Source organism: Haliaeetus leucocephalus, unplaced genomic scaffold (assembly GCF_000737465.1).
Source record: "Haliaeetus leucocephalus isolate CR32 unplaced genomic scaffold, Haliaeetus_leucocephalus-4.0 Scaffold687, whole genome shotgun sequence".
NCBI classification, from domain to species: Eukaryota; Metazoa; Chordata; class Aves; order Accipitriformes; family Accipitridae; genus Haliaeetus; species Haliaeetus leucocephalus.
In genome coordinates, this window is record NW_010973123.1 from 2,961,485 (window position 1) to 3,025,740 (window position 64,256).

Consider the following 64,256-nt stretch of genomic DNA (forward strand, 5'->3'; position numbering starts at 1 on the left):
ACCGCCCGCGCTTCTCACCGGCGGCGGCGTGTGGGTGGGTCAGGGGGACGAGGCGGCGGGGCGCGCCCTGAGGGGAACGTCCCGGTCCGGAGGCCGCGGCGGCCGTTACGTGGGCGGGGGGGATACGTGGCAGCGCTCCGCCGTCCGGCCTTCCCGACGAGGGGCCGGTGCCCCGGCCCTCACGGCCGTTACGTAACGGGAGCCGGCAGCCTCCGGAGGGGGGCGGGAGGGCGCCGTCGCGCCGGCAGGCAGGGCCGAGGCGGCCCGCCCGGCTTCCCCGCGGCTGGTAGACTAAACAGTGCCGCCTCCTCCTCCTCCTCTTCCTCCCGGGAGCCGCAGCCGTGCGGCCCGTTCCCTGCGCCCGGCGTTTAAACGTGGCCGCGAGCAGCTCGGACATTCCCGCCCCCCCCGCCTCCTCCCGTGGGGGTGTGCGGCGCAGGTGGGGTCCCACGCCGGCTTCGTGGCGCCTCCCGGGGCTGCAGGGCACCCGCCGGGAAAACGGCTGGTCGGCGTCTTTCCAACCGGGGGCTGGTGCTGCTGATGACCCGTTTGTTTCTGCTGCTTCGGGAGGTGAAGAGCGCTCGGGCACCGAAACCATTTCGCGCTTGGGTGGATGGATGGATGGAAAGTTGCTTCGCGTAAGCATGGAAGGGGCTGTGCTGGTTGTCACACACCGTGTTTGTAACCACGGACGCTGTGTGTAGTAATTTACATCGTGAGGAATGAGGCTTATCTTGATTTCCTTCTCTCTCTACTACGTTGGGTTGGATTCAGCCAATTGCGTTATGTGAAATTTTGCATCTAACTTTGCAGTAAGCTGTGCCCTTGAGCAGGTATCTCGATGGGCTCTAACCTGGCTAGAAGGAAAAAGTCCCAACATGGATTCTTGAGGATGCTGTTGAATGAAGAGAAAGTAAAAATGTCATACATGCTTAGAGTAAATCTTCCTTCTGAAAAGCTGGATGCTCTTAGAGGAAAGATTCTTCAGGGTTACAGAGAGAAGGTATTGAAAGAATGGTTTCACGCATGTTTTTTCTGCTGAATTCAGTAAGAGGAATTGCAGAGGCGCTCTAGTGCTCAAGTGTTCACCTGCTTTGGTTATGTAAAAGCTTTGGTGCTCAAGGTTTTAGTAAATGAAAGAAGCTCTCAGTTTCAAGAAGTAGATAAATGTTAAATGCAGCTTCTTACAGTGCCAGAGACTATTCAGCTAAGCATGCATACAGTACTCTGGCAGGGGTGGAAGGTAAAGGTAATGAGTTCCCAGTTTGTCTGGGAAGCGGAGGCCTGCTTTTGGGGTAAGAGATGTTCTCTGTCTTACCGTTCTGCACCCATTACTGTTTTGGATCATTGCTGGATACATTTGAGTGTCTTGAACCATACTGCAAAGCACTTGATTTGACCTAGGGTACTCTGTGCTGCTTCTTAATTATATGCTGACAGAACCAGCACTGCTTTTTTTTCTTCCTCTTTTTTTTTTTTCCCCTTCTTCCTCCTGGGACTGAAAGTAACAGGAATGTGCCTAAGTCTTGCTATGCTAAGAGTGTTAATTCTGCCATTTAAGCACTGATTGTGGCATAGTTAGGCACATCTCTTCTAGCTGTTAGTTCACATAGAAGCTGAAGAAGCAGCCCTGTTTCATGAACTGCTGTCCAGTGGCAGTGCTGTTCTAAGCAGTTCCTGATCTGTGTTGTTCACACGGGGTGGTACACCTGAGAAACTGATTCAGAAATGAGTGTATTGGGGGAAAATCACTACCTCATCTCCAAGCAGAAAATAGCTGATGTGGATTAGTTCCCTTTGCTGATTCACTGTGTAGTCCCTACACATGATGGGTCATCTACTAGCAGAGCTGAGGTGGTAGTGTGGAGACAGGAGCTGCTCCAGAAACTTTGGTTGAACAACAGGGTTAGTGTGTGCATTAGAGCTATGCATTGAGCCAGAAGAGAGAGCAGCTCTCTGACCTGCAGTGATTTAAAAATTTTTGCATAATGAATGGTTTTAAAAGCTGGCATTTAAAGCTATGTTTTTGAGGCGTGCACATAGATTAGAAAATACCCAGTACAGTTTGAAAAACATAAATGACAGATAATGAATAACACTGTGGAAGAATTGAGGATAAATAGAGGTTTATGGGAGGAAAACTCTGCCTCCGCGTTGAGGTTGGTATAGATAAGGAAACTTTTTTTTAAAGTGGTCCGAAAGAATATACTTGTTGAAAAAACCTTACTTGATAAATTGTGTCTGTTTAACTGAGGAAAGACCCTAAATAAAGTCTGTGCTGAAACAGTATCTTTGTTGTCACTTGAGCTGTGTGTTTCTAGGCAGCGATCTTGCAATAACTTCAGAACGACTTGCTCTTCCCCTCGAGAGGAGCAGGCTTTCTGCTACTGCAGAACCACCTGCCAGGCTACAGCTTCAGCCTAAAAGAGCTCTGATCTGTTACTGTTTTTCAGCTGGTGATCATTGGGATTGTCCTGGTTTCTTTATAATCGCTCTTAATATCTGAAAACATTCTGTATATCTCTATAGATATTCTGCTAATCCTTGAGCAGAAGTATAAATAGAACGATAGCCTCCTGCTTGTTGTGTCTAATAAGATGAGTCCTCCGCTCCATCGCCAGTGTTCTTTGTCTTGGCTTAGAAAGTTAAAAGAAGTGGGCTCTGAGAGGGCTGTGTCCATTCAGTCTTAGTCTGGAAGAAACCAAGATAAAACTCGCTTCAGTTCCTTGGGTACAAATCTGTGTACAGACACGCCTGCTCTATAGTCAGACTCACAAATGTTATCTTCAAGTTGGCAATAAATGATACTTAAAACATGTCACCCACTTGACTTCAAAACTGATCCTCATCTCTTACTAGGTTATATTTTATATATACAAGATTTCTTATATTACAACTTTGTCATTAAAAAGAAGCCTAAAACATGCTATGTTCTTTTGTTAGCAGCAATTCTAGAAAATGTTTCTTCTCTCCCTGCTTAGATCTTAATTTTAAAACGGCCTTTAAATATAAAGTCCTAGAGAACTCAGGGAACTGGATTCTAATGATTCTGTCATGTGAAACTGTTAAGCAATGATGACACCTAAATGTTCTTGGTACTTGGTGCTTACTCTGGGAAAGTTCTTCCCTTTTGAGTAGTATTTTCATTTCCCGTTGTGTCACGAGACTATAACGTGAGTTGTCCTTGAGACAAGAGAGGTTTAGTGCAGTGAGCAGCTATCATTTCTGGTGCTGTCCTCTTCCCCTGCTCCCTAAACTCAGCTCAGTTTAATTTTTTATTTATTTATTTTATACAGTAGGATACAGTAAGGGTTGTGAGAGTGGACCAGTATTTAAATCAAAAGGTGAGGATCTTGGTGATACAGTTTTGACTTCTGGCTTTGCAGCAGACTTAATTTTAAGTAGGTCACTTATTTCTTACCTAAATAAAGAAACTGTTTTGGAATTAAGTTAAAGCTATTCCAGAATAATTCCATGTTGAAGTACCCCCTCAGTTTCCATTTTCTACCTTGTTTTCTGGATCCTGGTAAGCACCTGGGAGCTTGGAAGTGGCAGTGAGGAGACTTGTATAATAAGCATCTTCAGTTAAATGCTTCAGTCACCAATTAGCGTGACCTTGATTGTTATGAGGTTCTATCACTCTCTGTAGTTTGTCTTAACTTCACTTTTTCTTCTGCTTGCGTGGATGCGACATATACGTCTGCTCTCCTATGACTCTTGCACGTTGTTTCTCCTTGTAGGGCAGAGCTGAACTCTTTAAAAGTCCTCAAAAAAAATCCACCTCTGAGTTTCATCATTTGAAGTGGCAGTTGTTGTCTATCCCTGCTGTTCGGGGAATCCTGTGCTGTGCTTGGCAGTATCATTTGTCTAATTGCTGCTTTGTTTTACTTGCATCTACATGTTTGTTCTTTGCTATTTTTTCCCATTCATTTTTTTTTTTCTGCTCTACCATGTTTTACTGTTTCAAAGCTTAGCAAATGTACTTACGGGAAGTCGGGAAGCTCCAGTGTTAAAGCTGTCAGCTGGACTCCCACTTCTGTGTGTAGGTAGTGGATTCCCTCCTCTCTGAGATGTTCAACTGCCATCTTTGTATTTGCCTGAGGGACTCGGCTGAGGAGGAGAGTCAGACTGACAGGAGTAATGTAGAGAGGATTTTCATCTTGTTTTACTTCATGTCACTGACAGGAAGAAATTAAGCCTACTTATTTGGCAGCTTGTGCGTCTAAGAGATTTCCAGCATCTATCTTAAGTAAGCTTTATTTTCTTTGATTTGGGAACCTGTAGCTGATCCTTCTGCAGTAGTTTTGAAAGCTGTGCTACTTAGCAACTGCTGTTAGGGCAGTGAAAGCTTGGCTGGCCGCTGCCTTGGGCTCTGTTTCCAGCTCTCTGAATTCCGTCTGGGAGGGAAGTAATCTTGGGTGGCTGAAAGCTATTACAGGAGTCTGAGTCCTTGCAAATGACAGAAAATCTGGAGACTGCAAAAGGAAAGAAAAATGAAGTTGGAAGTGACCTCTGGACGTCATCTAGCCTAACCTCCTGTTTGAAGCTGGCTGAGCTTGGAGGTTAGGTTAGGCTGCACGTGGGCTTGTCCCATTTAGTTTTGAAATTCTTCCAAGAATAGGAAATCCAGTTTCTCTGGGCAACCTCTTCTAGTGCCTATCTGCTGTCACTGTGAGAAACTTTTTCTTTGTACCTGCTTAGAATTTCCCGTGTTGCTATTTGTGACCATTACTGCTCACTCATTCTGCTGTATGCCTGTGAAGGTGTGAGGAGGGAGTAGGGTTGCAACTGCATTTGGAGTCAGCCCAGTATTGGAGCAGGCAGTAAGGGCAGGTAGAGAAGAGGAAAAACTGTGTGCAAAACATGCTACTCAAGCAGGCTTTAAGGCATCCTTCTATCGTGTGAGATGGAATGCTGTCACCAAGAGCCGTAGGTGGAGAGCAGACATAGTTTTCATCACCTTTTTGGTGTTTTTTTTGTTTTGTTTGTGTTTTAGAAAAGTTTCATAGTGATTACTAGTAAAAGTAAACTTTCTGAATCTTTCCTTGTGTTTTACTGGGTGCAGTAAACAAATAGCTCGATGAATTCTGAGTCCTGATAATGTTGGCAAATATTTATCCTATAGTAGAACTGTTCGTGCGTTGTAATTGATTCACAGATGTATTGGCTTGAGTGCTGAATGAGCACTTGGCTTTTTGCAGAACAAAATACGAATTCAGCAGTGTTTTTAATAACAGCGCAGGTACACATCAGCGTCTTGCACATATGAATACAGGTTCTTTTAAGTAAAGGGTGAAAGGAAATGTGCCAGCCAGAAAACTTGATTCCAGATGTGACCCATTAATTTTCAGCAATTACTCAATTGGAGTTCTTGTTTAATGAGACCGACATTAGTCACAGAAGAGGCAGGTGTGGTTGTATAGATCTTACCAGGACCCCTGGTTTATGCTGCAAACTAGGTAAGGGTTGCAGTCTGGCTGCAGGGTTGTATATTTGTTCATTGTGTTTAGGGCTGGAGTTTCACAAATGAATTGAACCTGTGCTGCTACCAGAAACAATAATTTGCTTTCCTTTGCTGTCTTTGGCTGCCAGTTCCTGCTTCCAAATTTCCCTCTTCTACTGGCATGGATATTGCATGGCTATATAGTGAACTGTATCAGAATTGAACTTAGGGTGAAGTGAGCTTTGGGGGGGAATTTTTTTAATTAGTTGTGTTTGAAATAGGCTGATTCAGCTTGTTGCCTGGCTGCCTGAGGAGGGGACGAGCAAGCAAGGAGGAGGTGAGGAATGCTGCTGTGGATAGCAGGGCTGGTTTAAAGTATTGGAGAGGCTGAGGCGCCTGACTCGACTGGGGAAAAAGCAGGACTCCAGGCTCCCCTCTCCAAATTTTTACTTTATAACTTACTTTCTGCTGGTGAACGTGTCAGAATGTTTCAGCCCTTCAGTTGTGGTTGTACAGATTTCAGATGATTTACAAGAGTTGGAGATTGTGCTGTTTTTCCAGGCTTGTACGAGTTTCCTGTTCCTGTTAGTGGCAGTGAAACTGTGCTTGCCCTGTCCAAGAGGCGGTTCACAGAGCCAGTAAATCTAACCCCGAGTACTGCTTTCTGTAGTGCTAGAGGTGGAACAGAAAGGAGGGAACTGCTTCCTGACCCTTCAGGTGCAATATGAGAAGAGATCCTGATCTCTGGAGTCAAGGGAGTGTTTTCCTGTTAATACCTTCACTTGTGGATGGGATAATTTTTCTTTGGGTGTGACTTTTGCACTTCCCTGATTTTGTTTACACCTTCCTTGTGCGAATGGCACACCTGGTTTTATGTTGTTCGCTACCAGTACTGTCAACTCAATCAAAAGCATATTGCTTTCTTTGCTAAATAGGTCGAGCCACTTTGTAGCTGCACTTGCTTTGTGATTTTTTTTTTCCCCTTTTCTTTTTGTTTTTCTTCATTAGTTATCTTACCGTTAGAAGACTTGTAAAACAGTTTCTGTTAGTACATGTGGTTGTTTTCAATTTTTCTGAGCAGATGCAATACATGAGAGTTTAAGCTTTTGTGTTTGGAAAAAAGTAAATCCTGTGAATTCCAAGACAGCATACTTTTAAAGTATGCAGTAGTGAGGAAATCCTAGTCTCTTAAAAGGGTTCAGTATCTTGAAAGCCTGAGAGCTTGGCAGCTGTTTGTGGGAGAAAGCACTGCCTGTGAGCCTGTTATGGACTTATCCAAGGGACTAACTATGAACTAGCTGACAGAAAAGCCTTTTGTATCAGGTATGGAGGCTGGCTTCATGATGGTGGCAGTTGAAGAGCAGGAGCATGCAAGTAACTTACTTGGTGGACTGGTTGTGTAGGGTTTTCATTTAGACCTCTTCCACTGGCATCTTTCTGACTGATCAAAGGACACTTTTTTTTTTGTTGGGTGGATGAACTCGATAATACGTATTTTAACTTGGTATTATGGGTTTTTTCAGTGTTTGATCTTGGGGATTTTGGTGCTTTTTGTGAAGCAGCTCTATCTGCAGTGTGTCTTAGGTGTCAAAAAGATGAAGAGTGCTTGTGAAGACCCCGTCTCCAAGCTATTCTTTTTTCTTTTACCACATAAGACAAAAGTATAAGAAAGTCTGCAGAAGGGCATCAGTCCTCTGTGAGAGCTGCTCAAGCTTATCAGGATTCTGCTACCTCAAGAACTAGTGGCAGCCCCAAGAGAATAAGCTGTCTGTTTTGAAGGTAGATTCAACTGTCTGGTGAGTAGGGATTTTTTACCTACTTTGTTTCTTTCATAGGTACGTGGTGAGGTGACAGCTATTGAACTATGGCATTCAACAAGATTTGGTATACCGTAGCCCTTGGACTTCTGCTGCCTTTTTCTTACGCCCATACGGACTTCTTCACTTCCATCGGTGAGACATGCTTTGGTGTATATGCTGCATAGCCAAAAGAATGTCTTGACGGCTCTCAAACCTCATTCTGCAATGATGTGTTAATGGCATCCAAGGCTTTAATTGGTACAGAACTAAATCCATTTACTAGTTCTTATGACCTTATTGACTTCCTTCTTTTGGGAGAAACATGCTTTGAGTTAAGTCAGTCCAGTCAGTCTAATGACCCAGGCTAGGCTTTGTATTCATTATGTATTCTTACAGGTATTGTATTTTAAAGAAAATTTTGGTGTGGACTGTTGCACATATGTAGAAGCAAGTGAAACAGCTGTTAAGGATACATAATGATACCAGTATGTCAGTGTACTCTCTCCTGGGTTCTGATGGCCTGTGACACAGCTGAAGATGTGGACTGTATCACTTTGTGATGAACCAGTTCAGCTGCCTCTTTGGAGGAAATGAAGCAATTATTAATTAATAACAGAGTCTGTTAGGAGACCCATTGAAGTCATGCAAGTAATCTTAAAAATAAAACACTGGATTAGTATTGTATATCAAACATGAAGGCTTTATGTTTCTGTAGCTTTGTCTTTATTTGCTCTACATTATGTATGCTTGGATGAAAGATTACTCTCTTGCAAGCTACTTCCTTTTCCAAATGAATCCTAAATTAGTTCTAATAATAAATATGTGATATTACGTTAATTTCCATGGCAACAAGCTTGGTCCAACATGAGATTTTCTCCTTCAAAAAAAATAAAAGGCAAGAGGCAAGAAGCCTTACCTAAATTCTTCTTCAGGATTGTTTAAGCAGATGCCGAAGGTCTTTGGGGAAGAAAGAGTTGAAGAGGAGAAGAAAGTAGAAGAGAGGAAGAATGCCTCTAATTCTCAGGTTTTTGGTTTTCCATTTGTTTTCTAGGTCATATGACAGACTTAATTAATACAGAAAAAGATCTGGTGGTGTCACTGAAAGATTACATCAAGGCAGAAGAAAGCAAGCTGGAACAGATCAAAAAGTAAGTAGCTTGTTTCATAATGCCAATAGTTAATAATTTGAGTCCACCCTTATGTAAAAAGTGCTTCCCAAGGCTGATTAAATTTGTGGAATTTTTCCTCTGAGGCAAGGCTTAAACCAGCAGTTTTTGCTGGGTTTTTGTCCTAAGTTATTATCTCTGAGCCATTGCTTTGTTTTATGCAGCTTTCTAACGACGAAATCTAATCAACACCCTTTCTGTATGATACCTTCACTTTGGGACTCCTGCTTGCTCGTAATTCCCAAGGGGATGTAGTTCTTTGAATGGCAGTTTGCTTAGTGGAAACTAAAACCCAAGAAGTCTCCAAATGAGCGTTACAAGGACTGCAATGATAAGCTAGATGTAAAAATGCTAAAAAGCATTCATGTGGCCATATTGCACATGAGTGGCTGATCAATGAATAGTAATAACCTGCTACAAGAGTGGAGTCTCTTTCTACGTGCTATGTTTAGATTTAAAAGTGAAATAAAGCAAAACAAATCTTCTTTACTGCTTTTAAAAATAACAAGAGACCTGACCATTGCCATTACTGTGTTGCTTGGCTCTATAGCTGTGAGGACCAGAGCTCAATATGTCAGACTCTATCACAGCTAGAAATAAAAATTTTGTATCACTGAACAGGATGATTTCCTGGCCTTCAAATATGTGTATAAATCTGTCATGAGGATGTTTAAACAGTCTTAGAGAGATGCATGAATTTTATTTTAGCTGTTGTGGATTACATTCTACCATCCAGGACTTTGGTCGGACTGTATTTATTTTTATCACTTAAAATACAGAGTTGGAATTGCTGACAGGTTTGGAATGTTGAAAGTATATTCTTTACAGCTACAAATTAAGATGGGAGCATGCTGACTGGATATCCAAAAGCATGTGAATACAGCTTATCATATGAGCATTGCAGCTCTGTTTTTATTATATTAGAGGTGCTCGCTGTCAGGTTAGACAAGTTAAAATAACTGTCACAGAGAGATGAAAGAACCTGGAAAAAATGCCAGCATCGTTTGAGTTTGGGCTCTGTACTTTGGCTGAAGGCTGTTGATAACTTGTGTTGACTTAAACTCAGTGAAAATTGGTAATTCAATGAAATGCGGAGGATGGCTCATGCCTTGTGGGTGGCTTGTGGTGGAGGCTTTTATGAAGCAGAAACTACTTGAAAGAAATACGGGCCTTGCAGTTGTGGCTCATGGTTGCAGTGACTTTCAGCTGCTCGTTAGGTTTGAAAGTCATGCAGTGGGAGATATATGATGGATCTGACCGTGTGCAACGTGAATGCACAATTTGTGGAAATGGGTTTCAGTCTTCAGCTTACTAGAAGCTGGAGTCCATGGAATCGCTTTGAGTGCTCTGTTTTGGAAGGAACCCCTTCACTCACGTGGCTGCTGGCAAGAACCCAAACAGGGGCTGTCAGAGTGCAGGAAAGCAACTAAAGACAGTGTGGAAAGAGTGAATGCAAACAGTGGCACGTTTAACGGTTGTAAACCTCTACCTGTCTCAGGTAAAGCAGGCAAACTTAATTCAGGCATACTGAATTCTGGAACAAGCTGAATGCCAGCTTGTGTATGGACTTCCCTCCAGGCTATAGATTTTGTATTTGCTTTATATTGGTGTTGATGTTTGGTATTCTATGTGGGGTGTGGCTTTTTAAATGTTAATTTATCCTGTTTTCAGGGCGTTGCTACACATCTTCATGTTCTAGATCTGCATTGTTTTGGAGAGAGAGGGGAAGTTTGGTTGTTTTGCAGACATGCAGTAACACAGCACTGGTGCTTATAGCATGACTGATGTGCTTCCTGACTTGAGACTGGAGCAAGACTCCCTGGATGTTTCCATTAAAACCACACGTGAACAGCAGTAGTTGTTGAAAGGTGTGCTCGTTTCAGAGTGCATTGGAGTTGTGAATGGCTTGTGTCGCTGATAGTGTTAAGAGAGGTCTGTGGAGTCAGAACTGGAGCACCAGAAAGTTGATCTGGGCTCCTCATTTGGGACCGTGAGAACTACATGTTTCTCAATACAAGCTTACATTATGGAAGGCAGTTTTGTGGTGGGAGGCAAGGGACTTATCATAGATTTAAGAGTGTGTGTCTTACAGTCAAATAATTTAAGGCAAGCATTGGACTACCTTTTTGTAAACTTTAGAAAAAAGAGCACTTAAAAATAAAAGATCAAACGTGGGTGAAGTGTTGTTTTTGATTAGGCCTGCATGAAAACTCATAATGGAACTGCTGGCATGCTGCATTTGGTATTTGTAGGAAGGAGTTCATTCAGCAGCATTCCAACAAAGACCACAAGAGCAACATGAGATGTAGGCTGCAGCTGAGGAAGATTTAAAAAAAAAAAAAAAAAGGCCCTTTTGTTCTTTCTAGGAGAGCTTTATATGTAGGTAATATAAAAGCTTGCAATTTGTGTTGAGTTTTGTATTAGCGAAGACTGTTGAGTAGCTTGAAATCAGTTTTATAGTGTGTTGGCAGACTTTTACAAGAGACTTTAATGAATGTATATTTTCACTATAGATGGGCAGAGAAATTGGATCAGCTGACGGATACCGCTACAAAAGACCCAGAGGGGTTTCTGGGACATCCTGTAAATGCATTCAAGTTGATGAAACGACTTAACACAGAGTGGGGTGAGCTGGAGAGCCTGGTTCTGAAGGACATGTCAGATGGTAAGTGTGCCTATAGTAAGAACAAGGATCCCATTATAATTGCATTTACTTGTCTGTCTTTACATTGCATTACTATGTCTTTCACATGTCATGGTTTGATTAGATTTGTAAGTCTGCTCTTGAGGTGCCTTCATAAAAATTAACTCTGGAAGGCCTGCCATTTTGCTGTCCGTGTGCTATCATTTGAGCTTTACAAAAATTTCAGAAAACTGTGATGTTTAAACTGAATAATCTCCTTGGATGCTTTAAATTTTGCAAGGGATCGGGGCTTGCTTCATGTACTCTCCCACTTCCATCAAACTAGTATATTAGGAAATTTCATCTCTAAGTGTAATGACTCCATTGAACAGAAAAAAGGGAACGAAGCTCTTCTGAGTACAAGACGTGGGGCTGTCTGTGTATGGTCAAGTGCTGTTGCTGCTGATCTGCCCAGGGTTTTTAAGGTGTGATGGTTCGAAACCTGAATGTTGGCCGAGACTGAGCATTTGTGAAACTGATCTGAATTAGTGTAAACATTTTGCTGCCTCTTTTCTTCAGTAAGAGTAGAAGCTCTTTGGTAGGGAACAGGACATTAAAAAGTTGACTGTGAAAGATGCTTAGCAGCAAAGAAGCTGGGACTATATTTGACCTGTGAGAATTTGTCTCAACAGTTAACTAATACCAGGTGTAGGTTTGTAGTAAGAAATAGTAAAAAAGTGGAGCTTTCAAAAAAGACCCAGGGTTAGTCTGTGATAAGGATTCAGCGCATTCAGCTTCCCTGTTGCTGCTGCGAGGGACTAAATATGCCAGCTGAAAAGGCTCTGCACCGCCCAGCCAGAAATCTGGACCAGTGCCTCAAGTCCTTCTTCTGAATGAGAAAAAAAGAAAAAAAAAAAAGTGGACTGTTTTGTTTTAAGAAAATTGTCAGGAAAAAGGAAATTACTGGGGGAAGCATAGTGGAGTAAAAGAAAGGATGCATGGGAGTGAAAGGATATGTTATTTTTTCAAAGCAGGAACACCTTTCCATAAACTAATAGAGTTATCAGGTTTGAATAGTTAAAAAGGACTACTAGAGTGTGGCAAAACCCACAGATTTGGCCAGGTCATTATTTTTTGGATGGTTTTGCAGCTGAGTGTTGCATACTATGCTTTGTCTGGGTTTTGGTCATGCTGCTTAGTTTTCTACTGGTGGATGTTAGATGAACTTGACAAACATCCTATTGGCACTGTCCTCAGCACAGTAAAGCTTGTTGTGCTTCTGGATCTTGGGACAAAAGAGTTTGTTGAGCAGGAATGTTACTTTTCTGAAAATGTCAGAGTGGCTGTCATTTTGTTCAAACTGAGGTCCTTAAGGTGGACTTTGTTGATGCTGTTCCTTTTGGTGACTGCGTGTACCAGGGTGCTGGTGCTGCCCTCCTGGCTTTCTGGAGTCCTGTTTCCCTCATCAGTGTGAACAGCTCGCCATCCTCTTCACTGTGCAGAAGCAGAAGGAGAAAAATAGCATCAGATCTCCCACTGAAGAGAGGAGAATGCACTAGTTCTACTGGAGGGCCCTTCAAGTAACAGCAATAGCAGTGGTTGTGTGCGCGTTCACCAGAGAGGAGTAGGAACTTTTCATAACAGGGGAGATGATTACATGTGACTAATGACCGGGGAACAGTTCCCAGAGAGAACTTTTTTTTACTTCATAGAACCTGCTTGTCTTCTGTTCCGTAAACATCACCCTGGTGCTTCTTTCAAAAGCCCCCAAGTTTTTCTTTTTGATTGTTCCTTTGCTTTCTTTTCACAAAAAAAAGAAAAAAAAAAAAAAGAAATGCTACCTTTTCAACACGTGCCTTGAGTTCAATTCAGTTTTGTGTGAAGATGGATCTTGAGAAACCTTTTTAACTTTGTGTGTTTCTCAAGCTTCTATGTAAATATGTTAATGCCCAAGTCTGCAGAAAACATTTAGGTTCACAGTGGCTTAAAGTCACAGTTGCCTAAAGTCTTGTCAAAAGCTGTTTGGAGTTAAGCATCAGCATTTTTGGTTTTTGTCTTTATATTGACCAGCCTTAATCTTTACACTGCTATTCTTAGCACTGTTTGGTTTTTTCCTCTTCTAAATTATTTGTAAATTCCATGTTACTAAATAAAAAGCCTTTTTTGGAAGGCAGATTGAGTGGAATAGTTGGAAAACTACCAATATATTATCTGTAATGTTCTCCATGTAGGGGTGGTCTTTGTGTTGTATGTAACTTTTTTTTTAACCTGTTAAGACAAAAATAGTTTCTGCGTGAAACCACAGGGGTACTCCTGTCCTGTAGAAACAAACCTATGGTGTTTGTTGCTGCTCTGCAGGGCTAATAGCTCTTCCTGACTTATTAATGGCCTTTCCTGAAATGTTAGCTTTCCCTGGAGTAGGGAGTCATTTCATGCATAGAGTTTATAGAATTCCTGGGACAAAGGAGGCCAAGTGTTTCCCTGTCTTTCCCAGGCTTTATCTCCAACATGACTATCCAGCGGCAGTTTTTCCCAAATGACGAAGATCAGACTGGTGCAGCAAAAGCCCTCTTGCGGCTTCAAGACACATATAATTTGGACACAGACACCCTCTCAAGAGGGAATCTTCCAGGTAAGAGTCATCAACATTATTTTCAGAAGACATTGTGAACTTTTAATAAATGTCGTGATTACAAAGCATTTAACTCTGTTCTATCTTGTTTAGCTGTGTAGTGTGAAGGTAACAATAGGAAAACATTGACCCACTCTGGGATACTGTTGGGTCTGTTGCTGTGGTGGTTCTGTTGGAAGCTACATCCACTTGGCTTCCCTGCCTGGTGGGCTTTCTTCTGCCAGCGCACTGCCCAAGTGCACACAGATAAAACGCACTGCACAGAACACAAGTTTCTTTCTGAATTGAGACTCTCCTTTGTCCTGTCATTCTCCTTGCTCAACTCATATGCTTATTTCTGCTTGTGCTAGAATTTGAAAATTTCGCACAATGTAATGCTTTTTAACAAAACAGTTCTATTACTTATTTTCCGTTTCCTTCTCACGGATAAGATGGACCTTTCAGGTTGAGAGTGACTGAAGTTTCTTTGAGCTTAAACTTCATGGAGTGTATAAACTGAAAAACAAAAGACAGAGCGCATACACAGACTTGAGCTTATGTGGCATTACCTGAGGCAGTCTTTAATAGGTTTATGTGCAGGAGAAGTCACACTTGTTAGAAGACTCTCTGCTGAGTTTTCCTTGTTTCCACTGAAAATAGTACTGTGCCAACTGGCAAAAAATCAACTCTGTACAATCCATCTGTGTTTTTGCAAGCACTCATTGTGGTCAGATGCCTAATAAAATTAAGGGTAATTGGCTTTATATGTTATGATGTATAACCTTGCTTTTGGGTTTAGTTCAAGGCTGTCTCAAAGACCTACAGATTCATTCTAATACAGTAAGCAGTTATTGTTTTCTTAAAACAGCACAAAAATACAAGACGAAGTGCTTTGGATGGACTGTAGTTTACTGCTTCTTTTGAAGCAATAAGCTGTCCAGACTGTGTGTAATGAAGTGTAATTGCAGAACCTGAAAGCTCTAGAGTATAGAAGAGAATAGGTTGGTCTCTTCAGAGCTCTGGAGAGGAACATCCCATGTTGTCACTTGCTTGTGCTCCTTGTCTTCCTTCCCAGGGAATTTCTGTTTGGCCAGGTCACCAAGTTTTGATCAGAATCTTAAATTCTGTCATATCATATATTAATTCTCTTTCCTCCATTACAGGCTGTGCTGTTTCTTTATATTAACTATCAACCAACCCTATTTGATGATTGCTTTCTTAAGCACCCTTCTGAGTTGCCTTTTCATGTGTGGATGTTATGTTGCTTCAGAATGGACCAGGCTATGGCCCTGGAACCTGTTACTCATTCCAGGGGATATCTCTGTCTGAGAGCACTCTGCTGCCACTGCACCTGATTCCCTAATCTTTGTGTTATTTTAGAGTTTGCAGCTTCAGGCTCAGAAAACTGAAATCACTGGCCGTTACAGGATGGACCACAAGGTGTTTAATTAGTGAGCAGAAACAAAGTTGGCCTGTGGGATACTGCATTTCATGGCCTGTCACTTCAGCTATTTAATCTCTTAAGGCAGGTCTTCAACAGAAGAATTCCCTTGTTTGAATGCAGCTGTAGGAGCTGCTATTAGAAATTCAGGATGTATTAAGATGTAATCAGGAATGTAATTTTAGCTGTAAAACTGGCAGGTCCTGTTTCCTTTTTACAAGATTAAATCTGGTTTTTCATTGGGCCTTAATTTGCAGTGGCAAAAATAGCAATCTGTAATTTGCTTACTAGTGCTTTAATCTTTCAGAGGTCTCTTCGAATGTTTCTAAAAAAGACTGACTTCAAAAATCTTGAGCAGCTGGGCATTTACATGTTTTCTTTTTCCTCCCCCACTAAGTTGTCACTAACGAGATGTGCTTCAGTAACGTTTTGAAAGCAATAATGCAATGTCTTTGAAAACAGATTTCTGAAACTTTTTGTATTTGGCTTACTATTGCTCTTGCTCGAAGTGTTTGGGGTTTTGAAGCAGCAAGGTTTGTTTTATTTGATTTGATTTGATTTTCCACTAATGGTAAAGACATTTAGCTAGTGGCTGGTATTCTGGCAATGGAAAACTGCATCTAACAGCTTACATGTTCTGCCAAGGATTTACAGGCTTTAGGTACTTAAACTGAGTCTTCAATAAATAGCCACCACTGAAGGGAGATGTTGAAGAACAGAAAGAAACTGTGCTCTGAAGAATAAGAAATAACTGCATGTTACTCTGAAGACTAGTCTGGAATTCTGTGTAAATTCTGTTTGGTTTGTTTTGGTTTAAATACAGGTGTGAAGCACAAATCCTTTTTAACAGCTGAAGATTGCTTTGAGCTGGGAAAGATTGCCTACACTGAAGCTGACTACTACCACACTGAGCTCTGGATGGAACAAGCTCTGAAACAGTTGGATGAGGGAGAAGTGTCTTCTGCAGATAAAGTCTACATTCTGGACTACCTGAGTTATGCTGTGTATCAGCAGGGGGATCTGGGCAAAGCCATGATGCTCACCAAACGCCTTCTGGAACTGGGTAGGTGAAAGAGAGATCCGCAGCTTACCACAATTTAGCTCCATGTTCAAGCAGGTGCTAGCTATGGATTTGTACTGAGGAGCACGGTCTTGCTTGTGTTTGGACTTGTATATGGGTTTTTAAAATGGATTATTACTGGTGCTACCATTAACATCTTGATATGTAGTTTTCAGTAAAATAAGACTTGTACTACCATAAATCGTATTTTGCTACTGTATTTTTAGATGGACAATTATAGTCTCAACTACCGTGTCAGAAAGTGTCTTCTTTAAGGACTGCTCTTTTCTATTGAAGTATTTTCTGCCTCCTGTCACTGTTGGCTTTTAACCACTTACCTGTCTTAGTAATTACTGCCTGAAATTTGGTTCTCTTACTGAATCTTACTTTCTTGTGTTGAGATTACTTCCCCTTAGGTACAGGCAAGAACAAAATTAATGAAATTGAAACTAAACTGGTGATACCAAAATCTCTGCACATTATTTAAATACACATTAAGCATACTTGAGATTAAAAACTTGGAAAAAATAAGAAATACAGAATGCAATACAGCGAGCTAAGATTGTGCCTGGTTTATGAAATATGAAAAGTGTTCATGCTTCTGTAAATATTCCACTGATTGACTGTGTAGAGGATGCCATGGGAAGTTCAGAACTAATATAACAAAGGCTAGTGAGAACTGTTTATTAATGAACTGAGGCAAATTCTTTAAGTTTAGTGATTGTTAAAAGCTTTGTCACTGGAAATCTTAATTCCCATCAGGGAAGTCTTTAGGTTTGAAGCCCGTCACGCTGTCCCAGCTCTCTCCCTGACCTGTTTCCTTGTCTCTCCGTCTCTGGTGAGATTGGCTGGAATGGCCAAACCCTTTTTCCTAGCGCTTGGACTCCTGTGCCTACTGAGGATCCAGGCCTCACACTAATGAATTTCTTAACTGTGAATGGGTTGAGCTTAGCCCTGAAAGCTCATTGTGTGTTTTCCTGCAGACAAGTAAGGATATGCGCGTGCCGCAGGCTAGCATTGCTTCCAGCTTAGCTTGGAGTTCTAGCTGTCCTGTGAAAGCCTTCAATCCAGGGTAGATGTTTCTGATTTCTATTTGAGAAGCAGTATTGTGCATCTGTTTTCTTTTTCTTTTTGTAAATGGCCTTTTCTGGATACTTCTTCACAAGTTGGCAGCTTACCAGCGATAACTTGTCTGTTTGTTTGTCAATAGATCCTGAACATCAAAGAGCAAATGGGAACATGAAATATTTTGAATATATCATGGCTAAAGAAAAAGAAGCAAATAAGTCCAGTACAGACTCAGAAGACCAGATGGAGAAGGAGACTGAGGTTAAGAAAAAGGATTACCTGCCCGAGAGAAGGAAGTACGAAATGCTGTGCCGTGGGGAGGGTCTCAAAATGGTAAAGTGGAGTAGACTGTTTTCAAATGTGTGAAACCAACTGTAACAAAACAATGTCAAGAATTTGTATGTGGTGTGAAAGCAAGGAAGTCGTTAGAGCAGTTGGCTGAGTGTGTAGAACTGAGGATTAGTGTGCATTGGATTCCTTCACCCTTTCATTCCGTCCAGTAGACAAAAAGTAATACTGCCGCAGGCACTGCTGACTAACTTGGATGCACTATGTAATTGTAATTAATTGAATAAGGATGTTGGAAGTCTAGTTTTACAAGTGGAATTGAACAAGGGTGATTTTTTTAGTGATAAAATTATTTTTTAATAGGACTGTGTAAAGGACTGCTTGTTGCAGTATTACAGAGTAACATTAACGTGTGCTGAAAGTGCTAATTTCTCAAACTTAAAGCATCTCTTTAACTTCTAAAATAACATTAGGGTAGGGGAAGTGAATTGTTCCTGTCTCTTGTTCTCAGGACATCTTCTGTTTTTTAGTGATATTAACATCCTATGCAAGTTCTCTGATTATCTCTTGCTCCACCTTGCTTTCAGACTCCTCGGAGACAAAAAAGACTCTTCTGCCGGTACTACGATGGAAACAGGAATCCTAGATACATTCTGGGCCCTGTCAAACAGGAAGATGAGTGGGACAAACCTCGAATTGTTCGCTTCCTTGACATCATCTCTGATGAAGAGATCGAAACTGTGAAAGAACTAGCAAAGCCGAGGGTAAATGCCTTGCGCTTCTTTGCCTTTTGGAATCTTAAATTTCGTGGGTAGTTTTCTGTGTGAGTGTGTGTGATTCTGTCTCCTTTTGAACGCAGGTGCGTGTGCAGCGTGCTCACACGTTGCTTTTCTCACTTTGTAGCTCTTGGTGACGCTCTTTGAAGGAGACAGTGGGGAAGCTGGAAATTCTGTGTAATTAAGAGAGCCAGGTAACGGCAGTGCAGGATTGTCAGACTCTTCCAGCAGACACAATTTCAGTGCATGCTGTTTTGGATAAGGAGGAGAATGTTCTACAACAGGAAACAACCGTACTGCAGCTGGGTTGCCTTGAATTATACCTGTCATCTGGTTTTGTTTGGTTTTCTGGTTTTTGGGTTTTCTTTGAGTCTGTATTTACCAAAGTTATGACATGGAGAAGAGTGCCATCCAGGGAAAGGCAGCCATTCCTCTGGTCCTGGAATGCCACATTATTGTATAGACAAGAATGAATGTTGTAGTTTCCATTCAGTATAAAACTGATGTCTGTCTCCCAGGCTTTGAAGTTGCCTGCAGGTGAAGGAGCTTTAAAAGGGCAGTAGTTAACCAGTGGTACTTAGCTCCTTGTTCACACTGCCCCACCCATCAAATCCTATTTCAGAAACTGGATCCTGAAGTTTTTGTTTCTGAATGCAGAATAATCCAAGGCAGCTCAACTGTCAGAGTAAACAGGAGTGCCCAAGACAAACAGCAAATGGATCGAGTTGCCTTCAGTATCCAGTGGGCATAACTGCATCTCAAGATGTAGTTACATTGATTTGGTTTTCCGTCAGTTACTGGTTACTTCTAAGATAAGATTTAAACTTGTAGCAACATAATTTTCCTGATTTTTTTTTTCTTTGTTTTTAGCCTAAATGGCTTTTTGTCCAGAGAGAGTTGAGCAAGTGGAGGATAGGAGGATAAGCGCATTAAGTATAGGACAAACTGTTAGCTTGGCCTGCTGCAAAGTAAACCGTCTATGGGTTATACATGGGCACATCAAGGATGAGGCTGTCCTTGTCTGCTGCGCTGAGTACTACGTAGCCTGGTGGCGGTTTTAAAGCTTCCTAAAGGTTGATGTGTTGTATTGCTGAGGTAACATTCTGAACTGTAAGCAAGAAGTACCAGCAATTCTCTTTGCTTACCTGTAAAACATCTCTTCCTGCTCTACTGTCAGGCAGCCTTGCTGCAGGTCTGAAGATCAGAGTCCTGGCTGTTTGTCTGTGGGTGATTAAGCCGCTTTGCTGCTACAAAAGCTCTGGCAATTACGTCTGTGGAATATGACTGAATCACTTCTTTATGGAGCAGAAATAAGTCTCAGGACTGAAAATAAAAACCTGTGAACGTGGTGATTTTCACTTCCAAACTTGCTGAGATAACTGTTTTCCTATCAAATGTTTGGCTCGTGGTAAAGACTTGGAGATTCATAGTTCATTAATGTAGAAGCATTGGTATGCGGTTAGTGTTCCACATATTTCCTATGGTCAAGGCCTTGCAGGGCTCAGTAACGAGCGTAGCCAGAGGATTGTGGTTGAGACTGAAAGGTCATCTCCTTCTTCCCGATGCTCAGGATGTTGCTGTTGCTGCCTCTCGGAAGACAGCGCTGTCTGATCTGTGCCCAGCCTTCTGCTGTGCTAGTGGCATAAGCTGGCAGGATGAAGCCACATTATTCAGCTTCGGGAGTCTCGCTGGAGTTACAGTTTGTGCCTTGATTCTTCCATGTGTCTGTATGGGATGAGACAAGGAGAGGCAGCGTATTAAGGGTTCCCAGTACCTTTCCTTGTTAGTAGGCATGGAGAGGCCTGGATTTATTAAGTTTATTTTAACAACAGAAAAATACTTCCTCTAATTGTTTGGGACTTGGTATGCCATTTTGTGCCTCTTCAAAATTTGGGCTCTGCAACTCAACCTTTGCAGTTATGAACAATGGAGTGTTCGATAGCAAATGAACAGAGTTAAAGGGCGCACATAAGGCTCAGAATCGGAGTATTAACATAGATGGGATGGTGTCAGTGGAGCGTAATAGAGGAAAACGAAGGCCTTGAACCAAGAGTTCTTGCTCTGTGTAACTTAGGAGTATGATGTAAATGTGTCTGTGGACTGAGCAATTAGTTTGTTTTAGCAGTCAGTGTTAAAGGAGTTCGGTGCTGCTTTTGGTATAGAAAGAATCAAAAAGGTAGGGTTTTACTTGTCTTTTGCTTATACAAGATCACATTGCCTGGATTCAGTTTAACCATAAAACTCATCTTACATGTGCAGGATAGAGTGCTAACAAAGGACTGTTTGTACACATGCCATAATATTGTACTGTTTTCAGCAGTTGTTGCAATATGAAGGAAATGAAAGTTTCTAGTTTACTTTATTCAGACAACTTCTTCTTGCTACAGAAATGGAAACGTTACTTCCTGGAAAACTTGATCTTCTCTAACGCTCTGTTTAAAAAAACAACCCAAAAACCGCTAAAAAACCTCTCTTCTAGTAAAATTGGAGACTCTTCCTCCTTCCCCATCACCGCTTTATGAATTTTCACCCCCTTTGTAAAAGAAAAACCGCCACAAAAGGTGACTGGGTGGCTTGCGTGCGGCTTGTGTGACATTTCCACTTAGGCTTCTGAATGGTCGGATTGCTGTGATGCAGTATGTGCTTTGTAATGCAACTATTCTGATGGTTCGCTTCACAGCTGAGGCGAGCCACCATTTCAAACCCCATAACAGGAGCCTTGGAGACGGCACATTACAGAATTAGCAAAAGGTAAGAGAGCTCTATGCCAGATGTTTTGGGCCTGTAATGAGTGTGTAGATTCTGCTCATTATGGGGAAAAAAAGAGGTGGTCTAAGAAGACAACTTTGGCTTTGTAGTCCACCGCTTTATTACATGCAGATCCGTAACAGGCTGTTACTGCTGAGTTTCTCAGTCTCTTCCTTCAGCTAGAAGTTCTGGGGGCGTGTTTTGATTTCTCCTTTTTCTGGTTTTGGTCACTTTCTCAGTGTGTGTTCTCAAATGACAATCTGTACAAGAAGCAGGTCTCTACAATTGGTGTAAAAAATATGTGATGCTACAAAAGCTTCAGCAGAATCTAGATTTTGCTTTCGTTTTGTTTTTTTTTTTAATATTCCCTTCCCCTTGCTCTTCTCACCAACCAAAAGTTGTTCTCCCTTTCCCTGTAAAATCTAGCAGACCACCTGAAGTGCCTTTACATGTGTAAGAGATGCTTCAAGTCGGTACTGTGCGTGGCATGCAAAGCCCACGTGTTCATTAGTCATGCAGTACTCCATTGTCCGAGATAATCCCCTACTCCTGTCTGGGCTCTTTTACCTCCTGTTGACACAAATCTGGCAGAACGCAAGCTCATTTTCACTGGGCTCCTGGTTCTTTCCAGCTTGTCTACTAAGTACTACAAGCCTTGAATTTAGCCACTGTTTTCCAAAATTGGCTGGCTCTAAAACAAACGACCTGTCCCCTGCCCGCCCCCACCCCACACCCCCGCACACCTTCCCCCAGTTTTGGTAGCGGTGATTAAAGATTGGCCGTGCATTCCATTGGTGTTAAGCCAAAATTCTGAAAGGAGTTAAACTTCTGGATGATGAGGAATTGTCTGTGAAACTCAGCATCATAAATTACTTGCAGAAAGTCTCTAGTTTAAAACAAAAAAAAAAAAAAAAAGAAGAAAAAAAAAGGAGGAAAAAAGTGAAAGGACAATCTAACCAAATTTTTCCAACCAATTTGTTTTGATTTGGACATGGCAGCTACAGCTTCTGTTGCCCTTCTAATATTGCTAATTTAAGAGCATTGCATACCATCCAGACCAATCGGAACCCTTTCAAACACCTGTGGCTTGGCAAAAAAGCAGCCTACGAGGTGGGTAAGCCCTTGTCCTTTCTCTTTTTGTAGCTGAGCCGTGCTACTGTTCATGACCCTGAGACTGGGAAACTGACCACAGCACATTACAGAGTCTCTAAGAGGTAAGGGGAACGTCTTCCAGAGGTATATCCAGTCCAAGGAAGTCTGTTCTGGGACTGTACTGCTTCCTCTCTAAACGTGGGGCAAACAGGGACTTTGTGTAAGCTTTATATTCCTAGCCTCTCTTTAGAAGAAAGAGAATGGCCTAAAGCAAACTGAGCTGTCATATAACAAAGCAAGGGGTCTGCTGAAATAGAGAATAGTTCTAAATGTTAGTGGTAGCCAAAGATGCAAGTGCCCTCTTTTGCTTAGCATGGCTCATCTAGTGCAACTAATGTACTAAAATGTTAGCGCATCGCGGGGTTCTGCTTATGCTAACAAGCGGTGGGAAAGGCTGCCTGTGTAGCTCAACTCTACCACTAAACTTCAGTGTGGATACTTGCTGCTTAAAACTAGGCACTGATGAGCTGCTCTAATTCATGGGAATAGTGCTAAATAACGCCAGTTGATAATTTAAAAGAATTTCCTTGTTTAAGGGATTGAACGTAGTTGCTGCTCTAATAGAAAACTAGTGTTCTTTCAGCTTCTTTGAACAAAAAACCTGAAATTAGAATGGCTAGTAGCTCAAGGGTTTTTATTTAGCTATGAATTTCTTTAAAAAGATAAAGTGCTTCAGAATACTGGATCACAAGTTGATTGATTCAGGAATGATTATAACTCTCATGAAAACTAGAAAATCATTGTAGCTGAAGTCTGATCCTTAAAGCCACGCTTGTTACAAGTAGTGGCAAGTTGAAAATGTTTATACATTGACAACTGGCTTGCACCTTCAGCAGCAGGCAGATCTACTTACTCATCAGAGCGCATGCAGGTAGTGGGAGTCCTCTGGAAGTTGTCTGGTGAGCTCTGACATGTTTGCTCCTTAAAACTACCTCCCCAGCCCCCCTCCAGAATGACTTTAGTAACATACGTCTTCCTGTTTAACGTGCGTTGCTGCATTTAATTTTTATTTTTTGTTTTTAGTTTTAAGGTCTGTCCATGTCTTACCTACCTCAGTTATCTGTGACTGCGTGTTTTAAAGAAAGCATTTATTCAGTCTTGGGATTTGTCCTCTGTGGCACAGACCGCTCTGGGGCATTTACTTAAGAAACTTGTTAATCCATTTGAACATACCCTCATGGTTTCTGTCAAACTTGGTGTGCTAATAATAAGGATTAGAGAAGGTGACCAGATCACTAATTGAAATCGAGATGCATAATTGGCCCTTATTTAAGTAGATGAGCCTTACTAAAAGAACTCTTTATTTAGAGTTTTGATATTAGTGGGAAGTGTTATGCCTTGAGACTATTGCAGATGCCATGGTCAGAAAAAAGTAGTACTGGAGAATACACCTCCTTCATTAAAAGCTGATTCACTTGTCAACGTGTGCAGCCGATGGTGCAGCCAGATCCCGTTTGCCATCATCTTTTCATTGGCTTTGTGACATGACAAAATAACTGTTTCTCCTAGGGCTTTAATCTGGAATTAGCCGCGTGCTGTACCTTGCCTAGGGACTCTGTGATGAAGTATAAGGGCAGCCGTTGCCTGTGAAGTGCCACTGCCTCCCTGGTGCAGTGTGCTGCGAGCCTGGAACAGAGCCTCCTGTCTAGTGCCTGGTGAATGAGACCCTTAAACGCTTAAGGTTTGGAGCTCAAAAAGGTGGGACTTCCTTCCAACACGGCGAAGGAACTCACAGAATTCTATCAGAATTTACCGAGCTAAGATTTTTAATTCCATGTCTCACTGGAAGCTGGAATTAGAACTGCAAAGCAACACACAAGTACACGGGTGGACAGCACATTGCGAAGTTAGCGCGGACAATTTTTTGAGGGTGGAGGGGACTTCCCTTCTCATGCTTCCCCTTGCCTTTGCATTCCTCCATGTGCACATTGTTTAGCCTGGCACTTCACGCTATAGTGGGAGGTAAAAGCCACCCTCAAAAACCCCAAAGCCCAAGTCAGACTGCTTTTAGAAGGATCATGTTATTAATGCTGGAACGCTGAACTTCTCTCGCAGAACCACTGTAGAAACATCTTTCTGTTAGAGCTGTTTGAGCTGGTTTGGATTCCAGATGAATCATTGCTCCTGAAAACCAAAAAATGCTTGCTTTATTTTTTCAATAGATGACTGCCTTCCCCCTTCAAACATTCTTTCCTAGCAAATGCACTTCTAAATTACAGCATTCCCCTCGTTGAGAGGACTACTGTTCGCTATGCAGTACGTGGCAGGCTGTATAAAAGGGGGCACCTTGCCAGCAGTACGAGGAGCACCATCAAGCCGGGCTGTGTGCTGTACCAGAATAAACTCAGCCACTCTGACACTGCTTTTAAAGAAGCTGCTTTTTTTCCTCTCTCCTCCTAGCAGCCAGTTGGAGCTTGTAGTATATCATGTTAAAAGTTTCCACTTCAGAAATACCAGTCTGCGCTTTTCTTCGCTCCCTGTTGCGTCTCTACTAGTTCTTTTTTACATTGTAAGTACATTTTAGAAAGGTTTTAAACATAAATGCCAGTATTTCGTGTGACCAATGACTGTTACAAAAGCAGTTGTTGAAATACTCTGCTGCGGTGCTGGTGTAGCTGAGACTACTAAGGACATAGAGCCTTTGTAATGTCTGGTCCTGGACTGACTTGTGCAGTTGGAGGAGATGAGCTTTTGGGCGTATAAGCCCTTGTATATCACGTAGCTCTGGACAGTTGTCTGTTTTTTCCCCTAATATACTGCTTAGTCTAAAATTATTTTTGCATATATAACTATTGTGCTATTAAAAATTTCTAATAAGATACCTGATAGAGAATTACAAGAGGGAGGAGTAAATGTAATTACTGCTAGCTGTTTATAATGAATATAAAAGCTGTTAAAAGCCTGACCTTGGTGTGAGGAAGAAGAAGAGCAATCCCCCAGCATGAATTCAGCATGCTAATGAGATTCTTTCAATTTCTGTAACATACTAGCTTAGTTCATGGGTGTCTTCTTACAAAGCCACGTGCGACACCAAAATACTATGCCTTTGTAGTCAGAGAATTGGGGTTTTGGTGTGGTAGTTATTAAGGAAATACTAAATTGTCCTGTAAGTCAAGTCACCCACATCTTAAACTGCCATACTTATGACTTACTTCCCAGAAATAAGATTGTCCCTTTTTGTTAGGAAGTTTTCTGCCCCATAGTGGACTCATAGGTGTCAGCTCGTCAAAAATCTAACAGAATGCTGTCCATGCAAGTTAACTTGTCAGAGGAGCAACTTAACTTAACAAATGTACATTGAAGAATTGAGCTGTGTGCCTTTATTGAATCATGCTGAACCTTGAACTGTACATACATTAAAAGAAAAGAAGCTTGCTGAGCATAGTTTAAGGCTGTTAATTTTGCATCACATATGCCACTGGTGAGGGAGCCTTTTTTTTTTTTTTTTTTTTTTGATAAGGAAAAGCGGGGAAAAAAGATTGCTTTCTGTGAAGGAATACCTGCTATAAATGGTCTTGAATGAGGCACATGCGTACTTTGTCTGCAAAGGATTGAGGCTGAGACCTAGCAACAAAAGAGGAGACGGTAGGGACAGGTGGTTATATAGTCTGTGAAGGCCACTAGGCAAAGCCTGCAGTAACCAAAGGCCCTTGTTCTGCATCCTAAATGCAGCAGGCACGGAGATCTCCTCATGCTGGACAATTGGTGCAGGGTTCTGCAGGCCCTCCTGAGCTCTCCACCCTCATGGAGGCACATTTCATGACACTCACAGGGTTAAATCACGCTGTAACCCCTTCACAGGAAACTATTCAGCACTACAGGCCTCTCCCCCTCCCGCCCAGGTTTTGCTCAACAACCAGCAGACAGGCTGGCACTTGGAATATGGTTTCAGTTCTGTTTCCTCCACCTTTCATAGACATTCTTTGTATCCTTGGGCAATTAATTTTATTTCTAAAAAGCATATAGTACTTTCCCTTCATGAAAGGATGCAGTATTCTCCCTGTTGAAAGCATTCATTGCAATTTGACATAACCAATATAGTAAGAATGCTTGCTTTTTTCTTTCCTTGGGTTGGTGGTGGGTTTTGTGGGTTTTGGGGTTTTTTTGCTTAAAGCCTTTATGGACTGGACAGAGGTAGCTAGAGCCTATGCTTTGAAGCTGATGGCTGTGCTGGGGCTTTTCTTGTGTGTGTATGAAGTGTGAGGGCAGGATTGCTTCTGAGTGTTACCTGTTCAACACGGCCGCATATAGCATGCGGCTGCATAGCTGCGCTCTTTTTGGCGGGGGGAAATGCTTCATGTGAGTAGTCTTTGCATTCACCTACCACTTTAAAGAAGGTTGCATTGTAACACTTCCTTATACTAACTGTTCAGAAGTGGATGAATCTGTATGTGTTTGTGCCAGTCTGTCTTGAGAAATCTTACTTAGAGTTTATTTGTCATGTAAGAAAAAAAAAAAATGCTCGTAGAGATTCTGTAACCTGTGTCAGTGCCTTGTGTCACGTGTCATGCTACTGTTCCTCCCATGCAAAGTGTTTTGGTATTTCTTTTTTTAAATACAAATTTTTCATTACAGACAACAACCTTCATTTAGCATAGATGTAAAAGTTCATTTGAGTAGAAATCCTATGATACTAGGCTCTGAGCACAGGTATGTCTGTCCAACAGTCTTGTAAGAGCAGCAGGAACCACTGATGAGCAAAAAAGGCCGAGTCAGATGCCAGAAAAAAGGTAGACCTAGCTGTGTCTATTTTCCTGCAGAAAAGGGGGGGAGGGGTGTCCAAATCATCAATATTAGCATCCATATTAGGGACTAGCAGTGGGGCTGCCAAGGTAAACAGAGAAGAGGACCAGGGAGGGTAGTGAGCATGCCAAGAGAGGGAAAAAAGGAGCAGGTCAAATGAAGGTGCAAAGGCTAGAATGGGAGGAGTAATGCAGCAAGAAAAACAAGCATCATGGAAGCAGATGAGTGGTTTTAAAAAAAGGAAAAAAAGACAGGGGCTAGATGAAATTGATACTTTTTTCCAAAAAGAACAAAATGTTTACCTTGTAAAGAGATGAAAAATGCCTGTGTGTTTGTTTCCATGTAAGTGTTCATGGCTGGTAAGGGTCCAGCAGGGATGTGCAGAGCTGTGGTTATACTAAGCTTGTGCCCTTTTCTGCTGAACACAGCTCTTGTGGGTGTGTGGCCGCTTCTGGATGATGCAGCTCCTGCCCAGTCATGCAGCTTTCAAGAACAAGCAACCACTTACTTAGAGGAGAAAACACTACACTGGGTCCAGGTGAAGGCAGGGATTGTCATGTAGAACTGCTTCTCTACCTGTTCCTTCCTCTGCTGACTAGTTTGCCAGTTATTTTTAAATGCAGTTGTTCTAGCTGAAAAGTTCTAATTTACAGTAGGAGGCAGACATTTTGAAGGTGCCTTTGGAACTGTGAGGCTGACCTTTCACCTTTCTATTTAAAAAAAAAGTAAATTCAAATGGGTTGGTTTGGGTTCTGCCCCCCTTAAAAATCACTGTGTACACAAAATGTGTGCTAAATACCAAATCCATAATCGGCTGTTCTGGTAGAAATTGTTCAACAGGGAAAATGGTAAAGAGTTTTATGCATTTGTTTGATTGTTTTCATAACAATTTTTAGTACTGTTGCCCAGGTAAATAATGTGAAAGGAGAGATCACTGAGCATGCTTGCCTGTAAGTGCATGACATGTGGAAGAGCTGAGTTAGACTCATGTAGACTCTGTGTATGCTAAATAAACTCACCTATTCCTTTCCCAAATGTTACTTCAAAATGCATCAGATATGGGTTCTAAATTAGCTGTTTGGAATGTGTAAGAGCAAGTGTTTTGTCCCCATTTTAGAAGACAGCTTGAAGCAGATTTCACCGTTTGGAATGTTTTCCTCAGTCATTTGGTAATCCAGGATGGGAATTAAGGCCCCTAGTTTTAGAGCTTCTTTAAACCAGCATTGTGCGTGTTCTTTCTAGAAAACATGTTTATTAATTAAATGCAGGCCTTCGTAACACCCTGGAAATATTTCTGATTGTCCTACCAAATTCTCGAAAAGTACAAAAAAAAAAATCTCAAATTTGAAGTAATTCTAAATGCCACATTTGTACTACTAGCTTACTGTCTATTACTACCATATTTTATTTTGTTTTTTTCCCCCACTTAGTGCTTGGTTGTCTGGCTATGAAAGCCCTGTGGTATCTCGCATTAACACAAGGATACAGGACCTAACAGGACTTGATGTCTCCACAGCAGAGGAACTACAGGTAAACCCTTAGGACAAGTATGGTGGTGGTGAATGTCCATTGGCGTTTCATTTTGGATGGCTTTGCATGCAGTGCAGTGCTCACTGGGGTAGTGTTGGTGAGGTGGCCACAACAGCTCATGAGAGTTGTGGCTGAAGCCCAGGGGGGCAGCTGCTGTGATGGCTGGTTTGATTCCAGGCCAGGGGAAGAATGAGTGAGGGGGTTTCATGCAGGGAGGAGGAAAGAAAGTTGTCTTTGCAGAGTAGTGCTTACTTTAGTGGGAAATGGCTTTCTTTTGCTGGAGGGAAACAGTAATAGCTGAAACTCCTCATGCTTGTTGAAGTGAATGTGTAACCCTATTTTTTTTTTTTTTTTTTTTTTTCGCCATACTAACAAAATGTGAGTTTCATTGCTGCAGGGTCAAACCTTGCTGCTGTGGTGATAGTGAAAAGTTTAGCTTAACTGATCTGTAGGGAAAGGGGGAGACAACGGGTGTTCAGATTTGCCATCCCATCCTTGGTCCTGGCAGGCCAACAGCATGCCTGGTATCTCCATAATGTGGGAAAGAAAGACTGACTGTACGTGTAACTTGAGTAAATTTTATTTTAGAAGTACTTCTGTTCATTTGCTTGAGGCTTTTAAATGAACAGCTGCTTCACTGATTCTGAGAAAGCAGGACACCTAGAAAGCAGTTCCTGAAAGCTGTTGTGCCTCTGTGCTACTCTGTCAAGACCCCTGATGATAAAATGCTGAAGCAGCTGGTTGAAAAATGGGGTTATGAATATGTAGAAGAGATGGCAAAAAAATAAAAATCAATTGGCAAAAAGGACAGTGGATGCTCTTTATTGATGTAGAGATCAAAAAGTGATTTAAACTTGAACGATGTTAGAAGTGCCATGACTATTTTTGAAGATAATATAACCTGTAAAGTTTCTATAGAAGGAAAATTTTCTGCCCTGGAGAAGTACCAGATTCCTTACCCCAGAGTACACTGCAACTTGCAGTGTCAGTCTTGGATGTGCTGCTGCTCTTGTGGCCAAACATCCTGGGGCTCCTTGGAGCCTGTGGCTGTCCCTCAGCTCGCCAGGAGTTTCAGGAGTTTCAAAATTTCACAGTCAGCTTCTGTGGCCTCAAAGTCATTAGATCAGACAGTAGCAGGCACTCAGAAGTGGGAGAATGTCTTTACCCATTCAGGTGGGGGCAAACAGAAGAGCTTTCCCAGAAGGCTGGCCCCAGGGAAGGGCAAGTTCAGCTGCAGCTTTGCAGGCAAGAACTGCAAAGGCAGGCTGAAAGCCTAAAGCTCAGTGCCAGGTTCTGGCTCTTGTACACTGATGAGGAGTCTGGGTGCAGTCAGAGCTGTCTGTGTATAAAGCCGGTAGGACTTTGCTGCATACAGTGCAGTTCAGCTGGCAGAGACTTGCAATTTCCTATGGCTTGATCTTTAAACTTCATCTGTCAAAAGGCTGTAAATGGCAGTCAAATTCTTGTCCGGGTAAAATACTGCTTTACTAGATTTTGTGCTTCTCCTTTCACTGTAGGTAGCCAACTACGGAGTAGGAGGCCAGTATGAGCCTCATTTTGATTTTGGAAGGGTAAGTCCTGTTTTCTGTCTCCACCTCTTTCTTCTTCACAAGCACTGTGTTTCTCTTTTTCAGGTGGCAAATTATGGAGTGGGAGGACAGTATGAACCCCACTTTGACTTTGCACGGGCAAGTAAAGAGATGGAGGAGAGATAGACACCTGGTGAAACCTGGGCCTCTTGGCTGTGGCACCATTGTTACTCTTTAATGTGTATTAAATTTTGTAGCTCTTCAACTTTTCTAATCCATGTTAGTGGAGAAAGCCCTCTAAACCACCAGCTGAACTGATACATGTTGTAGGCATTACAGAGCAACAAGGTTTTTCTTCAAAAATATAATTTAAAAAGAATTATTCTGAGATGACTGATAGTTCTTGACAGAGCACAGGGCATTAGCTTTATTCTAAAACTGAGGAAACATTTAGAAATACTCCAGCTGGCCATGGTACTGGCCCTGGAAAGCCATTTTGTTTAAAAATCACTGAAGGATGTACAGCTAAACTGTATAAAAACTTGGTGTATGTCCCATGCTCCTGACAGGTGCAGCAGATGATGGTGGCATCAGCTAATGTGCATCCAGGCACTGAAGCTGGAAGCTGACATAGCTGCAGAGCGTTGTGGAGTAAGGCAAACGCGGCTGCACGAGTGAGAGCTCAGTGCCCTCTTCTTATGAAGAAGGCTTTGTAGGCAGCATAGGAAAACTTGCATTGCAGCTTACCGTGTAGGCTTGTGATGTGGAGAGAGAACTCCTTTCCCCAGAGCCGAGATGCAGGCATCTTGCATGCTGTTGAAGAAATTTTGAAAATACAAGTAAGAAGTGCTCTGTTACTGTAAGTTTACATGCTGATTGCTAGCGGACTCCCAAAACTGGAAAAAGCTTACCAAGGTCTTCTCATCTTCCCATCATTTTTTTTTTTTTTTAACTTGGTTTAAATTCCTGACCTGTTTTTATTGCAGCGTAAAATGCGGACTGCTGGAAATAATGCCACTGAATTCAGTTGGTTATTTATTGGGCATACTTATGTGTGATTTAACACCTTCACATTCACTTTACACTGTGATTCCAAGCCACCAACTCTTTAATCAGAATCTCTGCTCTGTAAGCACATGCTCAAAAGCATTGCAAAGGATTAACAGTTTTTGTTTGGAAATGCATGGGTTAATTTTGGGAGTAAGGATGGCTGGAATTTTAGTGCACACAAATAGCGGTTACAGGGGCTGGGTTCTAGAAGTAAAAATAGACGTGTGACAAAAGTTGGTATCATAACCCATCAAAATGGGGTTTTGTTCTTTCTGTCAAGTGATAAAACCCCTCTTGGTCACGAAACAGCTCTCTTGTCTAGTTGGTTAGCCTGTTACAGGCTCCGGCTCTGCTGAGGTGCACTCGGCTTCCTCCCTCCCTCCTTCCCAGCTGTAAGGAAAGAGCAAGGGTGATGGAGTGTGGCAGGGAAGAGGACACAGTGCCAGGCTGGTGGTGTCGCAGCCCCACTACCCGCATTCTCATGTGTTTAGGCAGGGACCTACCTCACTCCTGTTGAAAGCTTCAGGAACGACTGCCACAGACACTCTGTGGATGGGATAGTGTGCTGCTTAATGAATCGCTCCTTGGATTTTTAATGGCACTCTAAAATGCCTGTGTGCCAGGGAGCCAGCTAGGCTGAGCAGCAGCCTGCCTGGCACAGCAGCCAGCACCTGCAGCTCCAGCCCGAGGTCAGAAAGGCTGGAGCAGGAAAGGGGGTGAGGGCCACAATGGCAGAACCACCCCGCAAAGGAGCTTCCCTTGGGGCATGCTTGGAGCCACCCCTGCTGCTCAGTGTGATTCTCAGTGAAGTGGAGACTGAAGGGCTGCCCTCCCTGTTGCTTATCTTGGCCAAGGACAAGATGGGGGTGGGGGGGCAGGGGGGATAAGCGAGTGTAATTAAATAATTAACTTTGTGGCTGCAAAGAGGATTTATATACTCCTTTTCAGACAGTACAGCTGTTCTTACCCATTAGCAATTTGGGCTTGTGCCCTCCCTGTCCTACAGAATTTTAAAGTGCCTGGTTTATTTAAATTAATAGATACACTGATATTGCATTCTCCCCTCCTTCCAAATAGAGAGATTGAATTAATTTTTCTGCATGAGTTTGTCTGCTGCTGGCCCTGCAGCTGTATGTCACTGGCTCCTCTCAATAATCAAAATGAAATGCTTATTAAATCTGCTTGCTTTTATTCACAGAAAGATGAGCCAGATGCTTTTAAGGAATTGGGAACAGGCAACAGAATTGCTACTTGGTTGTTTTATGTAAGTGATATATTTCTGCTATGTGCTGGTGCCAAAAATATCTATCACTGCATATTCTATACTGTTGAATGATTTCATTATGGGTTTTTCTGTTGTTGGTTTTTTTTTTTTTACTGAAGTGACTTGCAAATGAAGGCAGCCGCTAACTTAGTGGTAATATATGGGGGGGTATCTTCTTACCATAAGTCATGGCTCTTCCATGTGTTCTGAAGGAGGGTTTTTTTCTTCAGAGTTGAGCATCAGCTTAAATTACTTGACTGTCTATTCATTTTTATATCTTCATCAGTATTTATAGCATGCCCATTGCCAAAACACTTCAGCGTGTAATGTTCAGGGACGAGGCTGGCTGTTGCACTTGGAACAAAGAGGGTGGGTTTCAGCCTTTTTTAAGGCTGTTAATCACGCAGCCTTTGCTCGCTAATTGGGAGGTAGAAATTAAGTTGTTCCGAAACCTAATTCTATTTTACTAAAACGTGACGCTTAGGCATGTGTCAGCTTCCAACTTACCTGTGCCTTTTCCCACCTTTCCAGATGAGCGATGTGTCAGCAGGGGGAGCTACCGTCTTTCCTGAAGTAGGAGCTAGTGTTTGGCCTAAAAAGGTAAGCAGGGTTTTTTTAATCCAGTGTAAGCACTCCTCTCTCCACTGACTCAAAAATATAACAAACAAATGTATAAACGTTTAAAAAGAAGCTTTGAAATGGGTGTATATAAAGAAGATGAGAGCACCATTCATGGGACCACAGAGGTACTTAAAATTAAGCAAAGCAACTGGAGCAGTACTGGTGATTGCAAGGGCCTCTGATGTTCTGCATGTTAGTGCATAGTTTACGTTCTGGACTTAACTGCTTCTAATGCATAGACTTTGCAAAACATTACAATGCTTCAAAACACATTTTGAAAATACTCAAATCTGGAAGCAAGTTTAGTCTTGAGGTGGCTGTAGGGAATTCTCCCTGAAGTTGTGTGTTCCTGTTATATTTTTTTCCCCCTCAGAAGGGTCACGAATGAGTTCTGTCTTTGCTGGCCTGCTGCTCATTTTTAGTAAATTATCTTGCTTGCTAAAACTGGTCAGTTGAATTAAACTGGCTTAGGGTTTAAAATAAATTAACAGCCAAGAATATATAGACACAGAATGAGTCAAAGGAGACTCACTCCTTAGGAAAGCAAACGTTAGAATATGGAAAAGAGCCTTCAGTTTAAAAGGAACGTCTGAAATAAATACAAATACACATACCTTTGCCCTATCGTTAATTAAGTTGGTGTGAAAGCGTGTATGGCACAGAGCAAAATGCTGAGGGTTTCCGCTGCAATTTCCAGGGAACAGCTGTATTCTGGTACAATCTTTTTCCAAGCGGAGAAGGAGATTACAGCACGCGGCACGCAGCCTGCCCAGTACTAGTTGGAAACAAATGGGGTAAGTACGCCTCACGTTGTTCTCGCTGCCTGTGACCTGGAGGTCTGGGGCTTTGTTGGTGGGTTGTCTCGGTTTTCTTTTTCCTCTGGACTTCATGGTGGAATAAAAAGGAGCCAGAAATCTACTTCATAGCTAAGCTATATCTACTGCTTATCTCTCTCTCTCTCCATACATTATGTTATATATACTAGCATATTTTATTTTATATATATGTAGAATACCTATAATACTATATCCACTTCAACAGTCTTGTGTAATTTTGCAGCTTCTGGAAGGTTTTTTCCCTCTTGGTTCTATTAGACCAACTTCACATTACTTTGTGTGTGTATAAAAATACTTTAGAAAATTAAGATAATCCTGTGCTTAACTGAAAGCTGGCCAATAGCATGTATTTAGCTTAAATAGAAGCATGAGCTAACCAGGTGCAGTGATCGAACACCTTTATGTCTTTGCAGTATCCAATAAATGGCTTCATGAGCGGGGACAGGAATTCCGAAGGCCGTGCGCTTTATCAGAGTTGGAATGATGCAGACTCATCCTTTCTCTTCTGTATTCAGTTTGTGTAAAATGCACACATCTCCTACAGTTTACAATTGACTAACACTCCACTACAGGTTCAATCTTCAGCTACACCGGTGTTTCATCTGTGGACAAAACAAACATGCTTTTAGTTCCCTTAAAACATGCCCTTAAGGTTTTATGAACAGAGTATATTAAGGTCTATGAGTGTTACAGAAAAAAAAAAAAAAGGACAAAATACAGATCAGGGCCACAGCTAACAGTGGTGTTGTGTGTGGTGTTCCCTTCACCATCGCCCCTCTGATCAGCATGGAAAGCCAGTGATTGTTCGCTCAGAGTCCTTCTCGCAACTGCCAGTCGGCTAAGGGTGGGATGATTTAACGGGAGGGCTCCCTTCTAAGGAAGGCTGAATTAAACCGGTTCCTATTCCTCAACTTCCAGACATTTGACTCCTTGCTTTCCCAGAGTGCCTGACCACTACTCTTGAGAACTGTGGGCATGGTTTGTGTTTCTCTGGGGAACAGGTTGTTATAATGTTTTACCCTGCTTCTCCACTTCCGCAAAAGCCCCAGTTTTTAAACTGTCTTCCTTCTCAGCCTCTGTGGGGAATTTGGCTCTTAACCTTGAAAATGTGAGCCAGCAGTTACATACACATAGATGAGATGCTTCAGCAGTGTTGCATCAAACACACCTGCATCAGAGCAGCCTGACAACAGTTGCAGCTTGTCTTCCCTCCATTTTTTTCCTTTAAAGTTTGTCCACATAAACAAAGGCTGCTTTTATCCTGTCTGAGTAGTCAACTCTTAGATCTGTTCCTTGGGCAGTGGGGATGGGAATGTTACCATCCTCATTAAACAAAATAATTGTGCCTTAGGACAGTGGAATTTCAAATTGGTTATGAGACTTCAGGTGATGAGGTAATACAGAGTCCTTACAGAATGCTCTCCACCCTCGTCCTCCCAGTTCTCAAGGTGGTGTGAGAAATAGATGGCCTATTTATAATCCTAAATCTTTTTTAGATGTGTTTTATTTTCCAAATGTTTGTTCTTTCTGCCACAAATGCTGCATGCAGGCCGCAGCAGCGACAGGCCATTAGTCACGGGGTGACGGTTAGCACAGGATGCCAGAGAAGGTGCCTGCTCTGGATGGTTTGGTGTTGCTCACCTTGCAGAGGCCGCCTCCACCGCAGCGACGCGCCTCCCGCCGCCTCCCCTCTCCTTTAGCTGTCGCTGGCACTCGTGAGAGCCTCCAGAGGTTCTGGTGCTGCTCACTTCAGTGCTGCTCTTCCCATGAGCCAGGGCTGGAGCTGTTCCAATTCATGCCACCCCCACAGAAAAAGCATCCCCAAAGTCAGCGGTGCCCACACTGGAAGAACTCACTCGGGGACTTTCAGTGACCTTAGTTTGTGATGAGTCATCCATACAGGGAGATGAAGTTGAGACTGGAGCTGCTGCAGCTGTTGAACTTTTGCTCTGCTCATCAGATTTCTGCGGGAGGAGTAACAACTGCCATCCCCACTGCCCCACAGCACAGGAAGAGCTAAGCAGGGTGGGGAGAGGCTGCAGGGGGGGTTTGCTTTCCTAAGCCATTTCTCTTCAGGAGCAGGATTTTTAGCAAAATGTCTAAATACTCCACTAGCATGAGGATAAGAATCGAAAGTGAGCTGCACCAGACTCTGCCTAAACAGTCTGATTTTCTGGACAATGACGGTTTTACTGATTTGGGGGTCAAGCCTGAAGTCTTTACCAAGGGAAAAATTCCAATTCTAGTTAATTGGATTTTCTGCCTCAAAAAAATCTTGAAAATTGAGCCAAAACATAGATGAAACCAACTGTTAACGTGTTAGAAATACCTCTGGAATACTGAGAATGCAGTTTAAGGTACTATAGTTTGAGAAACTGCATACTTTCAGAAGACACTTTAAAACCTTTGCTGGAAAGTGCATTGTTAAATTTCTACTGAGCCTGTTAGCAATGGGACCTACGTAACTGTTTATCCTCTAGCCCTGCACCTTCTTGCATTTTGCCTGTGCTTTTGGCAGATGTGAAACCAAGTCCATCCAGCACTTAAGAAAACAAATAAAAAGAAAAACCAGAAGTAGTTCCACGTCACATCTGTACTGCTCATTTATTCAAAATAGCTGGTACACTAGAGCAGTATCTGATACAGAGTCACCAAAGAAATGGGTTAGCAGAGCATATTTTTGATCACTAAATTGTAATCATTAAAAAAAACCAACCACCTATAATATTTCTACTTACCTGTGTTTTTCACATGGTGTCATCCATCTCCATTCCTAACCATGGTTTCCTCTTTCCCATCTGTTTTACTTTCTTAAGCTCCAAAAAAAGGCAGCCATGGCTGCAGGTAAGTCCTGCCCCTTTCCTGCAAGTAAAAAAACAGAACGAACAATGTGGTGTTAGGAGCCGTACCTTTGGGGCACTAATTTCTCTCGGTAGCTCCGAGGCATCTATAAATGCTGCCCAGTTACCAAGCACAAAACGAAATCAATGTATTGCCACCACAAACACGTTTAGAAAACAGCGTCTGGTTTTGCTTTTACAGAAAAGCTGGGTTTTTTTCTGAAGTGAGCAGAGGAGTTACTTGACACATTAAAACAATTAAAAGCTAAAAACTACAGAATTTACGTAAGGTAAAAGAGAAATACTGAGTAAAAAGTGTCAGTGACTGCTTTAGGTACTGCCTTAGTGGAAGAAAACACAATGGTCTCTTAGACGTTGCATGAAGAAAGGAAGGGTTGAGGCTATGAGAAATCACTGTTTTGTTACATTAAGCAATGGGGTTGGTTTGTTTTTTTGGATCTCTGTTCAGCCAACACCAAAAGATGAATGACGAGCTTGAGAGAAGTTGTGGAATGTCTGAGGAATTTGCTAAACAGTTACCTCCCTTGCCTCAACTACCATTGAGTACTTCCAGTGTTAAACAGCATTTTAAGAACAGTCTCTTAAGAGGCATTACTTGGGGAGTAAAAATGGTTTAGTGCATGACTTTTTAAAGCAGTGAACTACTCAATGACTTGCAGTTCTCTGGGGAAGAAAAATAGTTTGTCTTTTGACAGTGGAAAATTTCACTTGGTTTAAAAAAAAAAACAAAAAAACAACCAACCCTCAAAACTAAAACTCAAGTCTGCTGAGGCACAGCAGACCAAAACGTTCCAGATTATTAGAAGAGAATGGGTAAGCTTGTTTTTTTAAACTGCAGACAATCCATATTTCCTCTTTCTCCACTGCAGTAGCATTCACATACCTAACAGTAAATGTGTAAGGGATTACACACAGGTGGTGCTGCTGCTTTCTGCCTTACCCCTTCATTTCTCAAAAGGGCTTTTGGATCAAGAGCATGGCTCCTGTGTCAATCTAGTTTTGTATTAAAGATGATTGAAAACTGTTTGGCTCACAGTGACTGACAACTGAGAAACTGCCTTACTGTTAAATTTTTTGTAATAAAATTTTTAATGTAAAAAAATGGGCTTAAAATAAAAGCCACTGCCATTAGCAGTGAAAAATCCTCCACATCACTCTCTCCTTGTATATGGCTGTTTTAAATCTGACCACATAGATTTTTATCACCAGATGTGTTTCCTGGAAAAGCAGCTCACTTCGTAATCTAGGCAGGCAGGTGCAGAAGATGCCCATACCACAAATTGCCATTGAACACATTCTCAGACCCAAACTTTCTGTCTCAGCTGGAAACACGCAGCACTAACAGACCACAAAAGGGGAGGGCAGATGGGAATGCTGGGCTGAAAGCATGTTGTGCACAAATATTTATGAGAAGGAGCTGAACTGCTCTTGGGGAGGAGTGCGGCTCAGCCCCTTTGTCTCCCTCACGCATTAGATTTATGGCAGTAGGTGGTGTGGGATTTAATAGTGACATGGGAACCGCACGAGCTCCTGGCTTGAAACTCCAAACAGGCACAGCAAAGGGTCAGCTGCTAAGAGACCCTTTTCCAGGGATGACAAATACTTCCATTTCCTGAAGCCAAGAGGTCAAACAACTAGTCATTCTGAATAGTTCTAGGGAGGAGAAGAAAGATCAGACTGTTCCGCAAAACTGATACCAGCAGCACAACGCAGGGACGGAGCACTTAATTGCTTACATGCAGGAAGGTCAGGTTGGTGTCTTCCTTAATCAAGACTTCTGCAGTTTATACACTACAGCTGTTCCTGTGCTTCACTCTTTCAAAACAGGGGAGCTCATACGTCATTTGTGGTCATTGGGAACCTGCAAAACAGCATAGCAAGGGCTGGTTAGGAGCCTTGATCCTTTTGCCTGCGGAATGGAGCCTTGCCCTGCTGATGGAGCACTTGGCTTGCATTTAGGGAACTGCTCTCCCTTCCCCATGCAGCCCACAGACACAGCTAACGTGCTCAGATTTAGCAGCCACGGGGTAGGAAATAAGTCTAAAGCATACCAGCATTTTTTTATTCTGGAAACGTGAATTGATTCCATCCCCAGCTACTCTGTGCATGCTGCTAACTGCTCCCATGCCCCTCTCAGCAAGGTGGGTCAACACCGGGAGACTGTGAGCAGCGGGATGGCTCTGTCCTTTCAGAGGATGGGGCTGCTCATGCCAACCCTCTGAGCTTTTTGGGGTGGTTGTGGGCTGCCTTCCAGCCTCTTGGCCTGGGGCCACCGCTTCCTTACCCCAGGCCGGTAATGGCTGAAGTGGGGCTGCCCCTTTGCAAGTAGGTGTGAGACTCAATGCTGCCAGCCTGGCCACCAAGCTGCTGTTACCAAGCCAGCAGCGCAGGTGCTTTAGCGCAGGAGCCTCATGGGGCAAGATGCAGCTCACAGCCTGCCCTTCCGAGACAAGAAAGGGGCTGCCCTACCTTCTGCATGTGGCCTGAGGCACCTGCCCAGGATTTGGGGGCGGCCCTGGGTGGCCTTTGCCCCCTCCCATGGAGGAAGGGGAGGATTGTGGTTCAGCCCCACACTACCCATGACCAGTGCTTACGCACTGTGGCTTCCCACCACCCTACCTGGGTATCCAGGGCTCTTCCAGCACAGCTGCAACTAGACCACGACCACAGGGGATCATGACCATGGGAGGAACCCCGCTTGGGTAAGAACTACAGCAGTTGCAGCTAAACAAGGCAGGCTAGGGGCAGGGGTGGGCAAAAAGGCCTGCAGATTGCCACAGGGCAGGACAAGAGGAAGAGAAAAGAAAGGGTCTGACAATATCGGCACCTACGGATGGGGGAAGGCAGCACAAGGCTGACGTGATCTGTCCCAGGACTCCTGGAGAGACTGGATCAGACCACAAACTTGAGTGCAGTCCCCCTGAGGGAGAGTCTTTAACCACCCACCCATCCTCCTCCAGCTGCTGGACTCTGACCTGACCCTGTGAGGGACTCGGACATTTCATCACCGAGCTACATTTCTCGTTCCGATAATCAGTGGCTCATCTGGCTCCTGAGCCAGGCTTTGAACCAACCACAGATTACCCACTAACCTCAACCACCAGCTGCCTATTTCCCTTGCTTAGGCTGTGCCTAAACATCGACCAGCAACTCATTGAGCTGGCCAAAACCGACAGAAAAAGGGCTCAGTCCCTCAATCCTCTGTCCTCCCCCATGTCCCCAGCAGAACACAAAGGGAAGGATCCTGGCAAAGCGCGTGACCACGCATCTCTGCCTATGACAGCGCGCTCTGAAAAAGAAATGCGCAAAAGGAGCTGGACCAGCCCTCGCGCTTCCCTCCCAGAAGCCGAGCCCAGGATGCCCACGATACGGCGTGGCTGGTAATGCAAAGCCAAGAGGGTTTCCAGCTTCATCTGGGACGGGGTTCGCTGCCATTAGCGTGGGGGACACAGGCACACACGTCCAGCTGTGTTGCTGCAGGATGGGTGTCCGCCTGCGCAGTCGGCTCTACCTCCCGTTTGACAGGAGCACGCTGCCAACAGTCTGATAGTGTCATTAGGAGTGAGTGACTCATCACAGCCCGAGGGCTGCTCTATATTTAAGCATTACCGAGTCAGAAATGAATGCACAGAGTCAGGAGCTGCTTATCCTGAGGTCAAGACGAAGTTCAGAAACCAGTTATCAGAGTTCACCATCATGGCAAACATCATCTGTATCTCTCAAATCTTTAGAGAGACAAAAATTGGCATAGGGAGGGGATATTTGCAACCACGGTGGGTCAAAGCAAGGTCAGACCGCCTGCAGGTACCTGCTGTGCTCATCCACTTCAGGAAGTCCTCACTTCTCCAGCTGTTGAGCCTGAGCAGCAATTCATGGAGATAACTCTGTGTGTGGGGAGGTGGTGTGTAGCTTTTGTTAGTTTCACTCAATCCTACATTTTTCCTGGTCTTCAGATCTTGAAGTTTGGGTGCAACCGAGCTATTTGGAGCTGGACTGAAAACATCTCGAGAGACCGGGGTGGTGGTGGGAGGAATGAAGGAGAGTGGCTCATCCCTGGTGCAGGGCAAAGGGGCTGCCACGTTTTGGGAAAGCAGTTAGACTGCTTTTTTTATTCACAAACTTTTGCTTCAGGTCCACAAGTGACGAACTAGCAGGGAAGTTTCTGACTCCTCTTTTCCCAGGCTCTCCACTTTGCCAGCTGCTCCCCCCGCCCTGTTCATCTTTCCTAACTAATTCCGATTGATTTTGCAAACAGCCTGGGCTCCACGCTCTGGCCAGAGCCACCCCCTCCAGGCTGCATGTCCTGCGAGGCACGGCATGGACAGCTCATGCAACAGTCACTGTGTTTTGCATCCTCTGCAGCCCTGCCGGCATTTCTTCCCTCTCTGTTTGCATTCAGCAGCACATGGATCAGCCACCAGGGACTAGGGATGACGAAGAAAGCCATGTTCTGGAATTGCCTCCAGAGCAACCCTAAAAGGCTCCGCATAAAAGCACAGCACCAAGCACAGCCACCCAGGGGCTCTACACAATGTTTCCAAGCTATTTCTGAATAGCTATTTTGCTCTTTTTTACATTAACTTCTGCCAGGCTGTTTCTAAGGGCGGGGAGCACTAGGGCTGCAAACTGGCACGTCACACAGGACAGCGATTCAGCCAACAGACACACGAATGGCTCCACTCAGTGCAAGACACAGTGTGGGACTGCTGAAGCCGGTCTTCCCTTCACTGCGGTTCCTTGACAACAAATTCCAGGGACAGCAGCCCATTTCCACCCATGACTGACAGACCAGTACCCAGCACGGTCTGCACAGCAGGACAGGCCTGAGCTCTCCAGTCCTGCCCTGCAAAGTGCTCCTGCAGGGGAGTCCTCACTTCACGAGCGTCCCCACTGCTTTGTGCCAGTGATGACACCCTGTTCTAGAAAGGCTCACTAGAGGCAGGGACTTGCTGGTTCCCAGGCTCCAGGCAACAGACCATCTAGTAGCAGCCTGGCACCTCTAGCTCAACCCAAAACATCACCCTAATTTCTCACCAGGCATTACAGTGCTCCCCCTCCTCATCTGCAGCTTGGACACTGCCAACCTCCCTTTCCAATGCTCTCTGCCTCTCTCCTTGGGTTCATCTTCCAAAAGACAAAGCTGGTTTGGGTTTCCCTTGGGACCTCCTGCACACCTTGTATGTCCCCTCATCCAGTAACTCAGCCAAGCTTCCTCCCACGGGCTGGGACAGCGGTGCGCAGCTCTAGCTATGTAACAGCGTTCAGAGAGGCACCATGCAGGTATCAGCTGAGGCTGTACAACCGAATCGCCTCCGGCTGCTGATTTGAGGAACCCTCACACCCCCTTCTGAGGGGCACTGAGCATGAACGCAGTCAGTGGTGGGCACCAGAACAAATGCAACAAGAAGGCAGGAGCTGGCTCCAGCTCCGCACCATCTCACAGGAAAGGGACTAACCAGCTCATTTGCTCCTCTTCCCCACTTCTCTGACTTACCTGTCTGAGAAACCAAGGCTTGGTCTGTGGTCCCTCCTCTTTATCCCATGTCTAGAGCACATAATGCACGGCCGAATACAGAAAGAGGCTGGCAGACAGGTGCCACAGAGCTCTGGCGCTTTGGAAGTAACCATGCAGTAGGGCCGAGTCTCCTGCAAAACAATAAAATGTCAGAATTTGCACTTATGTTTGCCATATATTTGACAGACCCACTGCCCAGCTCCCCCTTGCCCTCTGGAGAGTCTCCACTCGACAGCCTGGCCACTCAAACAGAAACGACTGCTGAATTTTGCCGTTGGAGTCCAGCCAACAGAGACCAGCCAATCTGCTGATCAGCTGCAAAGCAGCTGTTTCTGAGAAGCACTGCTGTGCTGGGACACATCCGAAAAGCTTTCCGAGAGCAGCCGGAGCCTTCCCATGCTGTCTCCCTTCCCTACTCTTTATCAGTGGTTTGTGTTGTTTTTTGCTGTTGGTCTTCATTTGATTGTTTTCTTTTAATGAGTAACTTCTTTGAAACCTCCACCAGCTGTGCAGGCCCCCAGGTCCTGGCAGGCCAGTCCCACCCCAGAACCAGGACCTGCAGCTCCCCTACAAGCCTGTTACCTGCGTTAGGTTTCGGTGCCAGCCTTTCCTCGCTCTGAGCCACCTATACTACATGTTTAATTCGGCAACGCTGGCATCACACAAAAGCCGTAACAACCAGCCACCTAACATCAGCCTTCAGGAGTCCCATCAAAGGCAAATACTCATCTATGTCATTGATCCTATAACTGGAGGGGACATGCCAAGGTATTGCCCTGAATGCAGTATTTCTAAACCCAAACTACACCTAGCCGCTGGATCAACCCCCACCAGGCCCAACAGCACCCTCTAGCCATAGCAGAGCAGGACACGGCGCTCTCTGCCACCCTTTTCTGTCCTGGGCGTGCTCCTGCAAGGGAGCCTGTTCTGGGCGCGCAGGCGTGGAAAGCCCCTTCACACGACAAGCGTGTCAGCCCTGTGGTCCCTCAAGTTTTTCTAGGAGCAATCCCCCACAGCTAGGCTGGGTGGATGTCTCATCCCACCCCATTACGTGCCCAGGAGACCTAGGAAAAAGACAAGAGGTGCTCCTCAGTCTGCTGCTGATCTATTACTCCCATTGCCTGAGCAGCAGAAATTTTGGACAAAGAGATACTCTTCATCTCCCAACAGGCTGGGGAGAGAGTGGGGAAGCCCATGCAGCAGTGCCTTGGTGGGGCAGGCGGAGGGTCTCCTGTGTGCCACACAACCTGGGCAGACAGACCCCGCTCAGCACCCCAGGGAGCAGTCCCTTTTGGGGAAGCTGAAGGTCTGGTGCCGCAGGGGTTGTGCCCCCCTGGTTCCAGAGGGATTGTGCAAACTCAAACCCCGGTGTTTCTCTGCAAGATGAACTTGGTCCAAATCTCCATGGTGCACTTTGCACTCTCACTGTGGTGACCTCACGCCAGCTCCCTCAGCAGTGTTTAAAGTCCAGGGGAGAGGCGTGCTTACCTGCCTCCTACACACAACAGCTCGCTCCCACTCCTCCCTGCCTGCACATCTGCCTGGACGAGGGCTCCAGAGCCTGGATCGGGACTGCAGCATGCGGCTGCTTTTCGAGGCAGCGGTTCTGTGCCTGACCCTGGGCTTAGGGCAATGCACCGAGGAAACAACACAGGAGAACACTGTCCACCACGCTCCCCAAGCAGAGTCATCCTACTCAGAGTGGGGCATCGAGGCCATCCGGGACAGCTTTGAAACAGTTAACAGCTACTTCGACTCCTTCTTGGAACTGCTTGGGGGAAAAAACGGCGTTTGTCAGTACAGATGTCGATATGGTAGGTGAACCTCACTCCTGCTGGCTCGTCTCCCCTTGCCCTTTCCCCTCTTTCCCTCTCATATGGAAATTTGCACTCTCCTTCCCAGAGACCACAACCAGCTCCTATCCGTGACCTGACCCCTGCTATGCTTGGCACAGAGAAGTCACTGCAGAGAGTCACAACTTCTCTGCTAGTGCCAGCACAGAGACACTGAACCCTCATCTTCCCCTCTCACCAAGAACAGTCTGATCTTGAAGCCACTGTGCTGTGTGCAAGGGGACAAGAGGAGAGGACACACGTTTTACAGGAAGGGCATATATGTAACCAGGCTGCCCAGCTGCCTGGACCCCTGGAGAGAAGGACCAGGGTAGGCAGCAAGGCCCCAGAGGGGATGACGAGCAGCCCATGCAGACCTGACTCAGAAGGGGTTGTTAGTATTGCCAGCGGCCCTAATCTCAGCAACCTTCGGAGTGTCATTATTCAGCAGTTGCGAGTTGGCTAATAACGCGGGCTGGAGGAAGGGAGATAACAGGAAGGTAAACGAGACCTGCTGTCACCATGGAGGAACCTTTCGTACTCAAGGCAGAATAAGGCAGCTGCCCCTTGCCTTGGACTTTAGAGTGATTTACCAAAAAGAAAGAGTTTGGTTTGTCCTAGGGGCAGGACAAAAGGGGTGACACCTCGGGGAGAGCAGGGCAGGAGGAGCACAGGCAGGGCAGGGGACTGGGCATGCAGAGGTGCGGCAGGGCAGGCCCCTACGGTGCAGGTCTGTGGGGCGCTGGGCAGGTGGAGGTACAGGCAGCACCAGCCATCAGCAGGGTACCTGCTGAAACAACCTGTTTGGGAACAGCAAGGAGGTTTCCTACAGACTGTGTCCTCTCCCCAGCCTCCTACAACAGTCCCCACAGCAATAACTGTCCTCTGTCACCTCAGCCTGCTCATCCGCAACTGCCCGTCAAGCGCTTTTCCCCCAGCTTCATCCCACGTCCCTAGTGACCACCTGGGCAAGATGCTTGTGAGCACAGTAATGATTTCAACCCCTCTCTGTCCCTGAGCATTGGTTTTCACAGACACAGACTCCACATTTCGGAGAGATCCCACCGACTCAGTTTCATTCGGCATGCATCCCATTTCTTCCAGAACACGGGCTGCATGCTGCGCCTCTCCAGCCTGCGCAGGGTGGTCTATAATGCTCCCCTACAGATGCAGCTGGAGAGAAGCAACTCCTGCCCCTCCCAGGCCAGCAGCGAGGGCGCCGACAAGAAACAGATGCCGCAGGGCTGGGACCCGAGCTCCCTGTCAGGGCGAGAGGGAAGATGGGCCACCCTTAGCCAAAACGGGGCCACAAGGAGAGTTTAAAATCAGCCTTAAAGTTGTTGGGGTGTTTTTGTTTTGTTTTTAAATAATGGTTATATATCTGTCCTCCTGTTCCCGGTAGCTCTGCTCCCCAGGCCCCATGCTAACAGCAAACAGGGAGCAGCAAGCCAAGCACCTTAGCCCCACAGACCTGCAGGGAGCCAGGCATCTCGGCCCATCACCTCAGTCCCACAGTGGCCCTGGTCCCTCAGCCCGGGGTCCCATGTCACTCCCCAGCTAGGGCTGCCTCTCTGCAGCAGCTCAGGAGGGCCACGGCTGCTCTGTGGGGCCCATTGGTGGCAGCGTGCGCCTCGGGGCGCAGCATCTGGAGGAGGAGACCCCCACGCACACCATAGCATCCAGAGGATGAGGCCATTTACCCATCAGGCAGCCTGTCCTCAGGCCCACAGTGTGGCAGCCCCCAGCCGTGTGCGACAACCTCCCTTTAGGTCCACACCACGCTCCAAATTCAGAGCAGAAAGGGACTTGCCCTTCTTAATGTGAAAACCCCTGGCAGTGGGTATAACGTGGCTGGGACTGCAGTGTGCCTGGGGCAAGGTTTGGGAAGGTTGATATTTGGAGCTCGTTTCAGGGAGCCTCAGGACTCACCAAGTCCTGGAGAAGTTGTCGCTCTTGGGCACATCCTGAGGGTAGGGCTTTCCCTGCCTGCTGCCCTGGCCCTGTGCTCTGGGCAGGGGGAAGAGCATCTCCACAGAGCGGCACAAATGCCTGCCTGCTCCCTGAGACCATCCTGCATCTTATTGGAGAAATGTTTTACCTAGAAAGGAAAACAAACAAGCGCATCATTAGCCCTGTTCTCATCCTCTGCTGAACAACTCATTGATCACCGGCTGAAGGAGGAAACTATTGAAACGCTGCCTGTGCGCCTCCAAGGGTCTTGCTGGACCCTTCCAGGACCGTTTGTCCATGCTGGTATCTGGCACGGACATTGCAAACTGCAAGTGGAGGGGATGCAGGGATGATCCCAAACCAGTGAGACCCAGTCTGTGCCCAGAGGAATGAAAACAAACCATCTTTACCATCTTCCTGCTGAATCAGGGCCCCGGTTGCTTCTTCCCCAGGCACGAAGCAAAAATTATGCCTTCTACTTTCTTTCATTTCAGCCAATAGACACCAATAATAGCTTATTTTGCCACGATAGAGGTCAGGACTCACCTGTGATTGCCACATCCATCTTCAGCTGAGCATGTAGCACTTGGCTGTTCTGGCTGTAAGACACTCCTCTTGATTTTTCAGCAGCTAGTGAGGTCTGAAAACAAACAACTTGATGGATTACTCCCTCAAATCAGGACATTAGGGTTACACCAGCATTTGCTGGCAAATATCTCCTCCTACTACAAAATCTCTCTGGGCATCTCAGGAAGGGAAACAGCCTGAACTGGGGGTAAATCCTTCAGCTGATGGCTTCCTTCAGCTGCCTGGCCAAGCAGGACTTCAATGTTTTGCCCAGCATTTGGTCCTGAGGGGCTTAAGATGAGGAGGCACATCCAGGCTGTGGGAATAGAGCCTTCAAAGTCAGGCTCTCCGACACAGTGCTAAAAGGCTGTGGTAAGTATGGGCAACGTCTGCTCAAAGCCTGCTTGCCTGGGGCAGAGAAATAACAATTGACCACTCAAAACAGCAAGGACCCCCAAGACCATCTATTCACCCAGAAATACATTCACTTCCCCCTGCCAGTGAACCAGTACTGCAGTGTCTGAGACCTCCTGCATCGCCAGCAGCTGTTCTAGCCAGCTGGCTGTTTTTCCAGTCTCTTGGCACAGCTATAACAGCTGGGAGATATTAAAGTGCATCAGGGAAATTCGCTTCCCATTAGAAACTCAACTTCAGTTCTCCTCTAAGGCCGTGCCAACAAGGCAGTGCCCTGAAATATATCTTCTTCCAAAGAAGAGGCTTCCTCAGCAATGCTGTACTTCTATACATCAGCATCGCTCTTCAGCGCGCGGCTGTGCAGGTCCTGCTGTTCTTGTAACTGTATTCTGGTATCCCTCCCCAGCGATGCCCTGCAGCCAAGCAGACGGACCACAACAGGCCCCTGGTGAAACACAGCTAGCAAAACAGCCAGTGTGACCCACCAAGTCCCTTCCCCCTATCACAGACATGCCTATAAGGATGGGCAAGCAATAAATGATAACAAGAGCACTGAGTTGATGCTCATGTAGAGCCAGGAACACCTGTTATTTCCGCCTTGCTTTTGTTTTCCTGTTAGCTAGAAAACAAGATGTGGGAGAGAGGTTAACTGTGGCATCTTGGACTTTATCTAGCTGAGGAAGAGTTCATAAAGGGGCACTTTACAAATGATTAAGCTTTGTTTTTCAGAGAGGAGGGGGGCAGGTTTCCTACAAGGGCTCATCTTGAAGGCAGTTCAATGTTTTGTTGATCACCACAATTCTCATGTGAGATTTTTTTTTTTCCTCAGGACAACTTTCTAAGACATTGTCACAGTAACTTCAGCTTCGTGGAAGGTTTTCTCTGGAAACACAATTATCTCCATATCCCCAAACAGTCTCACTCCTACTCTGACTTGCCACCTTATCCCACTAATTGACATGCGCTGCAGAAACATAACTTGTCATCAACGTTACAAGCAAGTCATTAAAATTTGACCCCCATCCTGCAAAATCCACCTTGGATTTTGAACTTTCCTCTGTCTCCTACCTCAGTTTGAATTCCGAGTCCCAATTCTTATCCCCTTCCAAAAGGGCTGCTAGGCTGTGAATCGCACGGAGACCTGGGTACAGCCCTCCTCTCGTTATATTGCTTGGGAGCCTTGGGTTATAGATTCAGCCCATATATAGCCACAATTCCTTCTCTCTACAGCATAACCACCAAAATAGCGTAATGTGCAATGTGTCATGAACTCAGAAGTTACTTTGTGTCAGCATACCTCAAGGGACTTGAGTTATGTTTTGGTGCAAAGATAATCCTATAATGAGGGTGTGCTGCAACCAGCTGATTTGTGCTCTTTGCCTACTGTTAGCTCTACCTGCTCAAAATAACAATGCTTTCTGCCCTAGAAAATTACATCTGGAGCATGAAGCAGATGTGGCCTATTCAAAAGGGGCCTAAAAAGGTAGAAACACAGTAGTAAGTGCTCTACTGAGAAATACCTTCCCACACAAATGCCCTCACCTGGTGGTAATGTCAGCTAGCGAGCTTTATCTTGGCTTGCAGACAGCTAAATCCTTGGTGCATACTGCATTTCTGTAGGGTTGGAGAAAATTGGCTATTGGCGTTTCACAGCTGGACAGGATTTCAGTTTGTTGTTTATTTGTTGCAAATCTGTTGTTTAAACAAAACCACTCTGGCAATTTTTAATTTAGAAGTTGCTGGGAACATTCCTACATAAAACCTTTTGAGGCATTTGGCTGTGACGTCTTCTCAAGAACACAGCAGATTTATAGTATTTTAGGTACCTTGACAGAAAAAGAGGGAAAGCGTCTGAAACGATTATCAGTGCTGACAAGAAGAAAGCAGTGAAAATGGAGTTTAAAAGAACCCAACCCTGCCTGAAGGGCTAAATCAGATCTATTTTATGTCTATAAAAATTCTCTAGAGGTGCTCAGGGAAGCAGAAACTTAACCCTAGAGGTGATGGACTTACAGAAGGCTCAGCTCGCACATGTTTTTGCTGGAGCATTCACACGGCTTACAAAGTTTTCCCAGAGCAGGGTTTAAATACTTTAACACCTCACTCTGCATTTGAGATCTCCCTTTTATAAACCCAGCTGGGACAGAAACAAAACAAGCACTAAACACACATCAAGGGGACAGTACAGAGAAACCCGACACCACGAGGGGCAGTCGCCACAACTCCTCCAGGGGAGAATCTCTTTAAACAAGCCCCTTGCACAGTGGGCTCAAGGCACACAAGCAGCCTGGCGACTCATCCTCCCCAAAAAGGACGTGTAAGGTTAGATGGAGATGGGGGTTGAGATAGGGATGAGAGAAAGAGTATCAGACAGGGCAGAGAATAGATGGATCTCCTTTCCGTGTGGACAGTTTCCACCTCAACCCTGGGCACCCACCCCTCACACCCACAGCACTCTGTCAGCCATACACAAAGCCCCAGGATGGGCTGGCAGGCAGACAGGAGGGCTTGCGCACCTTCAGAGCAAAGTAAAACAGATTAAAGAGCTGCTGAAGCTACTGTTAGCCCATTGTCTGCTGGACTCTTTCTACATCAGGTAAATAATTATTCATGGAAGAAATTCTTGCTCCTCTATGCATATTAAGAAGTATACTAAGGGAAGGCAGAGATAAAGGAAGAGAAACTACTGGCAAAACGTGGCAGTGCATCACCGCATGCAGAAAATGGACCAAGCAGATCTCCTCCTCAGAGCAAGATCAGACATGCAAGGTCTAGCACAATTTTGCAGAGATCCATAGCACACCAACACTCCAAGAATGAACTGAGGGTGGAAAGCAATCCCCTTGCTAAGCTAGTAGTTCAGCTAGTAGTTTCTTGGAGGAGTTAAAAACCCAGCTGTGCAGAGCTCTCGGGAAGCACGTGAAAAAGCTCCTAGGAGATTTGGGAGGTCTGAGGCACTAGCTCCAGCATGGAGCGCTGCTCAACTGCAAAACCCCACGCTGCAAAGGGGGACTTGCCCATTTGTAAGAGCTAGGGAGAGTCTCAGACCTAGGGACTGGACTCAGACCAGCTTAAACATTTGAGAAGCATCTGGGACCCAGTTCACATATAACACAGTGCTCCAGTAGCCATGCCAGAGGAGGTGCAAGCTAAGCCAGGCTGTAGAGCCTTGAGAGGACTGAGCTGAGAGCAGGGCCAGTGTCTCAGCTAGCTCTGGTACCTGTCCTTCACTCCCTGCAGCTCCTGGAGGATAATGAAGTGTTTGGGGATGCAGACCGAAAGGGAGATGCCTGTCACTCCTTGCTTTTTAGTGCTACTCTTGGGAAGATCGGCTTTCCTAACATTCTTCCTCTCTTTCTCAGGGAAGGCTCCAATGCCGCGACCTCACTACAAACCCCAGGAACCCAACGGCTGTAGCTCTTATTTTCTGGGGCTCAAGGTACCCGAAAGTGTATGTACTGCCATACCCACCATTCACAAATGATGCAATTCTCTAATCACAGTAACCAGCTAATAATACCGGGGAGGGAAAAGGCTTAGCTGTGCTATACAGCAACTGTGCGATGGCTTCTCTTCGCAGCTGAAGCCAGAACTCAGGAAAAGGGAGAAAATACCACTTATGTGGTGTTAGGGGACATGCTGTCTGCCTGGGACTACCATGAGTCATGGCTGCCTACTGATGGCAAGCAAGGCAAACATGTCAGTCTCAGCACTGTCTAACTTACTGTCAGTCAGGGAGGCATTAAGATCTCAACTGCTAGTGGCAGTGAAACAGGAATCATGTAGACAGGAGTTACATTTATGATAGACTGGCCTGTTGCTCTGGTTGTCTCAATAGATATCAAAAGAGAAAGTTTCCTGAGCAGGTTAGCACTAAGAGAAGAAAAGGGGATACCTGGCCAAGCAGAGCACCAGTGTGGAGAAAAGTATTTTTATCAAGGCCCTGAACAATCCCATGCCCTTGTGATAGGACAAGGAACATGTTCAATGCTGGGCAGCTCAGTGACATAGCATAATGTTCAAACAGCAATACTCTAATGCATTCTCCGCACCTGGCCCTTTGTCCCCTCCCATGCTTTTTGCCTCTGCCAAGCACTGAAAGAAACCTGTGGGCTTTAATGCTGCACCCACTTGTTAGTTTAAAGGCAATTAATGAAATCATATTGGAATCACCAGGAAAAGCACTCCCAGGAGGCTCTAAGAGCAGGAATTACTATTCAGCTCATGCATTACTGCTGCCCATGGAGTCTGCAGCAATTAGGCAGATTCCTGCTCTGAAAAACCCTCTCTTTACAGCCCATTTTTCCTATTAGATTAGTTCCTTAAACTACACTTCATTGCAAACCTTGTGGGCATTTCTGCAGTACCTCCTTCTTATACAGGCAATCATGAGCGCTGAGTGCAATGAAGAAACAATTAATCTCCTAAATATTACATGAGGAAGGCCAAAAAGAGGAAGAATTTATAACAAGCTAATGAGTCCAGTCTCTCCAGAAGACAGGCCTTCTGCCACATCACCCCCATCGTTATTAGCTAAGCTTGCTGTTTACCTGCAAGCGAGTAGAACTCCCCTGACCACGCATTTGCTTTGTCCTTGGCCTCACTCGTGTATCTCTGAGAAATAAGGCATTAATTATACTTAGAACGGATTTAATTAGGCCAAGAAGCAGGACTTGTCCTACTTGTCCAACCTGTCAGGTTGTAGGAAAAGAAAGAAAGAGAAAAGGAGCCTTTGCCACTGCTAGCAAGGACAGGAAGCTCTCTGATGAGCTCTAACGAATGAGAACTAGCAAATGATTGTGGAGGAGCTGTTTCCCACCTCTCTACCAGAGGTTAATCCCCCGCAACAGGGAGGAGAGAAGGGAATGTCGTCTCCCCTGCATTGGACCTGCACTACTGTTACCACTTTCTTTAGACAGTGAGGGAGAAGCGTGTGTTCCCTCCTGCTGCCCCGGCTATCAGGGATAGCTTCTGGAAAAGGAGCCAGCTGGGCTCTGCAACACCTCACCCATTTGCAGCTATTCGAGTCTGAGGCCAGGACACAGCCAAGCAACACTTCTTTTCTCTCTTTCCCCAGCTAGATTTGGGCATCCCTGCCATGACCAAGTGCTGTAACCAGCTAGACATTTGTTACGACACCTGTGGGGCCAACAAATACCGCTGCGACGCCAAATTCCGCTGGTGCCTCCACTCCATCTGCTCCGACCTCAAGCGCAGCCTTGGGTTCGTCTCCAAGGTGGAAGGTAGGCTTCCCGGCTCACATCCCCTATGGAGGGAAGGAGCAATGGCAGGGGGGAAGGATATGTGCAGGGAGCCCTTTCCTTGCCAAAAGAAGCAAAAATCGGCAGCAAGGAGCAGCGCGTCTGTCCTGTGCTTGTCACAGATGGGTCAAACGTGAGAACACCGAGATCTACCCCCTCCACACACACTTCTGTCCCAAGACTAGACTCCTAAAATTATTTACATTTGGAAAACATTACAAAACACGCATAGAAAGAAAAAAAGCTAAACAACAAAAAAACCCTAGAAGCAATTCCTTCAACACTTGGATGCCCTCCCTGAGAGTTCAGACACCTTCATGGGAGACCAAAAAGCCTTTCAGAGCCAATAAGCCACACACTGCAACTTGTACATGGCCAAGGACCAACAAACTGGGAGACCCAAAGACAGGGGCTCTTCAGGATCTGGTTCACAGGTAAGAGATGACAATAGCACCAGGGACACACCACAGCGTGGGTGGTGGCTGACCCAATGCGGGGAGACCTGGATTGCTCAGAAGTCCCCCGTGCTAACAAAGTTCTAGTGACCTGTCAGCAGCTCAAGAGCCAGACTGGTTTTGCCTAATTTTAAAAGCCTCAGTCTGCAAGTTTGAGAAGAGCTTTTTATTAAAGGCTATATTGGTAACCTCTGTGAAGGTTACACATGTGATAGCCTAAGCCTGCCTCTTGATCCTCTGTGCCAACATCAAGCACTGTGTGAGGAAGAGGAAACATCTACCCTGCCACTACCAGAGGCCAGCCACGGCAGGAAAGCCTCCCCCAGACTGCTCCTCCTGAGACCATTTCAGAGCATCCCCATCCTCTGTAAGGCAGGTATCCATCTCTTGCACAGGAGCTATGTGACAGTAATGCAGGACAGGCAGAGATAAGACCTTCCAACAGGAGATGACACTGAAACACTCAAAGCTATTTACAGGAGCTCTGGTCTGAAAAACTGGCGGATTCTTTAAGAACAGCCCATTCCCAAAGCCGAATAAAACTGGTGGTGCTGCTAAGTTTATCACAGCTAATTGCAGCCAGCCCCTCTTGGTTCATCCCCGCTGCCAATACCCTGCTGTAAGGTATAGTTAAATACGCATTTGTTTTCCAAAGGTGCAGCCTGATTAGGACATGGGGACAAGTCTGCATGACACCAGTACTAGTGCAGCTGGCTTTCTGCCTCGTCACAGATAAGTGTTTGGAAAGAGTGTCCAGGCCAGCAAGAGAAAACAAAGATGTGGACTGAGCTAGAAGTGCTACAGGCCAAGTACAGCCAATCTTTCATGGTCACCCTTATCTACAGGTCCTCGTGCAGCCATCCTCTTCCTATCTCTTCAGCTTTTTCCCTGCCAATTTTTCAGATCCCTCCTTTTTCCTTTCCGCCTGCATCAGTGAAGCAAACAGATAGATCCTAGGGAGTTAAGGTGGAGCAGAGCCAAGCCACCTCTGCCTATAGCCAAGTAGGACTAGATTCCTCCAGCATCTCTGTCCTGGTTACCGCAAGAGGCACAAGTAGTTGCTAACATGAATGAACTTCTGAGCCATCCTCTCCTCCCCTTGCTCCGATTCCTCTTGCCTTGTGCTCTATACCTCCCATTCCCTGTCCTCAGGGCTGCTCGGAACAGCTCCTGTCACACAGTCCTCCTCCTCCTCCACCGCCATCCCTGCTCTTATCCGAGATCCTTTCCACTGAGTCACCAGGAGTTCAGAGAAAGCAGGCAGGGAAGAGCAGCTACACTCCCTTCATGTGGGCACAAACATCCCAGCTGCAGTAGTGCCAGTTAAGCGAAGCCTCAGTTTTCCCACTCACTACAGCCTCTCCAACCAAGCAGACTCCTAAAGCAGCAGGAGCAGAGCGGGGTGCTCAGAGAGACTGAGACGGGAGGAGACAGTCCTGAAGGCAAGGCTTTCCCAAATCTATTTCGCATACAGCAATCAATGTTAATTGTAATGTTGGTAGTGAGTAAACCCTAAAAGACCTGATATTTAGCGTATTTATTTATTGACATAGCAGTTGACAAGCAGTTTCAGGCTTGTTTCTTGGGAAGAAGAGGGGCTAGTAGTCACGCAAACAGTATCAACAGCTCTGCTGTTGCAACTGCAGTAGGATTTTTCGTGCTGGCTAGCAGCTAGCATTATAACTCCCAAAAGTAGAAAAGATTGGTTAGTAGTGGCCATAGGCAAAACTGAGGAAAGAGGGAAACAGGAAAGACAATACTGTAGATGTCTTCTGGGAAATCTGCTTGGTAAACAGTTTACTTGCAGTGCCCCAAATGATCCATCAACCAGAAAAGTCTAAGAGCGACAAGGAAGGAGAGGGTTAGAAGGGAGAGAAGTTAGTGCCAGATTAGTGCCACCCTAGGGAGAAAAGAGCCCCCAGTTCAGCAGAAAGGAGCCTTTGGATTTATAAAAACACAATACCCAGAGAGAAGATGACAGCCCATGCTTCTAACTGCAAATAACACGTAACTCAGTGCTGGGTGCTTCCACCCAGCCCTCAGATATCCCAGAGTGCCTGTTACTTACCTGCCTGATCTCTTCCTTCTCCACAGCTTGTGAATCCATCGCAGACACAGTGTTCAATGCTGTCTGGACCCTGGGCTGCCGGCCCTTCATGAACAGCCAAAGGAGTGCCTGCATTTGCAACGAGGAAGAACGAGATGAATTGTGAGGAAGAGCAGATGCCTGGCCTCCATAAGCCTGCTGCCAAGCGTCCCCTCTCTGATACCACACTTGAGCGCAGTGATTTCTATCAGCTCTTTGGCCTAGCCCAGGATGGGGGGACCTGCGCCAAGCAATACACATCAACTACAGCTTTTGGACAGAGGGCTATGAAAGGGGAGACAGCCTGTGAATATAGGGCAGTGATGCCTGCTGTCCACCACAGATGCAGTTCAAGAGCCCTACCCCTTTCCAAGTCCATCAGCCTGAATGATCTGATGCCAATTTTCTCTGCCGACTGATCAGGAGAGGCAAGCAGGATGCAGCGCTGGTTATAAACAAGGGGCTTTACTTGTTTGTTTGCCTTAGACACACATGTATTAGCTCCCCCCACCCCTTAACTCTCTAATTTGTGGCGCAAGGCATTAGGTTTCTGCAACCCCCGAAAATCCCAGTCCGTGGACACACTATTTACATTTTTCTACCACTGGTGACAGACCAAAGAGGAGGGGTAATTTGCTTTCAGTATGTTGCTCACACCCATCTCTGACATTTTCCATCCTACCGTTACACAACCTGACAACTCTGTTTATTTAAATATACTTGGTGGATCCTAAACTGATTTAAAACATCCGGGGATTTGATAAGCATGAGAAGGACTCTTCAGTGTTTGTGATACAGGCACAATTCATATTTGGGCAGAAAGGTGTCAAAGCCCATTACATCTGACATGAAATCACAGCACTCTCCCACAGTCTCAGGAGGGGGAGCTGCTTTTCTTTTACAGCGTCATCCAGATCTATTTCATTATTTTCCTCCTATATCATTTAACAAAGTTTTTCCCTAAGATCCCTTTTTACGCAAAATGGCTGGATATCCACCTCCATCTTTTGCATGAGGGAAACAGGAGGCTCACATTTGCCTTGGATGAGAGATTCAAAATCCCAGAGGCTTATCTGTCAAGGTGGCAGAGCTTACATGCTACCTCTGTGGGGCAGAAACACTGCCAGCTGAGGAACGATCAGCAGCCTCAGACAGCATTCTTCCCAAAATATGGTTAATACTTCCATCTGTCATCAGGAGCTTTTATTGCATGCAAAATTAGAATTTAAAGTGGTATATGGAATTTCATCTACATATAACATTTGCAGACAGCTTTCATCTGTGCTTCTTGTTGAAAGAAAGTTGCTACTGGGTGCGCGTGCCACGCCACGTAAATACTTCAGCATCTTCTGCAAACATATTTATGGTTATGTTCTTCCATCTGCCACAGAAAAGTTAAGGCTACAGAAGGGTGATTTAACAAGAATGGGAAGAGCCTGTCTTAGTTACTTTTCTTCTAGTTTGTGTTTAAATGTATGCACGGAGCCATGAATTATTTAAGCCCAGTATTCCCGTTCTTGTCAGTTATCTTTGCTTCACAGTGAACAGCAATGAGACATTTATCCGGCCCCAAACAGACTGAAACAACAAGACCCCACTGGTATTAAGACCAGGAAAATGGAAGTGACCGCATGAGGTGTACTGGGATGTTTTCCATTAAGGAAGACCTTAATTTACACTGATCAGATGCAATGACATTCTTTCCTACCTGTTCTAATGCCACTGGAGAGTGAATACTGCATTGCCAAGGTTCATCGCAGTGTGTGTCTATCAGAGCATGAGACTGGACAGACAATCTTTATTACCCATCTAAGAAACACGTATTTTTGGCCAGGGATGGGAAGGAAATATTCCTCATTCCAGACACTTACCAAACTGTGTTTCGTTGGTGAAACGGTGGCCACTGCCAGTTTTAAATGTGAGCATACTCTTATGATTAAATGTCAAAATTAAAAAACAAACAAACAAACAAAAAAGTATCTTGTCTAAGCTCCATAGCCAATTGGCTGGCAAATGTCTTAAAGCATTTTATAGTTCAAGTGATACCAGATTAAAGCCAGGCCAAGCAACTGACAACAGATGATGCTATATGCTGGAAAAATTGAAGAATTCTGAACAAAAGCTCTCTATCCAGACGCTGATGCATTGGAGACACCACTAATATAAATCATAATTTCTTCATGCTTTCAGACCACCATTCATCCCAAAACACTACAGACTGCTGTACACAGAGCAGCTACTGAATAAGTACATTTTTCACCATGAAGTTAGGCTGTGGTAATCCGAAAAACCTCACGAGCAGCTCTGCAAGGAAACTTATGAACCTTCAAGAAGTGGCAGTGACTCAAGAAAACCACCAGATAACCCTGCGTAGGAGAAAACCAGTGCATGAACTACAGTAAAACTTCTGCATCCAAACTAAAAATTGCATCCCCTCCATGCTGCTCCTGCTACCCAGTGGTATGCAGCCACTAAAGCAGCTGATCATGGGATTCTCACGGTCAATGCACAAACCTTGGGTCATCTTCACTTCCACCCTGCTCGGAACAGGAAGATGACACTGTGCTTACCTGATGGCTTCCTGTTGACTTTGTGTATTAGCAGGATTATTTGCAACTTTTGCTGATATCAAACTCATTCGGCCAGTGTGCCCTCTCCTAGTAATGGTTCCCCAAACAGCAATCTCTATGTTTCCACTGAGAACATAAAAGCAGGGACTAGGATGGTAGGTAATAGGTGTTCATTCCTGTCAAACATTTACTTTACATCCTAAGAGAAAATGAGGTGGCACCAGCCAGAATATACCAACCACACACATTGGGCAGCACTGATGCAGCTCGGACTTTCAACTATGGTTGGCAGTGCTGGTTGGACCTTCAGGAGCACTGGTCGGGTACGTTGCCTTCTTGCACACACAGTGCCTGCTTGTGCAGTGTGTTTTGCTTCCACTCTATGGCGTGGCAGATTAAATTAAACGTACAAATCCCTCGACTCTCTGATGAGTTTGGCCGTTGATTTCACATCCAGGGTGTAATGCTGACAAGGATGACAGATGGAAACAAGAGGTAAACTAGGGAGAGCTAAAAGACTTTGAAAAATGGTTTTGTTTGTGCCTAGGAGCCATCCCTTCTACATCAGAGGAGGAATGGCCACTGGACAGTGGCAGATAGTAGACCATCCTGCTTGGAGGGCAAACTGAACACCTTCCCAAACTGCTCCATTCACATGGCCACACAAACCAGTGTTTCCTCCTCATTATTCTTCCAAATTATTTAACTAAAAAGCTGCAGAGCAGAAAGGCTGCTTCATATGGATTTGTCAGGAAGAACCAAATAACGTGCACAATATCTGAAATAAGCCAGAAAATTAACCTCTCTCCCCACCACTCCCCCACGTCCCTTTCACACAAACAGAAAACACCAGTTGCGTCTCCAGAAGGCACCAGCTAATTAATCTTATTTTCCAGCTCTTGTTTTATCAAAACAAGTATATTTAGCAGGGGCTGCCTGAACAAAGAAGTGACAGCGGGAAATTGTCCATGTGGTCCTAATGCAGACATGAATCGGCAGAACCAGGAGACGCATAGCAATGCAAGAAGGCGGCTTTTTCATTCCTTTTTCTTTCACATATGGTTAGATAACACATGAAAAGTGTCTTTCCATTTACACCTACTTATCATCATAGAAACATTTTCATTTATTGTAACACACACACACATGCATATTCCCAAATAGGAAAAGCAGCCATGAAGCTATTTAGAAAAATCATGAAACTCCCAGCCCATCAAATGCCCATTCCTCACTGGAATCTCACTCACCAGAAGAAATAAACCTGTGAAATGGAATATTGCTGAGGTGATTTGTGACTCCCTTCTAAATGGTCCCTTCAAACAGACTCCCCATCCATTTGAGAGCAGCAACAAATTTTGGCTTTGGCAGCAATTTGGCTGCTTCCAACCAAAGTAGAAAATGGCTGCAGGCTAGGGGGACTTCCAGCGCACCTCCAAACACACAGGACAGAGCTGCACACTGTGAAGCTTCTTGCAGAAAACCTCATAAACACACTGCAGTGCCACAGCCAACAGTGGAGATGGATCCTTCCTCTCTCACCCTCCAGCCCTGCCTCTCCTATTTGTCCTTCACTGCTCGCTGAGCCTCCTTCCTTTCACCCCACATTTCTTATCCTTTACCACACAAGCACTCTTGCTCCTGAATGAAGCCCAGAGGAGCCTGAGCTAATCATCCGTTATATTTTCTTTGGAAGGAACTTGACGGCCCAAAGGGATTCTTGACAACCACGATGGATGCCACCACCATCACCAGTAATTGCGTCCCTAGCCAGCTCCAACCCACCAGGAGACTGTGAATGCACACAGTCACTAAACGCTGCCACGTCTCCTGTCACCAGGCTCACTGGGGACAACCCTGTCCCCAGAACTATCCACATTACAAATGATTGCTATAAATACTTAACGTGCGTTCCTCTAATCCCTTTGTCAGAGTCATAGCCTCTCTAGACCAGGGTAACTTTCAAACAAAGACTGAGTAGCAGCACACTTGTGGCAGAGTGGTGATGGGGGGGCGGGGAATGTATTTATAGATGTTTAATGGTCTTTTTCTTACAATCAAGGTGCTATAGCACTTACAAAAGGCACCGCATTTTTGGTGAGGGGAGAAGGAGAAAAATAATGATTCACTAAATGCAAGAGAAAACACTTAAACTGCATGCAATTATCAAAAGACACTAAAAAAATTTGAGTTTTATTAAATACCTTTTACTATTTAAAAATAACATTTAAATGTGCCTGTGATAGATCTGAGCTTTAGCTGCCTGTAATGACAACTGTTTTATAGCTCCAAGGAACTTATACATTGAGACATATATTTTTATACATGTTTTTATTAACAGTCATCCAAAATCTCAGCACATCCAAATGCTTCAGCATCATTCACAGAACTGCATAGCAAACACGTTCAGCTATGATACTATTTGTATTGTCTGATGAAAGAAGAGCTTGAATAACATTTGTTTAGTCGAGGACAAACAGTCCTGTGGAGCCTGCAGGTGGATGTAGGGAAAGACAAAGTTGGGTAACGCTTCAGGCCTGCAAAGCAACAGGGTCCCTTCAACTGAAGGACTGTTTGGAAGAAATGCAGGTAAAACCAAACTGTTCTGCGGTCCAGGTTGCACTCAGAGGGCTGCCTCGTGTGCCCAACATACTTCACAAATAATCATCACACGGTTAGAGAAACAAGTCCTGAGGTTCAAGTGGGGCTTTACCAAATAACTCTTGTTTCTCAAACCACCATGAAAGGCGGCATTGATAAGGAAGGTTGGTCTCAGGCGGAGATGCTGTTCCAGTGGGTGGGTGTTAGTCATCAAAATCGATTCTGATGGGGCCACCCGTCAGGATGTGGTTTGCCATGTGAACAGATTCCTCCTCCTCCTCTTCCTCCGTCTCAGCTGACCTGCGCACCCGTCTCCGGCAGCCCTGGGCACAGCGAGAGCTCTCATCCAGCGCCCCGCACACGAGGATGCGGCAATGCAAGAAGACCTCCTGGAGGGTGGTGAGACAGCAGGCCAAGTCAATGCGCAGCTCTGGGAATCAGAGTGGCAGTGCTGCCAGCTCTCACAGAGCATGAGTGACACCATTCCCACAGTACAGCCATTTCTGTCCCTGAACCAACAAGGTCCATATCCACCATTGCCATCCACAGCCAAACTGGCTGCTCCATCTGTTTTCTTGTCTGCCCAGGAGATGGCACATTTTCCAAAGTGCCTGGCTGAGATCTCAGAGCATGGCGTCTGTCTGTTAGCCAAGGGCTAGACAGGGAGTATGAAGGCATGAAATGATCCTCCAGAAGAAGGGATGAAAATGCCAGGATTAAGCTTGGAAGAGCTCGCATGGACTGGTAGAAGGAGGCCAAGAATGCATGAACCCTTACAAGGAGATGGACTGATAGAAACGTGAAAGAGAATTTGACATGAGCTGAGAAAACATAAAGCTAGGAGACTGAGGGGCAAAGGAGGAAAACGCAGGTTGATGAGGGACTAAGACTAGTAGTTGACAGGAAAAGTAGAACACAAAAGGCAGGGAGACAGCTGCCTTTTCTTTCTGCACAGTAAGGGCAGTGACAGGATTGCTGCTCCCTGCCCTCTAAATGACAAGGAGAGTAAGCAAGATCCCTGGCAAGCAGCAATTACGAAAGCAAATATTTGTGACTGTTTAGTCAATGGTGAGGTTTGAAGCAAAATCCATTGCACAGGCTGGGAGGATGCAGGTTGGAGGCAGCAGTGGCAATCAGACAGCTGAGCAAAATCTCTGAATTTTGAAAGATCTCATCCGTTTTAACCCTACTGAGGTTTTCCAGGAGCTGGAGGGGCACGTTTATGCCTTCTGGAGCAAGCAGCACTGGCTAAGCATAACAACAGTGACTGAAAGACCTGATTTCTTCTAGCACAGACAAGGAAAGCTATTTGGATTAGGAAAATTACATTATCCTTCAACTGTCCTCCCACTACAAAGCTTCTGTCCCAGAGTGCCACCAGCCTGGACGGCCTGGTTTCACATTGAATTAAACAGTATGGTGGCCTTGTATCTGGAAAGCAGGCATCTGTACTCACAAGAGCTAGAGAAGATATAAGGTTGAAGAGATTCAAAACTATAGACCGTCTTGTTTTAAAGATAGGACACTGTGTAACGTGCCTAACTCCCCAGGTTTCTGTTTGGTGACTGGGAACACTTTTCTCGCCCAGCATACAAGGGTCCACTAAGACTACCCTGGAAAAAACAATGCTTTTAACCTGCTATGGCATTGATGTTCCACAACTGTCCTTCCTATTGTATTTAATTCTAGTTGTTTTTATCACTCTCTCCTAAAGTACCTGTGTCAGGCTTCTGAAAGACACAACTGCTGGAATAGGCACAGCAGCATCTGCCTTGGGCCAGCCATTCCTCCCCTTCACACTCTAATACAGTCAACTCTGCACTGAGACTCCTCGGTCAGATCAGAGCTGATGCAATACCAAAGAGGTGTGTTTTGAGCTTACCTTGTTGTCTTTGCCCACAAACTTGAACACAGGAACCTGGAAATGCTTGGCAAGATGGTCCTTTGACGTGTACTGCTTCACAGAATCATCAGAAACGCAGCTGAGGAAAGCAGAGGAATAGGCCTTTAATGGTTTTCCCAGAAATGGGAAAAAAAAAAAAAAAGAGAAAAAACATCCCAGCCTATTTAACCAGAGAAAGGAAAGGAGGGCTTGGCTCTCTCAAGCTAAGCTACCATGCATGTTACTTCCTCTTTGGCCACCAGAGAAAATTCGGGAATGATGGGGAAAAACAACTGCAATGATAATAGCATCTCCAGACAAAGAACAGCTCAGCAGCAGAGAGCTGGCAGGATGCGGTCCAGTCCCCTCAGCAGAGGGACTGCCAGAGAGCTGCAGGCAAGTTTGTCCTCATTTCACCTTCCTGTGCAACAGTCTGCAGTGATCAACAGAACTGTTATACAGCATATAATGTATTATGTACTTTCTGTATACACGTATATATGCACATAAATCATGTTTAAAATGAAGAAGCCTGTACCCGCATTACTAAAATATCACAGATGATGAAAACCACAACAATCCAGGTTTACTTTGCTTTACATCATTTACATTTTTCTTCTTGCTGGACTTGGTCAGACAGCTCAAATTCACTACACTAAAATTCATAATTTCAATTTCTCCATCACTAGCAACTATGTGATCATGCAAAAGGTCATGGAACTGCAAGAAAATAAACTACTTGTATAAAAAGTTACATTTCAGGTGCAGTCAATTTATAAACTATGACAGCCTGTTTAGAGTTTGACAGGGAAACAGCAAGACAATAAGTTATGGTGACTTGATAATTACTGCTGCCTGTTGCAAAGCCTTAGGCATTTTGAGAGGCCCAAATGCTGCTGTTATATTGCATTACAATGCAGCATGTCCTTTCTAGCAAGTTAATTCCAGAAACGTGGACTTTGCAAGATACTAAAAAAAAAAAAAAAAGTGGTGGTGGAAGAGAGAAGAGGTAACAGTGTGACAGCTGAAAGTTCTACTCTTGCAGCAACCTATAGCTTCCATCTTTACATCAGAAATATGTAAGGCATTGTCAGAAATGCTAACATTTGACATGTTCAGCTATCAAACAGCAGCAAACTCCCCACCTATATGTAGCTCCGCTTTCACTAGAATGTATTTTTGGAAATCTCTATGCTGTTCAGCTGAGTGGTTCCGTGGGCAGGAGCCCACTGCAATCTCTCACAGAATCACCCTTCTGCTACATACAGTAGAGCAGTGTATGTTCATGCCAGCACGAAGCATTGGTCTGACCCTAGCATTATTTTCACCACCATGTATTTCTGTAGCTTTTCTCAGCCAGTGGAGGTCACGGTCTGAAGGGAGATCCCTGTCTGCAGCGTTTGTCTAGTTAACTCGCCTGGGAGGCAAGCACAAAAAACCATCTGAGGGGAGCTAATAAATTAACATTGTGCATCCAAAATTCCTCCCCCTTGAGGCCAAACACTAGACTTTACTAAGTTGTTTAGGATAAAATTGCTTTTAGAAGTAGCATTCCTGAAAGCATCTGATTGTAAAGAATGACAGTTAAAGACTTTCCATAGGTGACTGGCCAAGCTTTGGGGCCATAAGGTCAACTCAGGCATGTCCTCATTTGTGAGCATATGAACTGTCATGATTCTTGGATACTGGCTCAAAACTGACTCCTAAATCCCAGATTCTCCAAAGGTCCTCCACACCAGTGGCAGGAAACCTACTGGTTTGGGGCTAGGGAGAAGGAAAATGGAGTAAGAACAAGGAGGAACCAGGGATACATGGAGCACCTACCATGGCCCTAAGCATGCTTTACAGAGGGTTCCAACAAATACATTACAGCATGACAAAAAGAGCTCAGAAACCTCCTGAGTGACAGGGACGAGCCTGTTTGCATTGTGTGTGGGGCCATACCATGTCCCATCTTCCTAGGAAATCCCTGACCCTGCTTCCCACCTTGGAGAGGTGAGAAAGGGCAGGGAGCACAGATATGGAAGGAAAAAGGGTGACCCTGGTTGGGACAGAGGGAAAATAACCCTTTGCTGTGCATAATGTGCTTAAGTTAGGGGAGAATAAAGTGGCTGTGCCATGGGAGCTACGCTCTGACTCTCTTATTGGGGGGTTGCAAGTAGAAAGGATGGCTTGGAGAACAAAATAACCACCTCAGCCTACAAACAAGGGGCAGCCCGAGGTGTAACAAGAAGAGCCTTGCAATGGAACTACCTTAACCACACCATGCTTAACCACACATTGCAGCTCCTCACACATCAGATTACAACAGATTGCCCTCAGTGACATGACCTTGCTCCGGATGCCCCATAGAGCTGCAATGTTTATCTCCTGTGTAATAGGTCAAATCCTTTTATTTATTTTTGTTCTGAGAAAAGGAAGAACAAGATCAGGAGCAGGAGAGCTGCTTTGGGGCTGGCTGGCTGGGCTAGCAGCAGTAGCAGCAGTACAGTGTATTGCAGAGACAGCGGGGGGGGT

The 64,256-nt window shown here is 44.8% G+C and overlaps 3 protein-coding genes across 12 annotated transcripts in view; 2 read left to right on the forward strand and 1 right to left on the reverse strand.

Annotated features, from left to right (window-relative positions):
* The first annotated feature begins 7,128 nt into the window (after positions 1 to 7,128).
* Positions 7,129 to 35,785, forward strand: P4HA1 (prolyl 4-hydroxylase, alpha polypeptide I). Of its 9 annotated transcripts, none has more exons than XM_010579903.1 (14): positions 7,130 to 7,395; positions 8,294 to 8,390; positions 10,922 to 11,073; positions 13,526 to 13,663; positions 15,907 to 16,146; positions 17,354 to 17,544; positions 18,087 to 18,263; positions 20,956 to 21,026; positions 28,349 to 28,448; positions 29,966 to 30,019; positions 32,226 to 32,291; positions 32,823 to 32,891; positions 33,610 to 33,706; positions 34,162 to 35,785. In XM_010579903.1, exons 1-14 carry the CDS (start codon positions 7,308 to 7,310, stop codon positions 34,230 to 34,232), a joined length of 1,611 nt encoding a protein of 536 aa, XP_010578205.1. In that variant the 5' UTR covers positions 7,130 to 7,307; the 3' UTR covers positions 34,233 to 35,785. The 9 variants fall into 9 exon arrangements, 6 of the variants coding, with proteins under 6 accessions (XP_010578205.1, XP_010578206.1, XP_010578203.1 ...); XM_010579904.1 differs by lacking the exon at positions 29,966 to 30,019 and adding an exon at positions 30,083 to 30,136 and having other exon boundaries at positions 7,131 to 7,395; XM_010579901.1 differs by lacking the exon at positions 20,956 to 21,026 and adding an exon at positions 22,167 to 22,237 and having other exon boundaries at positions 7,131 to 7,395.
* Positions 35,786 to 43,703: 7,918 nt separating this feature from the next.
* Positions 43,704 to 54,816, forward strand: PLA2G12B (phospholipase A2, group XIIB). The gene is made up of 4 exons (XM_010579907.1): positions 43,704 to 43,938; positions 50,250 to 50,338; positions 51,965 to 52,130; positions 54,698 to 54,816. Exons 1-4 carry the CDS (start codon positions 43,704 to 43,706, stop codon positions 54,814 to 54,816), a joined length of 609 nt encoding a protein of 202 aa, XP_010578209.1.
* Positions 54,817 to 59,644: 4,828 nt separating this feature from the next.
* The window catches only part of OIT3 (oncoprotein induced transcript 3), a 32,632-nt gene continuing 28,020 nt past the window's right edge, over positions 59,645 to 64,256 (reverse strand). For both annotated transcript variants that reach the window (XM_010579909.1, XM_010579908.1), the window contains exons 8-9: positions 61,740 to 61,839; positions 59,645 to 60,246 (exon numbers count right to left, since the gene is read on the reverse strand). In XM_010579909.1, coding sequence (XP_010578211.1) covers positions 60,061 to 60,246; positions 61,740 to 61,839 — 286 coding nt within the window. In that variant the 3' untranslated portion in view covers positions 59,645 to 60,060. The remainder of the gene's footprint in view (positions 60,247 to 61,739; positions 61,840 to 64,256) is intronic.

Coding starts and splice junctions, on each gene's coding strand:
- PLA2G12B (XM_010579907.1), top strand. CDS start 43,704: ATGCGGCTGCTTTTCGAGGCAGCGGTTCTGTGCCTGACCCTGGGCTTA. Junction 43,939..50,249: donor TCAGTACAGATGTCGATATG/GTAGGTGAACCT, acceptor TCTCTTTCTCAG/GGAAGGCTCCAATGCCGCGA. Junction 50,339..51,964: donor GGCTCAAGGTACCCGAAAGT/GTATGTACTGCC, acceptor CTCTTTCCCCAG/CTAGATTTGGGCATCCCTGC.
- P4HA1 (XM_010579903.1), top strand. CDS start 7,308: ATGGCATTCAACAAGATTTGGTATACCGTAGCCCTTGGACTTCTGCTG. Junction 16,147..17,353: donor CAAACGCCTTCTGGAACTGG/GTAGGTGAAAGA, acceptor GTTTGTCAATAG/ATCCTGAACATCAAAGAGCA. Junction 18,264..20,955: donor AAGAACTAGCAAAGCCGAGG/GTAAATGCCTTG, acceptor TTCGCTTCACAG/CTGAGGCGAGCCACCATTTC.